Source organism: Cavia porcellus, unplaced genomic scaffold, assembly GCF_034190915.1.
Source record: "Cavia porcellus strain 051 isolate PalLab524CR breed Dunkin Hartley unplaced genomic scaffold, mCavPor4.1 scaffold_20, whole genome shotgun sequence".
Classification (NCBI taxonomy): Eukaryota; Metazoa; Chordata; class Mammalia; order Rodentia; family Caviidae; genus Cavia; species Cavia porcellus.
The window spans coordinates 50,504,169-50,564,888 of record NW_026947503.1 but is presented as its reverse complement, the minus strand read 5'-3'; the positions used below and the strand labels follow the sequence as shown (position 1 = coordinate 50,564,888).

Sequence of the window (60,720 nt, the reverse complement as noted above, 5' to 3'; positions counted from 1 at the left end):
GAGGAAAAACTTAACAGTGTGTTTCTTTTTCTATTAGATATCTGTAAAGGTTTGTTTCTGTTTTGTAATCAGGAAACAATAATGCAAGAAACTATCAATAAACCAAGGGAGCAGAGAAGGATCGATACTGTTTTATGAAGATGAAAGACTGTAAACCTTAAAGGTCACCTAACAACCAGATATAACAAACGTGCAAAGTTGTTATTCAGTTTGCCACTGAAACCACCAAATGAAACTGGGATTTGACTGTGTATTCCAAGATACTACATTTAAAAGAAAAACTTCCTAAAAGGAATAATAACTGCATAGATTCAATTTCTAGTAATCTATTAACAAGAGATGAAAATCCTAGGAGACCTATAATTATAATAAAAAGTAATGAGAATTGAAGCCTTCAGTTGGGTAAACCAATAAAATCAATATGTTATAATGATGAACTCATGGATTTTGTTACACAGCTGAGCAATATTTTGAGGAAAATATCCATGTGCAAATAGTAAATAATCACTGAAAAGAGTGGACACAAAACATTGCATCTACTGGGCAACTATATTTTAATTACAAAAGGGAACTAATCCTGGTAACCAGTGTCTGAAGTGCTAATCACCTGGAGAAAAGCAACTAAATTCTGCCATCCAGCCAAAAAAAGCAATAAATCAGTGATACATACAGTGGTGTTTTCTAGCCACTGTGGGGTACTTCAGAGTTGATAGCCCCTCTCAGGTCTTGATTTTAAATAAAGGCTGTCCTTGCTGCAAGTTTTGCTTTCTTTCCCTCTTCTTTTATTTCTTACATTCATACCCCTGGCAAGAACTTCCCCCTGTTACTCACCCTCCTGTTTCCCACCACCAACCACTCTGAGAGTAGAACAATCTGTAGAGTCTTTATCCTGCTCACCCCTGCTCCCAGAAGAAGTCACGGCTCCCAGGAACATCCTTTTCCCCCTGGAACTTTTTCCCTATAAAGCTCTGCATACATCCTTTTCTGACCTCACCCCAAACACTGGAGCCCTTCCACTGTTCAGTCTTTCTTAAACTCAGCAGAAACTGTCACGTCCCAACCTCTTCTTTTTCTAATGGCCGTTGTTCTAGTGGACATGACCTTCTCATGTGCACACCTTTTTCCTTCAATGCCTCTATGCCTATGGGTGCTGGAGGTCACATGCTGCTTGTGTCTCATTTTTATTTCCAAATAATACTTTCTCATGCACTCTGTCCTGAATACTACCTTCTCCATCACTAGATCTCCCGCTATACCATTCTGTTCTACCCAGTCCTCAAGTTATCTACAGATTTCCCCAACACATCTTTTTCAGTCCATAGTAAAGCTTATGGTTCATTGCCAAACACTCTAAAGCTCTCCTCCTCTCATAACTCTTGATGGTTTCAACATACACATTGTTGTAGGCAAAATAGTGGCCTCTTTAAAGTTAACCCTGTCCAAATCTTCAGACTCTAAATACAGAAGCTTAGGCAGCCAAGTGAGCAAAACTCATTTTAAAATAGGCAGGTTTTGCTGGATTGTGTGGGTGGCCCAGTGTAATCACAATGACCCTGTCTTGGTTACTTTTCTCTTGTTGCTGGGACAACATATCCAACACCCAAAACTAATGAAGGAAAGGTTTATTTAGCTCACAGTTTGTGGAAGTTTCAGTCCATACTCAGCTGGCTCCAAGGCAGAGTGGCCTGGCACAGGGGCAGCCATTCATGGCGGTGGCAGGTACCAAAACAAAGGTTATGAGCAAAAAGAGAGGGGTGATGAACAAGCCTGTTTTTCTCCATTATATTATACACAAGCCACCACACCCAAAACAATGTGGGGGTAGCACTCTCAACATTTCCTTGTCCTCCTCTTGCATAGGCTGAAGATCTTACAAAGTAAGGACCCTGCCTCCCCAGGGAATCACTTAAATTTCTGAACTTCTCAAATTGACACAATGAAAAACCTTCTAGAGGGGGTAAGACTTATCCTCCACACCCCAGGATGTAGAGCTGTGGAGTCACTTAGTTAAGCTTGTAGACGTCTTAGGTTGACACAATGTATCAACCATAACAGGCCCTTAACTGTGGAAGGAGGAATCAGAGAAGGAGACGTGAGGGTGCAAGGTGCATCAGAGTAATGTAATGTAAGAAAGACGCGACCCACTTGCTGACTTTGAAAGTGGACTACAGTGCCATGAGATGAGAAATGTAGATAGCTTCTAGGGGTGGGTATAGACAAGAAAAGGATTCTCCTACAGGGCCTCCAGAAAGAACCACAGCCATGGCAACCCTTTGATTTTAGAGAGCACCTAGAGAACTATAAGATAGTAAATTTGTGTTGCCACTAAGCCACTAAGTTTGTCATAATTCAGTACACAGTAATAGAAAAGTAACACATATAGACAATTGTTCAAAAGTTCTGGTCCCTCAGTTGCTTGAGTGCACCCATTCAGTGGACAGTCCTTCACCACCACCTTCCTCTCTCAGCCCATGGTCACATTCCGTACCCTTCCTAACCACAGACTGCTTTATGAACTTCAATTTCAAGCCTTCCTCAAAATGATCACCTCTTCTATTTTCACAGTGCTCCATTTCTCAACAAATCGTAAGTTGCATTGCTGTCTAAATCTGTTAGACTCTACCCCAGTTTTGATTTCTTTCACTCCTTCGAGGACTCCCTTTCCCTCTTCATCCAGCTTTGATTTCTTGATAGTCATTATAGAGAGAAAATTAAAGCCTGAAGCCCCCAGACCCTCGTTTCTACAAGTTTCTGCCTCCTAGCCAAGTGCAACAGGAAATGTTCTGTGCTTGTCTGGTAACCTATTAATATCTGCTTTATACCCCATCTCCCCTAGGCTCAAAAACCATAACTATGTACTGTTTCTGTAAAGTTTAGCTTTACTCACACCCTCGCCCAACCAACTCAAGTTAGAGTCAAACAATGTACCTCTCTGCTGAGCTGGGCGGAGAATCTGGCCCCTGGATCAAGGTGGCTAAACGGTAGAGGTTCATGGTTCCTGTTTTCCACAACAATGACAGCCTTCAAAATCACTCTCTGTGTGTACCTCTACTCTAGTAGTGTTGCCTGTTAGAGCATCATAATTCTGCCTTGTCAAAGCTGCTTCCTGATAAATTGTGGCTTTGCACTTAGCTATCACACTCTTGTGGTTGGATGTGGGGAGCACTGCCCTCTTGTCCCATCTCAGGATTTCACTTCTCAATCATGATCTGTAGCTCACAGTGGGCTTCGATACTGCCCTGTGTCTCACTGTTCCCCTCTTCCACCGATTTTTGTGCTCTCCTTGGCAATACTTTCATATTTCCTCTGACTTCTCAAATGACTCTACATCCTCTGTTAGGCTCATGATTAACTTTGCCTTCTGTTTCATGGAGCGAATGGAGATGATCAAGGTGAAATTCTGCAAGCTTCTCTGCCATCCGTGACTCGGGAGCAGCTTTCTCCCTGTGGGGGGACTGCTCCATGTGTGGCTAAGATCAGGCTTTCCTCTTCTGCATTTATCCCTCACTGCTCAAGGACAGTGTTCTGCAGTTCTGGCTCTTCTATAATGTCAATTTAATTCTGTTTATTTCCCAGTATCAGATAAGCAGTCACCGACCTCTCTGTCTCGCTGTAGCATGCTTCTCCTCCCAACTATCACTTCCTGTTCAACTGCTCTCTACAGAAAAAAGAAAAGAAAAGAAAAAAAAACCTCTGGGAAAAGTTGTTCTCTTTATTGTCCTCATTACCTTTGTAAATATCCTAATTTCTCCCCTCATTATCGCATCTAATTAGATTAGCTCTGCTACTTCTTCACCGGAAGTGCTGTAATGGAAGTTACCAAACAGCCATTTTTCAGCTTAGTTTTAGTCTTCACTGCAGAAAATTGGCTTACTTGCCTTTGAAACATTTTCTTTGCCAGACTTGTTTTTCCTTCTCTACATCATTGATTGGTTTTCCTTTCCTTAACTTCGTAATATAGCACCCCAGAACTCAGGGGTTAATTTTTATTCTTTTCTGCCTGATTTCCTATTGATCTCAGCCAGAATCCTGACATTAAAAGGCCCTGTCATTGCGATAATGACCAGCAAGTGAAATGCTTTGCCCTAGACCTCTCCCTGGAACTTCAGGTTCCAACTGCTTAATAAAATCTTAAGAGCCTGTACACATGGCAAAATTAATCTTCCAATTTGAACTTCCTGTTCTTATCCATTACAAATGCTCACGGAAGTCTTTTCTCCTTCAACTAATGTCAACTCTCTGCCAGGACTTTAGGCTACAATCTCTCTTACATTCTTGGCTCCATTTTTCTTACACCCTAAATTCAATGTGTAAGTGTTATGGTTGATACATTGCGTCAACTTGGGAAGTTTAGAAGTTCAGCTAAGAGATTCAGCAGGAGCCAAGAGCCTTACTTTGTAAATATCCTCATCCTGTGCAAAAGGAGGTCAACAGAGATTTTGTGAGTGCTACATTTGTCCTGGGGGCCTGAGGGTGGCCTGCACACAATATAAGGGAGGGAAAGAGGCTTGTTTTCCCCCTTTTTGCTCTGGTTGTTTTTCCTGGCTGTTGTCTTGACGTGGTACCCCTGTGCCATGCCACCTTTCCTTGGAGCCAGCTGATTATGAACTGAAACCTCCACAAACTGTAAGCTAAATAAACCTTTTCTTCCTTCATTTTGGGTGTCAGGTATTTTGTCCCAACAATGAAAGAAAAGTAACCAAGACAGTCAGTAAATTCCAATAAATGTGCTTCTAAAAAAATAGTATCTCCATCAATAGTGTCCTTGTCCAAATCACTATCCTCTGTCATCTAATCAAAACCTAACAGGTTTCCTGCAGTCAATGTTGTACACAGTGGTTCATGTTCAACCTTACACATAGTATTTTTAAATAAATGGGTTAAATCATGATATTTCTCTACTCAAACTGCTTTCAAATGATTCCCAAATAGTTTTTAAAACATTTAAAGCTCCAGAAGTTTCTCCTCTCATTTAGATCAAGTTGAGGGTAGCCCAGGGGTGAATAGGGCCTTACACAGCCAGGTACTGACAGTTACTTCTGGCCTCTTCAAGAGGCAGCCACCTTTCAGGCTGCTTCTGCTGACTTCCCTTTCCGAATCCCTGATGCAGATTTCTCGGCGTGGAAAAGTCCCTCTTTGCCGACACATACCCTCTACTTATTTTCTTTCACTTCGTATTTTCAAACACTACCACCACTACCCCATAAAATAAACCACCTCTTCTCCCTCGGTTCTTCTTTTTTCCCTTACCTTCCTCTTTGTTTATAGAAAGCTTCACTGAGATAAAATGAGCATGTTTTATTTATATTCAGTCTGGTTTTTAATTTCATTCAAAAATAATCCCCTTTCGTACATCAAGGATTAGTTGATTTTCTTAATTAAAAAAACCTGGACCTGAGTCAGCGAAAGGAGGTTGGGCAGGCTGGAAGGAGAAGCGTTTAAGGGGAATGGCTAGCTGCCCTTACTGAGCACAGGAAAGGAAAGACAGTGCGCTCATACAGAAATAAGTATGCGTGCTACTTGCCAGTTAAATTACCAAATACAAAATATGCCATTCCTTATATCCCAGGCTTGGGGATGGACTATGTGACTACTAGTCAGGAACAACAGGCGCTATGCTTAGGATGTCCTTTGTTTTCAAGTTAGAGACAGCAGATGCTTGTTTAAAACTTCCACAAGGTCGAAAGTACTCCAACCTGAAGCCATTATCTTTCCAAACCAAAACTGTTTTGCTTTTCTTCTCATTACAGTTAATGGACTCATCATGTTCCTATTTGCTCAAGGGAGAAACTGAGTCATCCCAGACACACTCTGCCTCTCCTTCACATCTTGTCAGTCTCCAGGTCTGTGCAGTCTTCCAGGTCTGGACATGTTGCTGCAGATGGCAATATGTCTTCCTTTTTAATGGCTGCATAGTATTCTATGATATACAAATCATGGACACACAAGTGTATCCACAGGTAGTAACATTCATCCACTCTGTGGTTGCCTAAATTTTTCCAGGTTTTTGCTATTCCAAATAACACACACAATGAACAAGAGACTGTAGATTTCTCTACATGGTGCTTGCTTTGTTTCCTCTGGGTAATGGGGTTGCTGTATTGTGTAGTATTACTAATGTTTTGAGGAATGTCACACTAATTTCTGGAATAGCAGTGTCGACTTATATTCCCTGGGAGAGTTTTAAGAGAACTAATTAGAAGACAGATATTTTGCTTCTTCTTCCCCTAGTTATTTATCAGTTAAAGATCAGAACTCATATAATAGAAGGGCATGAATATATAAAATATCTAACACAAATTCCTGGAAAGCACATTTTCCTTTTGTGCCTTAGAAGCCATAAACATAGTCTCCCATTATATTATGGACGTGGGAAGGCTGCTCAGAGGAAGTGTTCAGGTGGCAATCAGTGCTTTTAGAACCTGGTTCTACGAAAACCTAGCAGTCTTAAGTCAGCCAAAGTCTTAGCCTTCGTTTTCCTTTGTAGTTACCAGGAATAATGAAATTTACACTTGGGGGTTTGTATGGAGTATTTTCAGAGGGATCACGTTTGTGAGACCTTTCTGTAGCGTTTTCGTAGGGAGGCTCTTCACCACACACTTCCTGAGTTCCTCCTGTATGACAGGAATGGTTCTAGACACCGAGATCCTCACTCTCACGGGACTGCACTTGAGGAGAGGAGCAAAAGCAACGAGCGGGGGACACAGCGGGGAAGGAAATCACAAGATAAATGGCAACACGATCCATTTTACATGGAAAATTCGTGTAGGACAAGTACTCGCTGATGGAAATGCCCTCAGTAAATGTCAGGTGGCTTGAACACAGCAGGCCTTTTTTATTATTCTATTTTTGAAAAAGCAGCAGTACAGAAATGTGTCTTTCCTCAACTCTTATCATCTTCTTCCAAAAACCATGATACAAAGATCAAGATAAAGCAAAACTGACAGTCTATCTGTGAATGATCACTGTGTAAGGGAGAAACATTCGTAGATATTTCTGGTTTGTTATGTTTAACAAATATGACTATTTAAAAAGCATATTTTCCACTCTCAAGAACACAGACTCCTGGCCATTATAACTCTTAACGTTCTGTTACAAATCATATTGACCCCAGGGCAATGTTCCATTGGTTAAGAAAAATTGTTTTCTCTCCCAGATTATCTGACATTATTGTTAAATCTCTTAGCTGCAGTACCCTAATTTTATTCAACTGATGGAAAAGTTGGAAAAACATATCTCTCACTCTCCTCTGCAGACAGGAATAACCGTATCACTAAGTTCTCCCAAAGTTATGCAGCAGGTAGCAGTCATGTGGATCTCCCTTCCTGTTTCTGCTTTAGATGCAGACATGATGGCTAGTGTTCCAGTAGCCACCTTGTGACTATGAGGCAGTTTGTACAAAGATAGTTGGGCAGAAACGGAGAAGACTCCAAGGGCACTGACAACATTAAGAAACCTCTAGAAGACCCCAGGATTCAACTTGTTTTACATTAGAGGAAAATGAACTTTTACCTTGTTTATGATACTTTTGTTTCTGCTACCAAAGCCTAACTCAAAACATGACCAATTCATTGAGATCATTAAAATAAAAAAGGAGAAGCCTATAAGAAGAACAGCAGAATTCCAACCTGGTGAATTAGAATATGTAATCATCATTTGTCATAGAACAAACCATAAAATCATCATCTTTGTCGCTGGCTGAAACTGCCACAATTTCTGTTTGTGTAACTAACCCTTGCTCTTTCTGAAGTCTGTTTGGGTAAGCATAGAAATTATCATTTTGGATAGTGATAGAAATTAACAGAAAAAGTTTTTAAATTTCCCCTTAAATTACTAAAAACAGAATGTGCCTCAAGCTATCAGAATGCAACAAAGAATTAAATCTCCCAGACCTAAGCAAGCGCATGGATTATATCATGGGATTCTTTGGAATGGAGGACAGTGTTGCAAACAAAGTGATAGATTTTAAAACTGATTTAACGCTACTGTTAAATATGAATGGCCTGGATACTGACAATCGAAACACAAAACTCATGGGCGGTCACGGTTCAGTGGTAGAGTTGCGCTCAACTTATTTCTATTCCGAAGCACACAAACAAGCTAGGTGTGGTGCTGCTTGTCTGTGATTCCAGCACCCTGGGAGGCTGAGATGGCAGCATGGCAAGTTCAAGCCCCACCCCAGGTAATCTAGCAATTTACCAAGGTTGCCTCAAAATTAAAAAAAACATAAAAGTGTATGGGGATGAAGTTCAGTGCAAAGGCTGATTTCAATCCCCCAGGCCACAAAAACAAAGTCCTTGTCAAGTACAAGGCAGACTACAATAACGAATATAATGTAACATCACCTCCAGGGGTGGTGTGCATGCCTGTATTCACAGCATTCTGGAGACCATGACTCAGAGGCCAGTCTAGATTACATAGAAAGGATACTGTCTCAAAAAGAAAAGGAAGAAAAAATCAACAAGCAAATCCTTTTAGAGTTAAAAGGTTAAAGTAAATGAGGCTTAATGACTAATAAATTTAGCATCCTGTACCAGACTGCTGGAACACACCTTTACTCCCAGATTTGTGGCTTCCTAGAAAGTGAGGCTTCTAGATTTGAAGAGGAAGGAAGAAAATATTTGCAAGCCACCCATTATTGTGCTTTCTTTTCCTGTGAAATGATTATGCTCCCTTTTGCTTTAAAGCTGTTCAGAAGAACAATCAAGTACCTCTAAGTACATAATTTTTGAACTTAGCCAAAAAAAAAAAAAATAATAAGATTTCGTGGCAGACAAATGTTGCTGAATCATGACTTGGGTGAAATAATTATTTCCACCAATCTTTGTTCTCTTCATGTATCAGACTAGATACAGGTCTATATAAGAGAAAACATAAAGGTTTATGGTTTAAAAACACCAGGGCTAATTCACTTACATGAACAAATTTAATTAAAGGCAGGCAGTGCTGAGAAGGTTAGAGGCCAAACAAAGTTATCAGGGATCCGGGTTCTGTCTTTCTACTCTGCCTTTCTTAGCATATGGCTTCAAGCTGAAGGTCACAGAATGGCTGCCTGAGTGCTAGGCATTGCATCTAGGTTTTAGATAATACAAAATGTAATTGGAAGGCACACTCAAAAACAGATACAGCTGAATCAGTTCACCTAGAGGCATCTACCTAGAAGTCTCACACACTCACTTCTCCTTGCCAAAATTTAGGACAGGGGAAATAATGGTCTCTTAGACACAGTGACAGTCTTAATGAAAATGGAGCTCCATTTTTAGGAATGAATGAGGGCCAAAGTTGGAGGGTAACTAACAGTCCATCAAGATGCCCCTTACACACCAAAGGACATGTGTTTGTCAGTCACAAGTGTTCTCTTAATGTGAAACTTGGGATATATTTAATATTAAATATTAGCATTTAATTAATATTCAGTATTGATAATACCAAATATTAATAGCCACATATACTTAATAATTGTGACTTACATTTAATCAAATATATGATACCATGTATTTAATCATAAATATTAATTCTGATTAAAATTTTAAATGACTGAAAGCTTGAGTTTTTTCTGCATAATTTTTTAGTGTGAAATAAATAGAAACACTTATGACATAACCTACTCCTCAGTCCCACCTACCATATTGAAGTCAGCACCACCCACACAAATAAAATTTTTAAAATATGCATGGTACTACACTGGCCCCATAACAAAGCTTGCATGGAGGACCCTGTTTGCCCAAACAATCTCAGGATATTTGCTGTATCCACTGGGGTATTCAGTTGGTTTTGAAACATCTGATAAATTTGTTAAATAGGTCTGGTCAAAACTGATAGAATTTTCGGCACGGAAGGGAACCATCTGATAGAATTTTCGGCGAGGCTAAAAAGATAAGTATGAAATAAAAGTGGCCTTTATTTTAAGAATGTGGAGAGAGACTCCATGACCTCCGGGGTCTGGCATTCTCTCTGCCCGACATGTGGTGTGGCGTGGGAACATCCATGTAGCTTAGGTTTGGGGTGGTGCCTAAGGGGCATTACTGATGCACTGGTAGCCCATTGGTACTCATTTTGTGCCACAGGTAAATTGCTTAGGGATGGGAAAGGTGACCTCAACATACCGCTCCTTGGTTCCACCTCCCAGGCTCCCATCGGCTACAGTGTCCCATCTGGGGCAAAATCCTTTCAGTCCTGTCTTTTGATTATTAGGAAAAAGGGCGAAAATTTTCTTTCTTTTATTGTTTCCTGCTGAAAGGGGGTGCTGTACTGGGGTTTAGGAGCATCGATGGGATGACAGTTGATGACCATGTAGAAGCTGGTGCCAGGTGTTTTAACCAGGACAGCTTTGTCACGGTGAATGCCCGTATGTTAGACTGGAAAAACAAAGAGAGAAGGTGTTATGAGGAGGCAGGCCACTATCATATTCAAGGACCCAGATGAGGTAGAAGGAAAGGTGCCTTTGATTTAGATACGTAATTTTATCAGGACTATGTTGAGGTAGAATCATTGCCATGGTAAGGGAGAATTCTGAAAAATAAGTGTGGGAGGTGATTATTCCCCTATCTGCAAGGGTAAAAGTTAAGAGGGTAGGTAGGTAAGACTTGTCTCTGATATGCATGATGTGGGAATCTTTAGGAAATACTGTTGAGAGTCCTGCTGTAAAAAGGATAAGAAATTAGGAACCAAATTGGATAGCAAAACATGACAGCCTGAGAGGTATGGCTGTGAGGCCTTAGTGAGGTGGAGATGAGTGGGCAAAAAGATGGTTAGATCTAGGGCTGGAAGGGCACCACTTAGCCTGAGTGGTGTGAAACCAGGATGGCAGTCAGCAACTTTGACCGTTTTTGAGGTTGCCGAGAAGACAACAGGTATGGGCCACTCTAACTTGGTTGTAGTCCTTGGGATGATTTGCTGTAACAGGACTTTAGTAAGTTTATCAGCAGTCTCCCTGGTTGTGGGAGAAGCTTTTATGTATCCTGAAAAAGTATAAACAAAGGCAAGAAGATAAAATTTATCTGTCAGTCTTGACCAGGGTTGTGTCTGAGAAATTGGTGAATGAGAAAGGAAGGGGGTGAAATATATCCCAGAGGAGAGGTTTTACTAGCGATAACAGGTGTAAGCTGTTGAGACCTCAGAGTGTCTGGATCAGTTTGCATAAACACAAAGGAATAAAAAGGCATTTTTAAGATTTAGGACTGTAGAGTGAGTGGTGGAGGGAAGGATATGAAAGCATAGTATAAGGGTTTGGCACCACTGGATGGATTGAGGTAACAGCAGCACTATTGACTACCCTGATGTCTGGTACCAGATGATAGAACCCATCAGGCTTGAGTACCAGGAGAATAGTAGTATTATAGGCTGAATGGGTAGGTTTAAGAAGCAGTGGAACCTGCACGAAATAGGCCCTGTCTGTACAGGTTGCATAGGTTGGCTATCAGTACCCCCTACAGAGACTGAGGACTTAATACAGTGGCCTGAAAGCTCAGGAAGAACCCTATACATGGCCTCTATGTCCACAAGTATAGAGAATGTCTTACCTGAGACCTCTAGTGGGACTTGGGACTCTGAGGACACCTTAATGGGGGCTGTGGGCCCCGTCAGCCTTCAGCAGCAAGTCCAAGCAGATCTGTCAGCAATGAATCTGGCAGTGTTGGCATTTTCTGTGAGGGCTAGAAGTTAGGATGGCTTACTTACTCTCTGGTGGCTAGGACAGTCCAGTAGCCCTGGGATAAGGCCCCAAAGGAATCCCAGGATGGGGCACTCTCTTGCCCAATGTCCTGCTGCATTTGAGGCATGGTCCATGGGGAGGGGTGGGCTCAGGCAGCTGCATCTTGTATAGGTTTACCTGTCTCAGAACTCCAAGTGTCACTGCTAAAAGATCAGATTATTATTTTTTTTTTATCTCTGTGGTTGAAAACATGAAGCCATATTAAGAAGGTCTCCCTGTGGGGTTTGAGGGCCAAGTTTAGCCTTTTGTCTTGGAATCTGGTCCACAGTAGAAGGTATCTGTAGAATTAATTAAGTATGCAGGAGTCAAATATAATCAACAGGGTATTTATGATTATAACTTTACATAAGTATCTCTTTATGCTTTTAAAATGTCTAATGCCATCTGATTTTTGGAGGATGGCCTGTTTTATTAATTTTACCTTTCTATTTAGGAGATAGATCAGCTATGGTATCATTTAATGCCAGTTGAGTACAGTTAATTATGGTTCAGCAGAGGACAGAGCCAGGGCAGGCAGACAGGCTGGGAAAGGCTCAAGTCTGGCTTCTGCCTCAGCGTTGGTCTTGTTCTGGAAAAGATCTAGTGGATCCCAGAAAAAGGAATTTATAGTTACCTCTTAATTTCTGTTGTTAAACAGCTAGAAGATTGGTACAGTACAATATAGGCAGTAAGCTTAACATAGAACATTAAATGTCTATCAACCATGAGTGTTTTAACATTTGAATGCTGAAGAAATTTGTGAAACATCTCCAAGCATATGTCTGGATCTGAAAGAAAACATTCGTCATCATATATTACATAAATTTTTGTTTAAAAATTATTTGACTGGTTTACTCATGTTGGTCTGATTTGTATTTCTTGGCTGAAACACAAGAAAAAGACAGCAGAAACAATCCCAATTTTATATTTGAAAGCATGAATATACCATCAGATCAGTAACAATGAATTGCCCGCTTCGACCTGTTGTCTCTTTCTCCGTGCTGGCGCTCAGAGCCGTGCTTGCGCTCAGGGGTGAGGGCTGGGACTGCTCAGGAGATGCTCGGAGTGTGCAGGGCAGGGACGGAGCATGGAGGGTGGGGAGTGGCGCACACAGGGTGGTGGGCGGGGCATGGAGCTGGGGTGCAGTGTGAGGGCCCAGAGCAGCCCATGCAAGCCATGCTGATTGGTGCGCCATGTATGCCCCATCTGTGCCACCAGTGTCGTCTGCATCACCAGCGGGCAGTCTAACACTGTCCATGCGCACTTCCCCCAACACTGCCTGGGTGCATTTCCCCCATCCTGGTGGGAAAGGCAGGTCAGCACACAGCGTGGGAAGGGACTGAAAAAATGGGTGAAGCAGGGAGGAAAGGAGAACGCTGAGAAAGCTGCAGAGTTTGGTGTGTGAGATATAGGGGAAAGGCTGTAAAGAAAGAAGTTATCTCCTAAGTGCTGGGAGGGAGAGGGATCCTGAAGGAGCAGAGGGAGAGACCCAAAGATGGAGAATTTTTGCAAACTTGTCTGTCAGTATGATAAGCTATAAATAGGTATGGTTTTGAGGGGGACAGGAAGCAGTCCCCAAGATAAGAAAATCCGGTGTGGGGCCCAGCCCACGGAGTCACAGTCAGGTGAGGCAACGGACCGTGGTCTAACCAGGTCAGGTTGTCACCTTAACCTCTTAGACCGAATGGTAATCAGTAATTGGTTCCAAAGCACATGTTTTTTGGTCGTCACCAAAGGCATGAGTGGTTTCCCATGGATTACAGTAACGGCTCTGACCATGAGAGCTTTAGGGCTCTAAGGGATGTGAGATCTTACAGTAAAAGCTCTGCCTCAGGGCTGTCTAAAGACAAGAGAGCACCACTCGAGTCCAGGGAACGGGAAGAAGACCCATGTGGGGCCTGGCCCAGCGTCGCTGAGTAATCTCCAGAGTTTGCTCACCTGTGGTAAATGAATTAGACTGGTGCTGTTTGCAAACCAGCAGCAACAAGTTTAGCAGCTCCCGCGTGTTCAGAAGTGAGGAATTAATCTACTATGCAGCCCAGTCTGTGAACAGCAGGGGACTCATCAGCAGTCTCTTGTCTACCGTTCCTGGTCAGGGAACCATTTGATAGAGTTTTCAGCGCAGAAGGAAACCATCTAATAGACTTTTCGGCATGGCTAAAAAGATAAGAAGTATGAAATAAAAATGGCCTTTATTTTAAGAATGTGGAGAGAGATTCCATGACCTCTGGGGTCTGGCATTCTCTTTGCCAGACACATGGTGTGGGGGCACACATGTAGCTTAGGTTTGGGGTGGTGCCTAAGGGGCATTGGTATTCATTTCGTGCCACAGGTAAATTGCTTAAGGGTGGGAAAGGTGACCTCAAGACAGAGCTCCTTGGTTCTGCCTCCCAGGCTCCTATTGGCTACAGTGTCCCATCTGGAGCAAAATCCTTTCAGAAACTAATGTGAATTTGACAAACTGTGATTTTTCTTAAATATGAGTTCATGAATTAACTTTACTAAGTGCAATGGGGAGAAAGTCATCTCACACTACCCTGCCAGGGCCGTAATTCCTAGGTCTGTGCAGGGTGGCTCAGAACAGCAGGGTCACGCGTGTGTCTGTCCCTGCACCACTTCGGCCACAGGCGATCAAGCTGCCCCTCAGGAAGGTGTCAAATTCAGTTTCATTCTGCATCAGTGAACACCTTCCAGCACGCAGCATGTAGCACAGAAAGCCATTACAGGTGCAGAGGAATCAGAGAGCACAGGAGAGCTGCTGCCCCCTGAGCCAGTGGCTGAGCTGCCTTTGGGTCTCCAGCTCAGCCAGGCACATTTGCTTACCTTGCGGGCCACCACCTTCCGCTGAGGGTGCTTGTGCGGCTCCTGCCAGATGGCTGTTCACCTGCTAGCCTGTGCTGTGTCTTCTCGCCTGGTCCTTTGTGTCACGCTTATCAGAGTTTTGTGTGCCTGCTCAGCTCCCCAGAAAAGCTGGTAAAATGTTGATTTGGATTCAGAAAAGCTGGTGGGTGTCGCAGAGCCAGTGCAGAGGGGAAGAGTGCAAGGTCAGGCCTTCCCAGATGTGAAGGGCAGAAACAGCCCTGGGTCACTGAAACAGCTCAACACAGGGGTCTGACCCTCAGAGCTTCCTATTCCGCAGGGCTGAGCTGGGACCCATGAATCTGCCTTCCTGACAAGTCCCCAGCTGATGCTGCTGGGCCAGCAGTCTCATTTCCAGGATCAGTCATTTAGGGTCAGGCAGAGGTGCTGAGAGTGCTCGGTGGTAGAGCATAGGCCTTTAGTTAAGTCCTATGACCGGCAGAAACAAATATTTTTAGTATGGATCTAAAGACAAGAAACACAGCCTAATACGGATATGGTAGTGTGTGCCTGTAATTCCAGTGTTTGGAAAAATGAGGCAGGAGAATTGCACATTGGAGCCTTGCCCAGACACTTAGTTATTTGGTGAAACAAAAAAGGTTGGGGATGTAGCTCAGTTGCAAAGGCATTGGGCTCAACCCCTAGCCCTCCCACATACACACTCATAAAAACTTCCACAGTTAAAGGTATTCACCATTGTACGCTGAGAATTAAATGAAACACATGTTAAAATCTTATATATTCTCAGAGAAAAATGCAAGTCAGAGCAAGGCTATCCATGCTTTTATTTTATGCTCTGAAATTAAAGAATAAGTAACTTCTAACTCTGTAGATTGGCTTACCAAAGGATATTTTAGTCCCATCAGTCAAATCCTTAAGAAATGGAGATAATAAAACAATTTATCTGCCTAAAAATACATACTATGAATGTGCCTCACATACTTGTTTTCATAATACTTAAACCCTTACATTGGTCTATTTATATCCATTTGAAAATAGGTATGGGATTGGTAATAAGGATTCAGTTAACATACAGATTTCTTTATCTTCTATGTAAATATATATTTCAAGGATTCAAAAAATATTCTCATTTAATTTTACTGGGCTCTACAAAATTGTTAAGGGTCTGCTCATTCTTAGACTCTTGCTATGTTTCATTTCTCTTTCCCTACCTAAGTAGGAAGATGAAAGCCCTAGGGTCTAGCCGTGATGTCTCTCTCAAGACAGGCAGATAGATGAGACGGAGAAAGGCAGGAATATGCATTGCTAGTTCCAACTCATTTCATGTAAGATTTTCAACTAATACAGGATTTTTATGATTAACATGTTATAGAACAGAGTAACAAAAATCCTCAACTCTAAAACAGCTACTTTTAGCATTTTCCAAATAACATATCATATGATATTTTCTGCAAGGAAAGATGTGCATAGATATCAGGTTTTAGGAAGTACTTTAAATAAAATTAGAAGCAGCTCAAACTTCAGTAGGCTTTAGAAGTACTTCTTGAGGCTCATTTATAAAAATTACAGAGATTTCTGTCTTGGTGTCCCTAAGGAATTCTTTCAACAGAAATACTTGAAATCTAAATCAAGATAAGGAAAACTGGACTGCTTATTTCCCTAATGTTATGATTTGTGGTTGAATGACCCCCTCAAGCCTCAGATAATCATGGATGCAACTGAGTCTGGTGTTCATGATTGGTTCATTGTCTGGCACTGGGATTGGTGGTGTGAGTGCTGTACCCGCACAGGGGTGGAGCCAGCATATAGTGTAAGGGCAGGAAGAAGGTGTTCACTCTTGGTGTTTGCAGTGGCCATGAATGGCTGCCCCACCATGGAATCCTACCTTGGAGCCTACTGAGTACAGACTGAAACCCCCAAAACTGTAAGAAATAAACCTTCCCTTGCTTCACTTTGGGTGTCAGGTATTTTGTATCAACAATGGGAGAAAAGTAACCAAGACGCCTAACTATAGATTTCAGTATAGAAAGCCAATTCAGAACTATTAATTTACAGTCAAATAACTCACAATCAGTTTATATGAAATAAAGTATTTTATTAACAAACTAATTTTAAACAGTTTGATGGAGTTTCATAAATTTCATCAATCATACAATTATCATGTATTATTGAGTTTAAACAGAAAATGACTTTGAATTGCCTAAAGACATTAAATTGCCTAAAGACATTAATCAAGTTATTCTTTGATCTTTCTTTGTGGGATAAATTTTAATAATACTTCCAAATATTTTAAATATTCAAACTTCTTAATAAAAATTCATTTCCAACATTCTAGTAATCCTTCAGAACATCATCTGTTGCTGACTGAGAAATCCGCCTCAGGATATTACACAAACTTTATACTTGATTTTTTGTTACATGTTTAAGCAAGTCACAAAGAAATAGGAAAATGAGCACATATAAGTTAACATTCAGCTAATACTTTTAATTACTCATAGAACAACTATATCTACATTCAAAAATACAACTTATGATACTATGATATATTCAAATTTATAATACTATATTTTAAATTTCAAAACTCCTATCACTGTCCAAGTAACATTTATGTCAAACAGTACAAATTCCCCTATAACCTTACAGTGACTGTAAAACTCATACATAGTAAACATGTTATAAGACCAAATCTGGCTTATTAAAGCTACATTTTTCTTTTGCTCCAAAATCCAATTTCTTATTGAGACGCACCTTTCCTTAGAAACTGAGATTGTAAGACTAGCCAAAAAATTTACAAGAACAAAAAAGATCACTTTTTTTAAGGACAGCTAGTGAATAGTTTAAACAAAACAATTTAATTTGAGAAATTTCCACATAATATATATTGTTATCCTGCATAGCTTTACAGAGCTTGCCACAAGTGACTAAGAGATTACTTAAATATATATCTTATTTCTAGATGAGTAAAATGTTACATCCCATTAAAATTGTATGACTTCAAAATAATTTACTTTTGTGTTTGTACATTTATCCAACATTCAAGGAATGCGTGGTCATTGTTGCTATAATAAGTTTTAATTTTTTAATGCATTCATATAGGTGTTAGCTACTATTTCTGATTTTCCATTTTAAAAGAGTAATTACCAATGTAGACTGAATATTAAATTCTAATGTAGAAGTGAACTAAATTTTTACCATATAGAAAGTGCCAAGCTTTGTGTGTCAGAATTGTAGTCTGATGCCTTCAGGACTCATTGTACAGATGCTTGGATGTACAGGATGAAAGCCACTGAGGTGAGGTCTGTGTCCAACCAGAGGTTAAAAGGGTTTGCCAATATATTTATATTTTTAAAGACTTATTAGTAAGTCATGTTAGACATATGAAACATTTGAGGGCAGGGTTGAAACAGGGTCTTCTCACGTGTTCCAGGTTGGCCTTGAACTCAGTGTAGCCTAAACTGACCTTGAATTTGTGACAATCCTCCTGACTCAGCCTCCTAAGTGCCAGGATTACAGGTGTGAGCCACCAATCCCTGTGAAACATACTTTAGAGCCTAAATTAACTCACAGGCATCAGGGTTGCAATTCTTTTACATAATCCTCGGCAAAGTCTCTGCTGCCCATGCTACTAGTCTAGGTTTTTCCTACAATCCTGAGGCTGTAGGTACCAGGCAGCACAATCACCTGGGCAACAACCCCAGGACTAAGCTCTGAAGGTCCTGGGAGACCCTCCTCTGAGGAGTGGAAGGAAGTAAGAAATGAACTCATTTACCAACAGAAGGCCACACTTAAGAATACCATCCTTCTCTGGCGCTAAAGAAAATAAGCCCCAAATCATAATTTTCCCCGTGATTTTGAAGAAACATTTTAATTTGTACATCTAAAGTGAAAATTCATTCGGAATAGCCTTCGCAATACCCAACCCTTGCACAGACTTTTCACAGCGTACAAGGCAGCGGCAGTTTTCAAATCCATAGAAGGTGCGAGAGCATACCCTGTGCAGTCTTAAAAGGACAGAGCAGTATGTACAAGCAGGACAGAGACCGGGCGGTGCAGCTTTGGCCTGGAGGGATGCGGAAGCCCTGGCGGACTCGGAGAGCTGGGGGAGCCTCGTAGTTACAGTAATAAACACAGCTCCCTCCGCTAGGCAGAATCCCGAGCAGAGGCTGCTGTCATCGTTTGCTATCCCATAGACTCCCACACCTGCATTTTAGATGTTACTCTCCTAAAAGGCGCATTTATTTCCTTATGCATGTCTTTGCTAACGTCCTAAATTTGGGTTCCAGGTAGTCTAGAAACTCCATCCCTTCTTCCTCCTGCCGATCGCTGCAGCAGCCCACCGAGCCGGCCAAAGAACCTTTGCCCTCGTAGGTGTATGAGCGAACGTAGTCTCCGGAATGTTTGTGCTCCTCGTCTTGCCCACACAGGTACACTTTCTGTATGGAGAAAGAGCACATTTTATTATTTGTTTTTTAAAAAACACCTAAACAGATTTGCGTAAAAATGATGTCTTGGATTTACCTTTTACTGTTTAATTTTTAATCAGAGTGTGTCCTCTAATGGATTCCTACATATAAAAAATGCACATGATTGGTCTGTATTATATTCATTCTTAAAATATAGCAAATAAATCAATGCCCCTCGTGAACACATCTATGAAAATAAGGCGACACATACATCACATAATTCATTTCCAAGTTCCCATTTGAACATAAGATGCGTATAGCTGAAATTTATCTCTGTTGATTTTTCATGTATGTGCAGAATCAAAGCCAATATAGACAATAATTCTTATGTTTGCAGACTAGTGTATGGTTATAATACTGAAATATGTTAAATTGGCTATCAAGATATCCTGGTTAATCTGAGCCAAAAAGAAACAAAAACAGCAAAAACAAAATTAGTAAATAAAACCCCAAATGAAAGCTTAATCATCTGTCTGCTAGTTTAAATAGCCAGATCTTCATAGCTACTTGCAAAACTCAAGCACACTGACAAATAGGATGATTCATGATCTGATCATTGCAACAAATATTTCCCTGGAGAAGGTTCCTTTGGTAATTGTTAAGAAAGAACGACCAGCTTTTAGTCTTCCTAGATACATTCCCATCCACTATACCTAGATGAAGTATAGTAAACTATATTTTCAAAGTTGAAGTTAGGAAGTCATTTTGCTCTTTGACTTTGGAGCTCGCATCGCATTTATACTAATTAAGAATTGAAGTGTAATGTGTCCCAGGTGTATGAGTAGTATAATTTGGGGAAATCCCCTGACTGATAATGCTTCACTTCATGTGACATGAACTTGAAGACACTGGCACTTACTTCGCCGATCCGAGGCTGGGTGAAGCTCTGCCAGTCGGTGTAGGTGTATCTGCCGATGTCTGTCACTCCCTTTGTGGACTCCAAGGTTTGATGGCCACCTCCTTTGCTGGACTCCAAAGTGTAGCCTCCTTTGGCCATATCAAAGCTTTGCTGTCTTTTAATTCCCTGGCCACCAACAGTACCAGCAGATATGCTTGTGTCACAAATGTTAGATGTCTGCATAGGGAGTCTAATGTTCGCTTCCTAAAAGTAAAGTTACAGATAAAATGAGCGAATCAAGATGAAACTGACAGTTCACTTTCTTCCCTACCAAAGACAAATCATTTACCTGCTGTTTCAGCTCTCCACATGTAAAATTGGAATCATATAGTAGCCATACCATAGATGTTATGGGTTGAACTGAGTCCCTTAAAAATGTGTGTGTTGAAGCCCCAACCAGCAGTGCCTCAGAATGTGACCTTATTTGGAAACAGGGTCATTGCAGACACAGTTGCTTAAGTGAAGATGAAGTCATACACAAGATACCTGATCTAGTCTGACCAGTATGCTTCCTCACGAAAGCAAGTGATCTGAACACACAGGGAGAATGCTGTATGAAGATTTGATTTATGCTGCTATACGCTCAGATATTACAAAAAGCTAGGAAAAAGGCTTGGTCCACATTTTCCCCACGGCCTTCAAATGGGACACAGCCTTAGCCAGCACCTGTGTGTCTGATTTCTACCTTCCAAAGCCTTCCACTGTTTAAGTCATTCAGTTTGTTATGGCAGTCCTCTGAGGGAAATGCAATGAGACTGTGAGGTTTAAGTGGGTCAGAATGTGCAGGGCACCTCAAACTCTGCTTGGCACAATGTGTGTTCTGTAAACATTGTGCCCAGGTGATTACTGCCATTATTATATATTAAGCCACTCATCCTTGGGTCATCATAGAAGTCAAAGGGAATTGAAATCTGAGTTACCGTTACTTCTTCTCCGGGTCCTTCAGTATTTGATACAATTAAGTTTTGCTGGGCTACATCCTCTGGAAAACGTTTCTTTACTGTTGTCTTAGTAGTAATACAGAAACATGTAAACAACATACCTAAAGAATTAAAAATCGAAATGAAATTCTTTCTCCTGTTGGTATATATTGAATAATTTGATTATAAGATTTTTTTAAAAGTTTCTCTGTACAAATTTTTAAAATTCATTTAATAAACTGAAGTCAATCTTAGGCATAAAACTTAAAGAATATTTAAAAATGCATTAGTTATTTAATCATCTCTGCTTTAGATTAATATTAGCTTATTTCTCAGGTTCAAAATTAATTTATTTGTATCTCTTACTTCTTCTACATTGAAATGGTAACTTTGACTGAAATCGAAGATAGTATTATTGGTATTTAAAATTATATGTAATGCATTTAAAAGGCTTAGAACAAAAAGCACAGAACTTTAGGTGGAAGTATAACAAGAAAGGGAATTAAAATCAACATCTGGGGGGCTGGGGATTTAGCTCAGCGGCATAAGCGCCTGCCTTGCAAGCAGGCAGTCGTGAGTTCGATCCCTGGTACCGATAAAAAGGAAAAAGACAAAAAAAAAAAAAATCAACATCTGTTTTTGAAAGCATTCATCAACTAATACGTTGCTAACAGGAACATTTAGCTCCATTTGAACTTCAAACCAAAATGAACTAAAGGCTAAGTGATAAGTTGTGAATGCAATGCTTTCTTGTAGATAAGAGACATTTAAATATGAGGAATGTTTTTACTACTTTTACATCTCCAAAAGAACAGTTTTAAGAGTGCATAATTTTACTTTCCTTTGCATCTTTGCATGCATTACTGTTTTGCGATGGTTCATTTTAGGACCATTTTCCCTCACTGGTGTTTTCTTATGATGTTAGCTAAACTACTTCATTAACAGTGTGGAATGCAAACTGTCTCTGGAACTGTGCTATTTTCACTAATTCTTTTTGTACTTCTGTGTTCCCTCGGTAAACCTGGCTGCTTGAAAGACTGTAATAGTTAATAAAGGAAGAACTCTTAATAATCTTATCCAGCTTCTTCATTTTACTCATGGGAAAATGTGGCTCACAGGTGATTATTAACGAACTAAGGCTACTACCCTTGAAACTTAAACATTTGAATCTGCTGCTAATTGATATTTCTTTTATGACTCAGAACTACAACTTATAAAGTAGATCCAATGCTTTTAAGAGGACACATGTGCCAAAGGTTATCCATGTCACTAATATGAAGAATCGCCATATATTTTGTCCTAAACTGACATCATTTGCTAAGTGTGCTTCCAAATGGTATGTGCATGAGCTGAAGGCTTGGACCCCACTTGAGCACTGTTGGGAGGCTCAATAGGAGGTGGAGTCTATGAAAGGAAGTCATCTCTAAGATGTGCTCTTAATGGGGACACTGAATCCTTTCCCCCTTCTGGTCTGTTTCCCCCAGTTTCATGAAGTTAGTAGCTTTGAATATCATGTGATTCCACTCACTGACTCAAATCAGCAGCACCAATCAACCCTGGACTAAAACTACGAGCCAAAATAAACCTTTCCTCTTATCAACTGTTACCACAGTTACTTTTTTTTTTAATAGTAAAATAAGCTAACACATGAGAATTAGGCAAAATTTTAGTTAAGACTTTCAGATAATGGCACTTACACAGTAACAATGCAGAACCTAAAATCATGGCGAGAATCGCCCACTTTCCAAGAATTACGTTTGAGCTTGGCACTTTAACATCCCTGTCATCCACCACACTCATTCTGCATTCAGAGGGAATCGTGCAGTCACAGACTCTCACTGACAAGATATGTTTTGCAGAAATGCCATGTCTGTCTTGTATGTGGATAGGCACAGAATAATAGTTATTTTCGAGTTGCTGCCGTCCACGAAGAATGGCACGTTTACCTAGAAAAAAACGCAGAGAGAATGTATAGGTACATGACACTTCAGTAGCAATAGTATTTCCATTGGCATTATTGAGAGGGATTAATTTGAAATAAAGCATTCATGAATCCTTTTTTTTTCTTCTTAAAAATTATTTTGATTTCTCACAGAACGAGAAAAATATTGATATTATTTTATGCTCCCATTAGACTAATTTACACTAATCTACATTTGCATGTTATGCAAATGGTTATATAAAATGAACTTATGTTCTTGTAAGAGATACTTTAACAAGAATCTAAGTGTAATATATATAATGTATATATAACTTATGTATAGAATTTTATATGTAATATATATGGTATTCTGTTCTTAGGGTCAATAAAAAAATTTCCCAAAATGAACATGTATTTCATGATTAACTAAGATAATAGTGAAGACAATCAGACATCTTGAACCCATATTGATTAAAAGATTTAGCAGAATTTCTTACCATCCTTTGATTCTACAGTCCAAAGTTTGTTGACAGAACTATCCAGCTGGAAATGAAAAGGTGGACCATTTTCAGGCCCATCTGGGTCTTCCGGTTCCAGAATAGCGTAATCTTGATTGTGCTGACAAATGGTGACATCTTTGTCAATTTGTGGTGGGTGATCATTTAAATCTTCCAAGAAAACTACTAATGTTCCTGTGCAGGATCGGCCAACTAAGATAAATCAAAAATACGCGATTTTTCCACTTAGTTGTGTGTTTATTTTCAATAATTTATGTAATATACAGATGATACTTGCTTTCAAATAGCTTCCTGGATCTCAGACACAATTATTATAAAACCATGTCATGCCGCTCTCTCTGGAAGACTGGTGGGCGGTAAGATATCTTTCCGGGTGCTTTTTTTTTTTTTTTTTTTTTTTAACACTCAAAGGTAACTGGGTATGGTGGTGCATGCTTATAATCCCAGTACTCAGGAGACTGAGGCAGGAAGATTGCCACAAGTTTGAGGCCAGCCTTGGACTACGTAGTGAGTTCAAAACCAGCCTGAACTACATAAGGAGACCTTGTTTCAAAACACAAAAATAAATAAATAAATAAGTAAAAAGAAAAACCACTGAAAGGTGTGGAGTTTATGAAGAATGTAAATAAATAATCTGTCTAAAATTGATTTCTTGCATTCTTTATAAAGGCATATATTCACCCCTAGAATAAAAGTATTTGATATTTGGTTATTGGTTATTTGTTCAGTCTCTTCTCTTTCTCCTTATATATCTTTTGTTCAAAACTTATGCAACTTCTTATCAAACCATCTAGGTATTTTCTTTCCTATACACTTTGGCACATTTTTGTTGCCCCTTCCCAGAACACTTTGCTTGATAAAACTTATTTTATTTTGATTTTACTTTATCCCCAGAGCTTCTTCCATGCTAAGCATGTTCTCTACTTCCCCAGGCCAACCTTGTTCTCCTCTTGAAGCTTGGTAAGACCCAGAGTGGTACCTCGGTTTGTGAACTTAATGTATTCTGTGATTCTAGAAAAGATGGCCACATTTGTGTTTGTGTGGGGAAGATGATCACAGCCGTGTTCGTCACCCAATGTAGAGTTTACAAACAACAGCAAAAAATTTGCCAAATGCTTCTGTTTGCAAACCAAATTGCAAACAAAAGCATTCAGGAACCAACATATCACTGTATTCTTACCCGAGGAACCTGGTGTTTCTTGACCAATTGAAAACCAGTGCTACTGCACTGAACATAATGCAGTTATGCTTTTTATGCTGGGAAAAGATGCAACTGAATAAGCCAGAAAATTTGATTTGTACCCTGACCCTATTTCAATTAATATGTTCTTCTTGTTGCCAGGGATATAACTCAGCAGCACAGTGCCTGCCTGGTGAGTGCAAGGTCATGAGTTCAATACCCAGTACCAAAAAAAATAAAAAAATTTAGAAATATGTTCTTGTTAACCAGAGCTGTCTCTTACTTATCTATTGACTGCTGCTATTGTTAGCCCAATATTTCACATATAAATCTCAAGAAATATTTAAAGTACAGCCTATAGTGAGTGTTTTAGAAATAGCAAAGTTTGGAAACATCTTCAAGTTCTATCATTTGTAAAAGAAAAATACACTTTCATGAATGATATGATTTTAACTTGAATCAAATGAAAGTATGATAACTGATCTAATTTCTCATTGTCTTACATTTATGCTGGCCCAAAATACTGAAATATGTATGCTGAATTTATCATAAACACTATAAATCCTATGCAAATATAACCCCTTTTTTCTTGTTAGTTTGAAAGAACCCCTAAATCATACTGTGTAATGTAGTTCAGATAATTTTTCTGTTAATTAATGACAAAATTATTTATGCATAGTTATTTTTAAACTAGTTACTTATATGAAATTATTGGATATATTTATTCTATCTGAACCAAGTTTTAAAATATCTCTCTAAATTGAAGAGACATATGTCTATTAAAAGAAGCCTATAATGACAAAAACCTGCAACATTTTCAGACTGCCAGAAAATTGTAAGTAAATCTGAATATAAGCAAAAACTTCCAAATCAGAAAAACTAACAAAGAAATAAATTATAGAAAAAGGAAGCCTTTCATTTTGGTTTTTTTCTCTTGCTTTGTTGTTTTGATTTAGATAAGGTTTTGCTAAGTTGCCCAGGCTGAACTCAAATTATCCTCCAGCTTTCTCCTGGGCTCACTGATAGGCCTGTGCCGCCACATCTTATAGGAAGCTTTTCTTAAAAAAAGTTGCTACAGAGACTTCACAAACTCAACGTAAGTTGACACATGTTCTATATTTTTGCTTTTTAAATTTAAGTAGATGATCTTTCTCAATGGAAAAAGTAGAATGGAATCACACTGTAGCATCTAATAATATATGGCAGCTGAAGGAAACCAAAGTTATATTTAACATTTATCACATGGCATTATTTGTTAGTATGGTTTCTGTGTTTAAGGTAGTTGATGAAAACAGAATGAAAGATTCTTGAAATTGTTAAAATAGATATCAGTCAAAATCACACCTGAAAATAAAGTCTTGATTTCCAAAACTAGAAAGAGCCACAGTAACATTTCATTTTGCCTCTGGGAAACTGAACCAAATGTGATTAATGATAATAGTTGAAAGGCAACCAGATATATTTGTCTACTTCAAAGCTTATTTTTTTTTTTTTTTTTTTGTCTTTTTCCTTTTTATCGTTACCAGGGATCGAACTCACAACTGCCTGCTTGCAAGGCAGGCACTTATGCCACTGAGCTAAACCCCCAGCCCCTTCAAAGCTTATTTTAAAATTAAGTACATAAGCAAATGACAAATATTGGTGAATAGGGACTGTCATAGTCACAGAGCTGGTAAGTATATTATAAGCTAAATAAACCCAATCTCATGATGCTTCAACAAAGTGTAATTCTGAAAAACATTGTACTCCATTGCTATTTAAGTGTTTTTAGAAACCAGAAGCTCACTACATGCATCAGCCTGCTGCATGTGTGAAGATTTTAGGTTCCTTCTTCTTGAGCTACAATAACGGGTCCTAGTAATTTCCAATCTACACACAAAATGTGTGTACACACCTCCACACAACAGCCCAACATTATTTGCTATTTTAAGAAAATTCCTTTTATCGACGCCCAGAGTAAGAGCATATTTTGCAATGTTTAAACTCAATTTTCTACATTGAAATCATTTGTTCTAAGTACTACCAATGATGTTCCCCAAACTGGGGAACTTCACAAACTCAAAGAGTACAATGACAGATCTCAATATCCACTTAAACAAACATATGCCAAATTCTCCATTAGATATTTGGTAAAGGTATGGCTTAATCAAAGACAAAGGGTGCTTGTACAAAATTGACCTCAAACTAGTCAGGAGAGCAGAATGCACAGGAGAACAATAGAAATATCCTTTTAGAGTGAAAACACATCACCACCAGCCTAGCACATTTTTCCCAGTGTAAATGATTAAAACTCTTTAAGAACTGACCAAAGACCAGTAGGAACAATCTCAGAAGTTATTACCATTCACTTAAACTACTTTAAAGAAACTACTTTCAAACAGGAAAGGCTATGACACTCTTGGTGGGAGGCATATAAAATAATACATTCTAGAGGTTTTTGTTTTACAACTGCAGAAAAAATAGGATTAAAATATCTGAGACAGCACTATATGAGTATTTTATTGTCAAAATATTAGACAAAAATATTAAACATGAAGTTTCAATACTTACTTTCAACTTTAGCTAATTTCTATGAAATTTGATAGGTATTTATTCCTACAAGTGCCCATGCATTACAAAGATGATTTAAAGATAGGCTATACCTTTACTGTATCAACTAGTTTGATTTGAACATTTGGCTTATGTACATAAAAGCAATGAACACTTTCTTGGGTTAGGTAGGCTCAACAGGCTCGCTCTGTCAGAAAAACACAGTTATCTCAAATGGTTTATATGTAATTGACATGATGATATAAAATAGTGTAAATTCTATTTATATTTTTATACTTATTTTGTGTATGCCTTTGATAAAGTATATTGGCAAAGTGATACATGAAAGTGAAATAGACACTAGAAACCCTTTCTAACATTTATAAACATATTAAAATGGTTTACTGATAGGCATATATGTTTAAAGGGGTTTTATGATCACTACAATGTTTGAAGAACATTCTTTACAAAAAAGATCCTAGCATCAACCAGAGTGATTGCAAACCACGGCAAAAAAGGAGTTATCATTTGCTCCTTTGTTCAAGAAATAGGACAAATGATTTTGTTCTCCATTAAGAACAGCTTCGAACAAAACTACCTAGAACCTACATATATTACACAGGTTGATCCTTTTTACCAAGTTCAAACCATGAAGATCTAAACCTGTACTCATTAAAAAATTGGAGATCCTTTAATACGTCACTGTTTCCTCATCGTAAATCAAGTAATCCAATCCTGCAAACTTAGACTTCGACAATTTGCTCTCTGTAGCTTTGCCCTGTGGCTGTGCTGCTGCCCAAGTCGGCTCCAGTAAAATAAGCAACCATAATGCTTTACCTTACACATTGTGATTACATTAATGCAAATACTGTTTGCATTAGATTTTGGAAATAAACAGATTTCATCTCAGGTTTTCTTAGAAACATATTCTCTACTTACGTTTTACTTCTAGAAAATGTCACTCACCTGCATCCATCGCTACTACTGAGACATTGTACTGGTTGTTTTTTACAAATTTTGATTCTCTATCTAGTTCTTTTACAGTTTTCAAGTTTCCAGTGTTTTCATCAATCTCAAACCAGCCACCTTCATCTTTTAGCATTTTATACCTAATTTGCAGAAATCAAAGATAAGCAATTGAGTAGAAGAGAAAACGTGATCTTAAGAACTGTCATTTAAAATAGACATAGAGCTATCCAAAATTTAAAAATCAATTTACACTCTTATTAAAATTAAGGAACTTTTGAAAAGTACATCACCTTAAGCCGGCACCATCGCGTGTTTCCGGGTCCAGTGCTTTATAACCAAGGATCTCTTTGCCAGCTGGGAAGCCATCCTTACTCTGAACAACTTTTACTGGTGGTTGACATTCAGGGCCCTCGTCACTGTCTTTAATTTTAACAGTGACAGTTGTAGTACACATTTTAGGAAGTGGTGAGTTTGCTGCTTTAGAGAACTGTGCCTCATTAAGTACACCAACTTGCAAAATGACTTGGCGATTGAGTTCATAGTTCAATGGCTGTTCAATAAACATACTTTTATCAGTCAACATGTACCATTATATAAAAACCGTAATCATGATGCCAAGTTTTAACACAAAGGAAATATCATTTTTACATTTAAAATGTTACCAAAAGTTGGTGCTAATGTAATTTTTTAATTAGTTTCCTATAATGTTAAAGCTGTCAAATGTAAAATTATTGATTTTCGGAGTCAATCAAATTCTTTCTCACTTTCCTTTTCAAAGATCTAAGCTTCAATTTTCTAATTACAAGCTTATTAATTGAAATGTAGAAAAACTGTTTTAAATATTCAAATTATTTCATTTCATATTGTATGAGATAACTGTAATTATAAAAACGAAGGTAATATATAAAGTAATCAGGTAGCTATTTGGCTGTATAGAAACAGTTGCTCTGAGTATTTAAATTGAAAGATTCATGATGCTACTCAGCAATGCTTCTTCCCAACAATTGGGATTTTGAGTCCCCTTTAGTTGCTACACAAAGTGCTCAAACCTACACTAGATAATTAGAAAGACTTCTGAAAGCAACAATGTATAAAGGGTGAAAGAAAAAGCAAAAGAAATTTAGAAAGTGAAAAAACTAAATGAAGGAAAGAAAGAATAAAATAATATGCAATATAATATAATAATTAGCACTTTAGAAGTCTTATCAGAAAACACAATTTCCCCATGAAGAACACCCATCTCACGACATCTCTAAGAAAGTAGCCAGGCAAGATAGGTTAGAGTTTAGGGAGGGCAATGGATTGGAGGAACCAATAACTGTCTAAGATCTTTTCTGAGGCAAATATTTGATTCAGTATTTCTTGGATTTTGTTTTCCTTATACATAGAACAATGATATTTTGATATATAGAACACGAGGAAAGTCATGTTCCCTCTAAGGAAATAAACAAAAATGATCTTAATAAAAGATATAAAGTTCATGTAAATCAATGTCTATCAGCATTACTGCAATGTTACAGTCATGTATGCGTGGGAAGTTACTTTTTTAACATCAGTGCACCAATAGGAGTTAGAATTCTTTAAAGCCTTGCATCATTATTTTGTTTACTTACCTTGACAACACACAAGACGCCTTCATTTGTGTCTGGATCTGTGCTAATTTTGAAGTTACCATTTTCATTTCCCTGTAAGATCGTGTATACAGCCTTGGAGTGAGGAGTGTTTGGTAAGTCTTGGTCCTGCACCGTCATCCGTAAAATCTCAACATCTATTCTGTTTTCTTCTACTTCAGTAAAATACTGAAAAAAATTTACCATTTTACATTAATAAATCTATATCTTCAATACCGTTTTCCACTCAAAATTATATTTAAAGGAAAAGTAATATGGAAATGTTTACCCATATACTGAGAAAAAATTTAGAATTAAAATTTAGCTTATGTTTTCCTCTTAAACTGCTTTTTTCAAATCTTTTCCAAATTCTATACAAACTTTACCCTCTGAACATCTCTGACATGATTTTCCAAGCCCTTTTAGCCCTCAGATTTATCTGCTCCCAGAACTTCTACAGTTTTACAGTTTATTCTCTGTTTCAGACAAACTAAGCACTGAATGAATGCTTTCATATTAATATAATAAACACTCCATATTTTTACACATTGAGAATGTATACTGATTTATTACTGGATGACTTACTTTCACATTAATACTTAAAATATTCTTTTGATTTAGTGGTATTTAAGAGAAGGTTTTGGTTTTTTTTTAAGAAAGTAAGCCATAAACTTTTTCCTCCACAAAAAAAAAAAAAAAACATGATTGCAAGAAGCATAAATTATTAAAAGACTAAAAAGGTACTAATTTCAAGTCTGTTAAAAACATGCAATGAAGTCATAGAAGGATGACAGTTTTTGGATTTAGGTTTGACCCTAGTAATTCCTTGTAAATGGTCAAGTTATTGACATAGCTTTTATTTCTGTCTATTAAATATGAGATAAAATACGTTTTCACACATTGTAGGAATTAATGTACAAACATCAGATGGCTGCGACTATCATGGTAGTTGCAGGTTTTTCATTTTTGACTTATACTCCATTGTGGATTAACGAAAAGTGGAAAGTTACTCATTAAAAATTCAAGAAAAAAAAAAGAACCATTTCCTCGTTACAGCCTAAGAAAAAGTCTGCTTTAGGATGTGGAGGAGAATGTATTTAGATTCTAACAGAAAATAAAAAGCAAGTTTCTTTCTTATTGTAAGAACTGGAAGCCTGGAGTGGTGGCACACACCTGTAATCCCACCACTTGGGAGGCTGAGGCAGGAGGATCTCTGTGAGTTGGAGGCCAACCTGGGTTACAAAAGGAGTTCTAGGCCAACCTGAACTACATAGTAAAATCCTGTATCAAAAAGAAAAAAGAAAAAAAACAAAAAAACAACTAGTGGACATGTGGACATCAGTGAGAGGGCCTTTTCTTCACCTTGTAAAAATAATTTAAGTCCAAAGAATCTGCCTCGGGGACAAACAATCCAGAAAGCAAGGACCACGTGAACTGCCCCAATGATAAGCAGCTCTTAGGTACAAAGAACATTGCCATTTCTGTGGCAGCCAGAAATCACTGGCACTTCAGGAATTTTTACCAAAATCATTTTCCTCTTTGTGTTATTTGTGAGTAGAAACTCTTTAAATCAAAATATGTGGTTTCACATGGCTAACAAATTCTACATTTGTTTTTCAAAAGCGAATTCGGAATGAATCAGAGAGTGAAACAGATGTACTCACAGAAGTTTGTGTGAAGTATGGAGAATTGTCATTTTCATCCTCAAGTGAAATGGTAATTGTTCCCGTAGTAAACAAACCAAAAGGCTGGCCCCCCATGTCTCGCACTTCCATTATTAACTGGTAAGCATCACATTTCTGTAAATACAAAAGCAAAAAGGTACATTTGTGTACGCTGTTTCCTATAACTTGTAATTATCATCGTCACTCCATGGTGCAATTATTTTACAAATATTATTTTAAAATATGTCATATGTAATATATATTGAAATAGGATGTTGGGCATGCAAAACACATGTTCCACCCTTGTTCTATACTTGGAGTCCTAAATTTGTTTTTTGAAAAGAGCATCATAGACCTAAGCACAAAACAAGAGATTTGCCAGTTAGTACAGTGAGATGCTATGATGCCTAAGATAACATTTCAAAGTTTAAAGCTACTTTTGCATATTTGCCAAAATTTGAGAACAGTCAAGTTATCCTTTAGTGGATAATTGTATTAACTGGTACATTCAAACAATAGAACACTTCTCAGTACTAAAAGGCAATGACCTACCACGCCGTAAAAACACAGAAAAGTGTCCTAAATGTAAATTACTAGGAGAAGTAAGTCAATCTGAAAAGGCTACATACTGTTTGATTCCTCCTATATGACATTTGGAAAAACTAAAAGCTACAGAAGTAGAAAAAATATCAGTGATTTCAAGGAGTTTTGGAGAAAGAAATGTGTAGAAGGAGTAAAAATATTTTTAAGACAGTGAAATCACTCCACATGACACCACAGTGATGGATGTATGTCCTTATGCGTTTGTTCACATCCACAGAATATACAGATCAACGAAGGAACTAATGTAAACAATGGCCTCTGGGGGATAGTAATGTGTTAATACGCCTTAGTGATTGCAACAATGGGCCACGGGGTGCAGACGTTGCTTCTAGGGGAGCCTGAGTTTGAGATAGGCAGGGATATCTGTACTTGCTGCCAAATTGCCTATAGACCTCAAACTACTTTAACAAATGAAAGTTTACTAATATTTTTTTAAATTAAATATTTGGTGGCCAAATAAAATTGCTTTTATAAAATAAAAATAAAATCAAATTTTACCACTGATGTGTCCAATCAATTCAGTGGTAGCGAGTGAAACCAGATAAGGTTTCTAGATAAAGTACTTTGTACCAACCCAGCAGCTCTGCAGCCTAGGGAAGAATGCTTCCGGAAGAGCCCACAATGGCAGTGTGTAACCTATCCTGGGAGTTCATTATCAATGTCTATATGGCTTAAAGACTGAGAAGTTACCTAACCAATCCCTTACCTCTCTATCCAGGAAAGGAGTAGTTGTTGTAATGACGCCTGTGTCTGGATGTACAGTGAAATGCTTTGGATGATCTGGGATTTGTTGCAAGATTTTATATTTCAGACGAGTATGAAGGGTGCCAGGTTCATCAAGGTCTACAGCAGTCACTTGACCCACAGAAGTGCCTGTGTAGACAAATCAAGTATTGTCAAAAATTGAAAGCATGATATAATTATAAATAAAACATTAGCACTGAAGCATTAGTGCAGTAAACTGTACCCAAAGCCACAAAAAATGTTTCACAAAACATGAGGAGTGCACAAATGCTTTATAGAAGATCTCCAAGCTCCTCTTCCTTGGGACTTCAATTAGGTGACTATTGTAACAGGATTTGTCTTTCACATATATGAGAACGGTCCCCACCCAATGCTTGGTAACTGCAGCTCCTGAATTCTTTTTTCCAGCCAACTACCACAGTTCATGGGCTGTTTTTGAATGGAACCTTTTTGGCATACTTTGTCATTTTTATAGCCTAATCTAATGATGTTAATTAGAGATGTATCTTAGTATTTAAAAATAGAAACTTTATTTTTATATTTTAATAAATATGCTGAATTATTAATATATGGAAGTAATTATTAACTATGTAATATTAGTTAACAGTCTATCATTTAGACAAACTTCACAGCTCAGACATGAGAGTATTAGGAATACTGCATCAGCAATTCACTGATTGTGAGACAAATGTTATATGTATGTGCATACGTAGCAATAGAACAGAAAATATCTCATGCTTTTTGGTGGGCCTACGTCACAATCTTGGCTTCAAAGAGCATTAAGCCAGTTCATTTATATTTCAATTTGTTTGGACACTATGCAAGGAAAGCAATATACATGTTGTTCTAAACCTAATCCATACACATCTGTTGTTATAATGCCATATATATTGCTGAGTCCTAGAAAATATAAGGGGCCTTTATAAAGATTCTAGTTATATACTGTTTTATAAATATACCCATGACACATTCACAGGGTAAAACAGAAAATATAAACACTCATCTATTGCACAAATTCATTGTGATTAATCTAGCTATTTAGAACCTTAATGTATTCTTTTTGGCAGGTATTACAAACTGGATAAAAACAGTTTTCTTTATAAAGCATATGGTCTTGCAAAACTAGAAGACCAAATATTGTGTGTCCTTGAAATTCAAGCATTTTATAATATTCTACGTTTGTTTATTTTTTTAATTTTTTTTGTCTTTTTGAGACAAGGTCTCACTATCTAGTTTGAGTTGGCCTTGAATTCACTTTGTAGCCCAGGTTGGTCTTGAATTTGCAATATTCCTCCTGCCTCAGCCTCCTAAGTGCTGGAGTTAGAGGCATGTGCCACCACACCTGACCTACATGGTTGTTTAAGACATTAATGAAAAATTCAACTGAGGCAAAAATCTTTTAAATCTTTTATCATACTAGACACTGGTTAAAAGCTTAGGCTAAAATAAAAGTTAATATCCAACAGTCTTTTAATAACAAGAATTCACAAAGGTACACATTATTTCAGTAAAAATTGCTATCATGCATGTATAATCTACAAAAGTCAAACTCTCTGAATTTTATATGTCAGTTAAAACTGTTGTTTGGTCCCATAAAATGTTTCTGCAACTGGTTTTTAATGCCACCTTGTTTTGTTACTGTTTTGGACTAAAAGGGAAAATTGAATTTTCCCCACACTTACCCTTCAGATAGACTTAGTGAATATCATTAAGAAAAAAAAATGAATAAATAAACAAATGAAAAAATACAGAATGTCTAAGCATACACATGCAAATCACACTCCACACCCACAGAGAACTGAGTCAGACATGAGGTATATTATGCATCTGCTTAAATTTAAGAAAATTTGCTCACAGCTATTTGACCCTTAATAAGGATGCCATATAACATCAATTTCTGATTTTAAAAAGGTGCATGCAATTAAAAATACCAAAAATTTATGAAATGCAATTATGAGCTTAACCATTTTACGGTACTTATTGTCAATCTATTTTTAAATTTTTATTTTTTATTAGTACATGTTTGTAGCACAAAACAATTACACTCACTGTGGGGAGACCGTCAGTACATGTACACAACACATCTTAATTCTTTTTACACCCTTTTCCTTTGCCCTGCCTTTCCCTCCCTCCTTGCTCCTTCTTATCGTATCACTCTGATATGTGAACTTACCAGATCTGCAATTTTCAGGCACACTAAAAATTGTCATTTTGGTTTCAAAATAAGGGGCATTATCATTATCATCTTCAACTTTAAATAACAAGGGCAGTGGAAAATCTGGTGCATAGCCATCTGCAGTGGTCACATAGCCGTACACCTGAAAGAAGAAAAAGGTACCATTGGCTGCTCCTCAAATGACAAGTTACCCACAATAGTAAACCTAGTAGCAAGGCAAAGGTGTCATTTAAAAACTAATCCACAAAGGCGTCTAACTAGGCAAGGTTCCAGTGGAGAGATGCACACAGGCGCTTACATGCCTGCCATAGGGCTTCAGTCTCCTGGAGGGGTTATTTCTCATTTTCTTCCCAACGAGCATCATCATGCCTTCCAAGCACCATGAGCTCCAGGTGTTCTCTGGATTAATTGTGTCCTGTTCTACTTGGTAAAATGGTATAGATTTCCTCCAGGAAGACTGATAACACGTATTTTTAAAAGTTCATTTTAAAAATATTATTATTTATTTATACATTTATGTATACATATAAATAGTTACAATCATCTGTAAGCAATATCTCTGTGTGTTTTCCTATTTTCTATCATTAACATGGATTTCTTTCTAATAAAAGTGTTAATGAAAGCATACATGTATCTTAGCCATCAAGATTTAATTACTTTCCTCTTTAAATTCCATCAAATAATTTCTGGGCTCTCTTCACACGGTTTATGCATTGGTATTCTCCAATGAAATATTTTCTTCACCTAAGCCTACCTGAAGGAAATTCTGTATTAGCTTAGTTATTTACCAGAGATCATCCTGATTTTCCTACCACAATCATCTCAAAAATGAACTAGAACTGAAATCACAAATGCCACACTGCTTTTGGTCTCATTAGCCTCGCTATGGAGTTGCTGAGTTCTAGAGACTGTGGTATTTTTGCAGCCCTATCATCCAATTTCTCTTCGCTATTCTCACAGCCATCATCTCTGTGCAGTTCCAAATGTCCCTTAGGTATCTGGCTTCCCGACTTCCCTGTAGTTGTCCTAACTGATTTTTGCCTGCTCAGTCTATGTAGCACTCAGAAGTCAAGCTTCATTTTCATAAAACACAGTTTTAATCATGACACTCCCTAATCAGATTCTTCAGCAATCTGCTAACCCTCTGCCACGGTTACCATCAGATCCTCAGTATTGGGTTCATAGCATTTGGCTATATATATATCCCCTGCTGGGGATGTGACTCGGTGGTGGTTAGAGTGCTTGACTAGAATGCAGAGGGCCTTGAGTTTTATTTATTCCCAGCACTTTAAAAACAGTATAAAGAAGAACCACAAAAATCTATCTTCTCCCTATTTCCTCATTCACTTTTCCCCCAAACAACTATGAGTTTTTACAATAATAAAATTTATACTTTGATTTCTGCCACTCTTACTCCTCAAAAACTCTTCAAACTGAGGAGTGAAATCGGGCTGTCGCATCACTGCTTCACCATATCACCGTCACCGTCATCACCACAGCCAGACATCCAGAGGCCACCTCCCTCAGCCTGCCTCGCGTGCCCGCAGACCTTCCTGTGTGGGCGATCTGCACTTTTCTTTCACAAAATGCTGCCACTTCTGAGATGTTTGGCCAGATAAATAATACTTTACTTTAAAATACTATCTCTTTATGTTTGACTACACATAAATATGATTTTACATGCTGCTGATTCAGATGAAATGATTTTGTTTCAAGCATGAGCAAATGATCTCCAAAATACATTATCATTGAAACTGTGACAGTCCACAGAATGACTTGAGCTGGGAAAGTACTTGAACATCAAACATAGTCCAATTCTTTAGGAAAACCCAGTCATATCCACAGAATGCAATAACAAGTTCTATTTTCTTAGTCTTTAGCAAGACCTTAAAAAACTCAAGGGAAGTAATGGTTTTGCCCACCAGATCCCATTATTTTATATGAAAAGCAATAATAATAAATTTAAGTGAGAGTATAGCAAGACTAATAAGAAATACAGAAGGTTATTTTTAGCCAGGTTAGAAAACTGTTATTTAAAGGTCATGGGCTTGCTATTGCCAAGTCCTTTCACCTTTTGAATTCTTCTGGAGCCTGAAAGACCTGATTTCTTTCAACCTTTTCATGCTCTATTTTCCCAAATTACTGTCCTCTTTGGAAAACTGCCAGCAGCTACTGAGAGGAACTGTAAGTTGAGACGTTGGGACTATTCCTTTTGCAAGGAACTTCTCTATTATAATTCAAGATAATAAGTGTTTTAACAGTATCACTCATCAGTATCTCTTAAAACTACTGCGATTTTGTCTCATACTTCAAGTTAGACATCAGGAACCTGAAGAGTTATGTATAATGAAAGGATTTAATGTTCAAAAGAGAATGTGTTTTGAGATAGACAGACTAGCAGATTACTAAGGAAATAAGAAGGTACCCAAGGATTTCACTTCTGAAGAACAGTGAGTGAGACGGGAAAGGAAAGAAGCACAGAGCACTCATGGTGAGGATTCAGCCACCGTGTGTGCACATGCACAATCACTTTGGACAAATGAGCCCCAGCCCAAGATAATGAAGTCACAATTTCTGAGCATGGCCCAGAAAACCATCTGGATTTTTTAAAAGTTTTTCGTTTTCACGTCATTTACAACGTGCAGTTATAGTTGAGAATAGCTGAGTACTTTATTATAGAGAACTTTGAATTAAAAGAAAAAGGTTACTTCTCCAGAATTCTGCAGATCAAAATCTGTTCTTTAAAATTCTGTCACTGTGTTTTGTGTATCTTCCCCTCATCTTTATTTTTTTGCTTATATCTACAATCTCTTTCAGAGCAATTGCACTATTAGGAATCGGAAGTTGATATGGAGTATTAAAAGTATATCAAAAGTTACATCCAATAGTTAACTTTTAAATACGTCAAAAACAATACTGAAATATTATAAACAAATAACAGAGGTACAATTCTAAGTAACTATTTCAACAGTCATACCAAAAACTGATTGTACTGCTCACGGTCAATGCTTCTTGTACAATAAATATCTCCAGTGTTTTTCTCTATGTAGAACAGGTTGAAGGGCTCTTTGTCCACTCCTGGTCCACTTATGGAGTAAAAAACAGTGTAATTCTGTGCAGCATCAGATTGAATCTAAAGGAATAAGTGACAGTTTAGGGCCCTGAATAAAGACGCCATGCTATCTCCCACCTAGCCTAAGGGCAGTTTCCTTGTTATCCTTTACTTTCTTTTCTATTCACCTCTTGAGGGTTTTTTCCCTCTACTTATTTATCCACCATCTTTCATGTACTGCAAATTCTTGTTTGCACTTTGTAATGAGCAATGCCAAAGGTTCTGCCATTTGTGTGACCCTAAATTCTTTTATTATTTACACATACAGTTTGTGGAGTATGATCCCTTTATCATTCCTACTCACTATTTATATTCCCAGGTGAAGGACAGTAGCATATTCAGTGATTTTTGAATTATTTGGAATTGAGAATTATGTGACTACAAAGGTAATATAAAAGTAATGCAAATTTTTCTTGCAAATTAATTCTTCAAAAATCAGATAGTCCCCAAAGTTTCTTATGCTTTTATTTTAGTTATGTGGCAGTAAGATAACATTATACAGCAAGTAGAAATGGATCAGTTTATGGAGTTTAAGTATTGAGCAAGAGTTGAATCATGACAAAACCTGTGAACATCCTGCACATGAATATTAAAAAGCCGAGCAAAGGATTTGAGTGAATTGGATGTAAATCTGTGAGCATAGGACACTCAAAATATGAAACCTGGTGCTAAATGTACATGTGTTGTGGGAGAAAGCAATAAAAGAGATTGGGTCACTTCTATACGACTCTAATTCTGGTTAGCAGATGATTTTATGCCATCGGTCATTTGACCTCTGATTCAGTACACTGTGCAACTTCCAAGTGAAAAGCTTTAACAACAAAAACAAAACAAAACAAAATCCTTAAAACACATGAAATCACATAGAAGAAGAGACACACCTGCTGGACATGCTGTGGAAATGGACCTAATGAGTTCTCCATCAGTGAACAGGGAATAGGAGCCCATCTCCTCTTGCTCCGCCTGAGGGATGTGTTATGGGGATGTCTATTCTTAGGAGTCTACATTGGGTGGAAAAAAAACAATATAAGAGTTGTTTTTGTTTCTTGGAGTTGTGATTTTTGCATAAACATCCAGATGGAGAAAATAAGTAAGAGTGATGCATAATAATATTAATAATCCCCCAGTGGTTTTCTATTTTTACACAGGCACATGAACACTTGCACACATGGTTTTGAACTCAAGCTATCTTATATTCTGAAGCATCTCCTGTTTCCTGATTTAGCTATCTAACAATCAGAAATATGTAGGGCATTGACCAAGATGTCACATTGTCATGCATTGACCTCTCCCATGAGACAACCCATGAGACAACCATTCCATGACAAATGATACAATCAAAATTTGTTCAAATTCTCTCTATAGTGCAAGACTTTATAGAACAAATAAAGACACAGGGAAGCATTTTCCCAAGTATATTTTATGCAGTGTGGCCTCACAACTAGGGTAAAAATGGTTTTGTAAGACTTGAGGGTATTTTAAATTCAGTGAAGAGGCATTTTTGCAATCAAAAGGAATTTAACTCAGAAATGCATTTCTACATTGAGTCACTTACTAATAAATGATTTTATAAGACTAAAATCACTGTGCTGAGTTTTCTTAAAGTGAGATGTGAGCTCCTGCAAGCTTCACCCAGGAGAACCACCAACATTTGCTGCAGTAAAATGAATGAGTGTGGAGGTGAGACAGACCAGTCTTTTGGACAGGCCACCTCTTTAGCCTTTGAAGGCTTCTGTTGCAGTGGGAGGAAGTTCTGGACGAGATGTCTTTTTCACAAGAGACTCAAAGCCACAGTGAATTGGGCGGGAGCTTCCCAGGGTGGGGCAGCGCCTCCAGCCTGCTTCCCTTCCCACTGAGTGTGGGACCCATCCCTGCCTGCGCTCCTCCTTCAGCTTCATTGTTCTCCCTGCCCTACCTCAAAACACTCTCTGGGAGGTTGCATAGTCTCTCTTGCTCCCTGCGAGTCAGTCATCATTCTACAACTCTGTGCGTAGCCCTAACTCTCCTTCAGAGTTCATTCTTATGCTAATTATGAGCAGAAAAGAAAAACAATCATTCAAGGATAGCAATTTTCACCAGAAAAGAAGTATATGAAACGAATGAGCCTCGTAAACACATTAATGCGCAAAGCTATTTGGATAGTTGCTATACCTTTTCTGTAGATGGCTCCAGTGACACCTGTGCCATCTTTTGTTCATCTAAATTTGAGATTGAAATGGTAAAATATGTCATCGAAGACAAGTGGAGGTCACGCATTGCATAAATTGTGCCATCTGGGTCAACTCGAAAGTCCTCTGGGTTGGCGCTGGTGTCAGCGATTGTGGCATGGGAGTTGGCATACTTCTTCAGATCCACTGCAGGGAAGATATTTCACGGCAGCGTGTCAAGTGAAACAGGAATAGAACAAGTTTGGCGAGAGTACAACTTTGAATAATGGGTGAGAAGCAGAAAGAGGGCGGCTACACCTGAGCACCTGCCCGTCCAAAGCTTAGGGCCCATGAAAATGAAGTAATCAAATTAGTGGGCACCTACTTCTCATTGCTTTCATCATACATTAAAAAACAAATTATCTTTCCAGTGCCATTAGATTCACTATTTTCACTTTTTCTAATATACATATACCACATGTATATGTATTGTGTTGCACTAACTGATATTGACTCTATGATGATCTAATACCATGTGCCTTCAGTAGAAGCTATCCTGTGACGCTGAATGTTGATCTTTTCTCAAGATTGCAATGTGTGGTCAGATCCTCTATAGAAACACTGCTCAGGGAAAGTGGGCTACAGCTCCCGTGAGCCTGGAAGGGAATCAGCTGAAATTCATTGCATCACTCAGTGGATTGCATCACTCAGCTGTGATATTTGGTAGGTTGGGTGCATTAAATGCAGTTTCTATTTACAGTGTTTCCAACTGGTAATGGGTTTGTCGAGATGCAATATCATTGTAAGTCCAGAAGCACAGACGATAGATAGATAGATATATAGACAGATATAGATAGATGATATATATGCATGCATATATAGAGATATACAAATATGTTGTTTTATATTGACAAATGGTTGATTATAAAACAGAATATTGTATTATAACTATATGACTTCAGTAGATTTGGGACCTGTTTATAGTAAGACTTGATAGTTAAAACTTGTTGTAACAATTTTTTTTTTTTTTTTTTTTTTTTTTTTTTGCTTCTTTGAGATAAGCTCTCACCATGTAGTTCAAGGCAGCCTTGAACTCACTATGCAGCCCAGACTGAACTCACTATGTAGCTCAAACTTATGATGATACCCTGCCTCCTGAGTTCTGAAATAACAGGCATGTGCCACCACACCCAGCCTGGTCTACTTTAATCTTGGTCTACTTTGATCTGAATATCTGAACATCTCACTAACATTGTATTACAAATAATCTTTGTGTAACACTTTTTTGAAGCTTAATTAAACACTTCACTTGGTATGCACTGATGACCGAGGTGCTAAGAGCCACCAAAATTTTGACTTTCACAAGTTGTGCTGTGAGATAGACCATATAAATGTTTTTTTGCTGTTTTGTTTTTGTTTTTTGAGACAGGGTCTCACCATGTAGTTCAGGCTTGCTTTGAATTCACTATACAGCCCAGGGTGGGCTCCAACTCTTGGCAATCCTCCTGCCTCAGCCTCCTGAGTGCTGGGATTGCAGGCGTGCCCCACCACACCTGGCAAACCATATGTTCTTGATGAACATATGTGTATTGTTATCAACCTTAAGTACAAATTTTACTTGAGAAATTCTGACATCTTCATTTTGTTTGTGATCCATTAGAGAAAGTTGGTATTAGAACTTGGGCAAAGGTATGAATTAAAGTGTGCTTCTGGTTGTGGGACCTTGATTAAAATAATTTAACCTTGTGATACCTACTAATTTTTCTGCAAGAAGAGTATACAACTAACCTTGGTATTTTAATTCTTTTTAAGGTCCAAGGATATAGCTCAGTAGTACAAGTGCCTGCCTGGCAAGTGAAAGGTCCTGAGTTCCATTCCCAGCACCAAAAACAACAACAACAACAGCAAAAAACAAAAGCTTTACTTAATTCCTTTTAAATTTAAAGCACCAAAAAAGTAGCCTACATTTCACTGTCTGGCCAGTTTTAATGACAAGTAGTTACTCTATGACTTTTATCTCAAACTGCAAGTGCAACCAAAAGCTAGATACAGCAAACTGCAAATATTAAACTCTCAATACATTTCTCACCTTTTGCGACTACTTTATTTGCCGGAATATAAGAAGGAACTTGTAAAACAATTTTCTGATAAGCATCACAAAATAACAACGGAACCTCAAAAAAAGAAGAAATCAGGAGTTATACTTAATCATACATTTTACATTTATTTTGTCTTATTGATAAGAACATTGTCAGTTTATAAACAAATTAACATTCTAATAATTCCTCTTATTAATATTTATTTTAAATGTAACCAGAAAGCAAGTCGATTTGGGGACACCATATTTATTATCGTTGAAAACATTATGGGGACAGTGCTTAAGGATCTGCACACTATATAACTGCAAGAAAACACATTTATATAGCAATTATTTCCTCTAAGATGATTCATAAATGTCAGTCTAAGTATTTAGTCTGAAGATAATACCAAATTCTAAAATTCAATATACACATATTTATACTAATTGTCAAATCCACATGTCTACTATGTGAGATAGTAAAAACATAGTTATTTCCACCGTATAGCTGATAAAGTAAGGAAATATTTCAAATCTTTTTTAATCTCATAAAGAATATTGTTCACAAATATTCTCTGTTCTCAAATCACTTTTCAGACTGCCTAAGCTAAACTTAAAATCTAAATGATCTCAAATCACATAATTAGCCTATATATATTATATATATAAAATCATGCAAGTAACCTAATTATATATATATATATATATATATATATATATATATATATATATAACTTTATTTGTTTGTTTCAGACAGGGTCTTGCTGTGCAGTTCAGGCCAGCTTTGAACTCACTTTGTAGCCTACGCTGGCCTTGAACTGGCAGAGATCCTACTGCTCCAGCTTCCCCAGTGCAGGGATTATGGGCATGTGCCACCTCATCCAGCAAGAAATATATTTTAAAATAGACTAAAAATGGGTACGATTTTTGTTATTAAATTCAAGACACAGCTGTTGTTTCAAAAATTTAATTTAAGTAGTTCTGCTGTCTATAATCCTAACACTGTGGGAGGCTGAGGCAGGAAGATCACAAGATTGAGGCCATTCTGGGGCTGGAATATAACTCAGTGAAGAGATCATGGGTTCAATCCCCACTAGTGCCAAAAAAAAAAAAAAAAAATCTAGGCAGTTGTAAGAAAACAGATACTATCCAAAACTTAAAATTATCAGTTCAAAGTCTTATACAGTTGAAACATTTTTTTCTTCTCTTTTGTCACTTTCTATTTATTTGCTCTCTTCTTTTTATCAAAATCACTATTTTTTGACTTGATACTGAAATATATCACAGTCAGAATTCCCAGAACCATATGGGTCAATTTCCCGATCAGTTCTTTCTGAAGGCATATTTCTAGAGTTGTTTGTGAGGAACAAAGAAAAAGGATTAGCATTCGATTAAGGGTTTACATTTCTTTCCAACTCAGTTCAAATCTACTAGAGATCTTATAGCAGTCTATATAATTTATAATTTTACAAATCTTTGTTAGGTGGAAATATGAAATGCTGCAATTTTAAAAGTCACATTTGTATTCAGTTTTAATTTAAATAATCACTTGTTAAAACATGAGGCATTCTTATTTGATCTTTAAAATATGTTTATCCTTTGTACCCAGGAATGCACTAAATTATAGAACTTTCTGAGGATAAGCCATTCCATTAGTAGTGATCTAAATATCTAATGTGGAAAGAAGTCATTGCAAGTAGAAATACACATGCCCGTGCAGCCACCCACACTTATATGCATACACCTGTACATTTACCACATATAACGTGGGGATCTATTTGCATACATATAATAGCCACATTCCTACTCCTACCTCATCTTATTTCCTCCCTGCCCAGGACACCACCTCGGTGAGGCCCCTCTGCAGACACAGCCAATGGGAGTATCCAGTTATCAGTGTGTAGGTCTCTTGGTTGATCAGTGGTAGGTGACTGGGACAGAGTTGTAATCAGATATCTTTTTAGCAGTATGATGATAATCAAGAATGTATGGGCACAGGTTCAATCACAGGATACTGGGTAAAGTAAGTCTCTAAAAAAAAAGTCTGGATGGGGGCCCCTTGCAACCCACATTTTGCATAATAGTAACTCAAGATGATCTCTTCTCCCCAGTCAGTTACAGGAGGAGGAGCTGAGGGTGAACCCTGCAGTGAATATTATTTATACAGAGAAAATGTTTATCACAATCAGTGCCATCTTCAAATCCTAAACACAAAATTTGAAACTAAAATATTTTACTGAAAATAACAGGAAATTCATGGCTCACAAATAGAGCATGAAGATGGAACACAACTCCTTGTTTCCCACCAAAAAGAAAACAGCATCTGACACAGTCACAGAGTTATAGCCAGGTAGGATGGCGCACTTCTGTAGTCCCAGCTCTTAAGAGGCTGAGGCAGAAGGATCATAGTGACTTTGAGACCAGCCTGGGCTACAAAGTGAGCCCAAAGCCAACCTGAACTACATGGGAGACCCTGTCTCAAAAAGACAATAAATAAATAAATAAATAATAGAAACATGAAACAGTTACAAACTATCAAAATGCAAGTCAAGTTAATGCCTTTTTCATAGATTGTTTTCTTTCCCTTGAGTTAAACAGTTTGCTTAAAGTAAAAGTTATGCTTTTCCCTTAGTTTTACCTGAACAAACTAAGAAAATCTGGGCTAATTCTTACCTCCCCTTTCCTCCCCCTGCAGCCCGGTGGAAGGAAGCATGTTAAACACGTGAGCTTATTTAATGACTAGCAACAAAGCAAACTTCAGAGCCCCTGGACCGAATGCTTAAGGACCAGATTTACTCCTCTGTTCATATAAGAACCACAACAAGACTGGACACAGGATTCCCCGGAAAACTTTAACATCTGGCCGTGGACATGTGAAAAGCAGGGTAAACTTCCTCATTTTGGATCACAAGTCTCTAAATCCTTCCCTGGTTTTTCCCGAGATCTGCTTTTGTTTTTGCAGTCTGTCTTAATGCTTCCCATCTCCGCCTCTTCTCTCTCTCAAGCCCATGTTGGAGAGGATGCAGGCGCTGACATGCTGAGTCCCTAATCCTTTTGGTTACTCACCAGGAGACAGCAGAGGAGCTGCTTACAGAAGATGCTCCCTGGGGCAGCGGAGGCCACAGCCATGAGAAGTGGTCCCAGTGGCCTGGGCCGGTGACCAGCTAATGGGTAGCCCGGGATGCACAGGGCAGCTAAGTAGGTGCTGGCCCTTGTCTGGATGTTCTGCAGCCACCTTGGCCCTGCTGAGCTTGCTTTGGAAGAGTCAGGAGGCAAGCGATAAATGACAGGAGGAGGAGCAGCGGGAGGACGGCTTCCCTCTGTTCCGTGGTCAGCCTTCCTCCTTCCAATCCAATTAGATCTGAATGTAAAGAGGTTTTCCTGCAAGTGGGGAGAGTGAGGTCTCAAACACCCCAAACCCAGTCACTGGCTCCTCCCCACAGCAGCTTTCAAAATTTCTCCTGCTACTTAACACATAGGCAGAGGCAGTAGGGAACACCCTCCTCCTCTGCCCTCCTCCCTTTCCCCCCAGGTTGATGCTGTGTATTCCTCCCTGGTTATTATCGCCTCCCACGGCCTCCCCTCCTTCTTAACCTTCCTAACCTGTCTTGCCCCTGGGTGGAAACATAAAATGTGCACAAACTCCACGCAAGGAAGTGATACCTCCTCGACTGCCATTGGCAAATCAGAGGGCATAAGCATGTGTAATCACATCCATCAGGGGTTATCTCCCCATCTAAGCATTTAGGTGTAGTCACACAGATCATTGTAACTCAGAGACTGGCAGCTTTACAGGTGCACTGTGTCTACTCCCTGTGATTTTCTGTCTCCTGGGTTGAGGCCTCTAGGCTTGACAAGTTGTTTCTCAGAAGAATTGAGCTAATAAAAGTCAAACAGCAAAGGGGTAGCTGGGATCCCATTTTCTTATTGTTTTCTTTTGTTACACAGGAAACCATATAGTCTATTCTTCTGTATAACCATATATTCTTATTCTCTAGGACAACAGTGATGTGTGAGACCCTCACTAGGTAGATTTACCTCATCCACCTTGATTACTTGTGCACTGCAAGTAATATCCTGACTGGCCTAGCCTGGTGGCATAACCACGCCATCACGTCTAGGTTTTGTAAACACCCAGGACTCTTGTGACAAGGTCCTGAGCATCAACTGAGCGAGCTCAGTGGTATCAGTTGCACTCAATGATAGTGATGGAAGTTAGAGGAGGGTGATAAATATTGACAGATGTTAATAGCTAAATTTAGGCATAGAGCAATAATTAAAATTCATGTTTACCGCACTATTGCTACAAATCAGAAATCATAGCAAGTGTTTCCATGAATCTTCCCAAGAGTCCAGTAAAGGCTTATTTTAGGATATGATGGAGCATGTGTAAGAATGTGTCCTTTGTCCATGGGCAAGTGAGAGAGCAGACATTCGATTCTGAGCCTCTCTGCCACCGTGGTGTCACTCGTGGTTTTAGTCTATCTATGTTTGATTGTAGAAGATACCTAAATATGTTGTAGGCTTATTCTTTGAACAAATTGTTAGAGGTCTATATTTTAGGCTCTATCCTATCTGTTGAGAGAGGAATACTACACAGAGAGAAAAAAGTTGAAATTAAGATGAAATCTTGAAATTAAAACTCACTTTTTGAAGAACACAAAAAATGTAAAAAGACAAGAGCAAAAAGAATCACTGTAGCAAATAGTGAATAGGTTAGGGAGAAATGAATAGCAGATAATTAAATTCATAGTTCAGAGTCTCGAGTATAAGAGTTTATTTTTAAGTATGGAGACACTATGTAATCTGTTGCCACCACACATTTATGATCATAAACAGATTTAAATGTAGAGACCCCTGAGGACCATTTTTTTAATCTTTAAAGTATACTTTTCTATGAATTTAAATAAAGTGCTTTATAGAAGTACAGTGAAAATTTTCTTAAGAATTGTTCATGACCACCTTATTGAAAGGCCTGGTTTTGAACATTTAAGGCCCTAAGAAAGCTATTTATGGATAGAATTCCGACCCCTGTCAGGGGACCCAGTTCCTTACAAAACACTAAGTTGGCAGAAAAGCCAGACATTGCAGAAGCTGTATCAAGGTACTCTGCCCTAAATACACACAGAAGAGAACAGAAACTGTGAAAGTAAAAACAAGTAGCACACACAGTCTAAGAGGCGTGCTAACACGGGAAAAAAAGCCTTAGCTGTAAAAAGCACCATCTCAGGCCCTGCAGTTCAGCATACTGAAGTGGAAATTCCCTTCAGTTCCACAGGACTCAGACTCTTTTCGGGTAAAAGTTTATTAAAAATTCAAACTGAACTATGTGCCCTGCTATCTACTAGCAATTATTTCATAATGATGGATTTTCCGTAAAATGACCACTCCCATTATTACCAAAACTGTTGGCAGACTATGAAGAGCAATGTTAATTCCTACCTTTGGATAATGTGGAACTCTTTCTATTCAGTATGCACGCCTCAATCAAACTGGTATTTGTTTTATTCTGCTTTATTGTGTCCTTTTTGGAAAGGATTTTCCTGTGCAGTTCAAACTGATCTTGAACTCACTTTGTAGCCCTGGCTGGCCTCGTATTGCAGTGATTCTCCTGCCTCAGCCTCCTGAGTGCTGGGATTACAGGCATGCACCACCATACCTGGCTCATCAAACTGGTTTAAGAGAAACAAAGCAAAAATGTTGAGTAGAGAGATTTGTCAGGTCAAGTCATGCAAAGTTTGGGAATATCCTAGAGTCAGGCATAAGTCCTCTGCAACTCTTAGGTCAGCTGGTCGGTCTTTGTGTTGGTTTCATTGTTATTCAGTTTTCCCAGCACAGAGGCAAAGACAGCGCCAGTTAGACCAAGATTACATTCCACTAGTTTAGAGACTCTTGGTGGAAGAGCCTGTCTTGTTTCCCAGAGTCGAAGCAAAACTGTGGACTGCACTAAAGCAGCAATTTAAAGGCAAGGAGTGAGCCGGACCACATGGACAAAAGTGGTAACAAATCATTTCCCAGAAACAACCATGATTACAAACAGAAGCAGGAGGAATAGCGGTAGATGGGCAATCCAACAGATTCCTACTAACGTAATGTGTTCTTTATAATTTTAATAACACTGGCAAGTTATTTATTAGTCATTCATGAACACCACTCTGTATCCAAGGACTCTCCACCACTGTGATGATGCACTAAGACAGCGTGTCTGACCCTCATGGAATTCAGTGTATTAATCATTTTGAAAATTAGCTCATGTAGTCTGCCACTAGGGTTAGTGTGAAAATCCTGGTGAAATAAACATAATGAATATTTTAAACTGGTATTTATTACTCCCTGTTTGGTATGATTATGATTTTCTCTGGTGGTTTTCCAAATTGAAAGTTTGAAAAGTGTTTTAGTTTTATAGATGGAATCTTACTACCCGTTATTTACTCTGCATATCAAAAATCACGTTATTAACATCACTTTGTTGAAAAAAATGGATGTGCCTTGAGACCACACTGTTAAGTGCAATAAGTCAGACACACAAGCTCACGTATCACATTGCTTCTATTATATGAGAAACCTGAAGTATAAATAAAGAGCAAAATGAAAAACAGGTAATAGGGACCAGGCACAAAGGCGTATGCCTGTCATCCCAGCACTTGGGAGACCGAGGCAAGAGGATTGCTGCAACTTTGAGGCCGGCCTGGGCTACATAGTGAGTTCAAGGCCAGCATAAGTGCGCTATATAGTGAGACCCTCCCTAAAAAAAAGAAAGAGAAAAGAGCAATAACAAAAAAAGACAATTGGTCATAGTGAGATGTGTCTTTCTCAAAAGAAAAGGGAGTAAGTGATGGAGGGAGGAGAGAAGGAAAGGAGGGCTGGGGGATGGAAACTGGAATTAAGGTGTGTTACATACATGTACCACCTCCACACAAGGTGTGTAAACGTGTGTTGCAAACATGGACAGAATAATAAAAGAGATCAGGAGAAGTTTAGAGGGTAAAGGGAGGGGAGAGAACAGGGATGAAAACAGGAATTAAGATGTATTATGTCCTTGTATGAATTCCCCACAACGAATTCCACACTAAAACAAGTTCTGATTTAAAAAATAATATTAAGATAGAAGCTTCACCTATGATCTAAAGGTAATATGTCAGTGTATGTCTTTCCAAGCTAGTTTTGGTAGATGGGATTTTCAGTGCAGTTATACTGTGCTATGTACGAATTTTACAATATGCCTTTCCCCCCTCACAATATAAAATCACACTATGGTGTGACATTAGGTCTGTGTCATGATGAGGCTTATATCAATACCTTGTTAGTGACAGTAATAAATTCCTTCAAGTGCACACACACAATTGCTTTAGACACTGCCTAATAGTAACCATTTAAGCTGTTTCCAATTAATCATTATTATAAAGACTGTCTCTATACATAATTATCCTTCTGGATGTATTATTAATTTTTGAGATAGAGTTTCATAAGTAGAAATATTCTAGGTCAAAAGACAGAGCATTTAATGACTCAACATAAAAAGTCAATTTAAAATTCAGAAATAGAGGACCAAGATATATCATTAGTAAAAATGAAGGAAACAATAAATATTCCAGGAAGAATTGAATAGTACAATTTCATTAAAAATGTTAATATTTGGATAACAAGAAATTATGATTTGAATTATTTACCTAGTGATATTGAGCACTTCTCCATGACTGTCAAGCCAGTGGACATCTTCTTATGATATACATGCACCTCCCATTTATTGGCACAAAATAGGAAATATGAAAAAATCAGCACACTTAAGATAATTTAAATAAATTTATAAATAGATCTCCCTCTTCCATGGAGCTTCTTTAGAGATGAGAAAATTGCTATTTTTTTGATCAAATCTAATGAGACTGAAACAATACTTTTGTTTTATAAAGTTATTTAAACCCTAGTCTTCCTTGAGTAACTATTTCTATTTCCTGAACTAGCAACCAGAAAGCTCAGCCACAGTTTTATAACTTGATTTGTAGGATTAAAATGCAAGTTACCATTTTTATAGTTAATATGGTACATGTTCAGTGGAACCATTTCCATTTTCTTTGTTGTTAAACTAAAAGTAAAATCCCTTCTTCAAATTCTCTGCAGTCAATTTTGAGAATTCCAAAAATAAATGTCTGCTGATCCATTTCTGAAGTGTTCCCTGAAATATCTTCAGTGATTTGATTTTATGTAAAATTATTGGAATAATCATGCTGTAATCTCAATGATCCCAGTATTGCTTTGCATATCTAAGCATGAAGGCATAGGATTAGACTGCTGTAATTTCCAGCAGTCCTTAGGAATAGTCACTACATGATTTCTATGTAATGAAAAGTATTTAGAAAAATAAAACTGCAAAAATGAAACCATTCTACCTGGTAAAATAAATTGATCGAGAACATTGTGGACTGTGCTGTCTTTCGGTAAAAACTTCCCTTCCTGCACAACCTTGAACAAGTGCTTCTGTGATTTTTGCCTTAATTTGGAGATGTGTGTGATACTTGCACACTAATCTTTTCCCTAAGGCAGATGGAGGTCTCAGGCACAGTGACAAAGATGAGCTTCACCCCAGTTTAGCTTTGACAGCTCTGCTGACTTTCTTGAGATTTTGTCACTACCCTGAAAGGAACATGATAGTAAGTATGACTAAAACCCAATTTGGAAATGAATAATTTGAATATCAAGAGATGTGTTGCTTTACTGGAGAGAGGGTAGATATTGAGATGGCATCCACCCAGGGTGTTATTTTGCTAATGACAGATAGATAGATAGATAGATAGATAGATAGATAGATAGATCGACAGGTATCTCTATATATATATGTGCATACATCTATATATAGGTATGTATATATATATATATTCCTCTCATTAGCAAAATGATATATTCACACCATGCACAACTGAAGACAAAATACTAGTTTCTAGTAGGAAGTATGCTGTGAGGGATGCTTTATGTCTGCTTTAAGGGCATTTGTCATGTTTGACCTTGACAGTCATTTTCATACTTTGCATTGTCTGGTTTCACTTCTGGGAAGATGGCAGAGCAGTGAGCAGCAGCAAATCAGTTTCTTTGTGACTAAGTGAGCAGACAGTACATATGGCAACTTGGGGGAGAGAAGAAGAGAAAGGTGGCTGCCCAAGACCCAGAAAGTTCTGAAGGGAGAAACCGAGCCCAGTGGGAAGAGTGAAGTGATGGACTTAAACACGGAAGAAGGAAATGGCAAACCACGCTGTTTGGATTTTTTCCTATGTTCCAAAAAATATCACACACACACACACACACACACACACACACACACACAGTTTAATCTTTCATTTACCAAATTCACTTAGATTTATGACTGCAAGTTGGCAGATCTAGCTACCCATTAAGGAAATAAATGGATGAAAAATAAAAATTCAAGATATAAAAGTTTTTAAACCTACGTATTTGGGGCTGCTTTATGATCTCAGCATGATTGAGATTCCTAAATTCTGCAAATCTCTTAGTGAATTTCAATTGTAATAAATGATGAATACTAGGAAATCTTTGATATTGTTAGTTGCATCCAATAACAAGTAGACAAAACACGTATTAGAAAAAATACTTTTACACATCTGCATTTCTATTTTCATTGGTAGAACAAGAAGTTTTAACTTGCAGTCATACTGTACAATATGCAGAACAGATAGGAGGAGAAAGAAAATTCTAATATTGACCCTTAAGTACTTTCATACTAATTTATAGTAAGAATATATTTCTCAACCTGACATTCATTTGAACCACTATGGTTTTCTTTATGTACAAGGATTAAGAGTGATTAATGTTAAACAAAAGAAACTACACCCACTTAAACATATTCGCTTTATGAAATAGCTTCATTAGCCACTGGGCAGAAATTATCATTGCGTTATGCGACGTTTCTGCAATCAATTGGTAACAGACAATCCTCTTGCAGAGGGATAGTTCAGGGAACGTGCGTCTGGAAAATGCTGAAGTTAGGAACTCCTAGGTTACATTCTCAGAGTTGGGATTCAGTTTGGACTGGGTCCAGTACTTTCCCAGGTCCACAAGACAATGCTAGTCTAAAACAAGCATACCATTTATAAGGAAGTCCCTATTGCTGTGTTTGTTTTGTCCAGGACACTGTTCAAAAATGAGGAAAAAAATGAGTAGGGAAAAACAATTATACTCCAGAAACATGTACAACATTGTTAGTTAGGAAAAAAGTATACGTATCAAAGAACAAAATCAGAAATACATAATCACATCCTAAATATTAATACAGGACTGGAATGTTTCAGGTATTTAGGGGAGGAACCTTCAATGTGGACTGTAATACTCGGAGAACCAGACAATCCTGGCATGTTAATGAGCCCAAAACAAAGTGGCCTAAGAGAAATACACGCATAAGACAGAAGCCCAGAGCTCAGGCAAAATAAAAATTAAAAAAGAGAGACAGACACACACACACACACACACACACACACACACACACACACAAACAAATGTGTCCTCCAGACTAAATGAAGCTAACATAGCAAAGAAATGGGCATATTCTGTAAATGTAGATGTCACCTGAAGAAAGGAGTAGATAAGCAGAAAAAAGATAGAAAACTCCTAAAAACATGAAAAGCTCAAGAAAATATGCTAACAGGGCAATGACCAAAAGGAACCTGAAGCAAAGGTAGGTCCATGTAGAACCAACTTCATTCAGCTGATGCTTTGCATGGTCCTCCTATGTATGTGATGCTTTTCCAGGTTTTCAGGATATAAATGCAGCTTCATCTCACAGCATAATACAAAATGGATGAGAAAAAAAGGATTGCACAAAGTAATGAAATGACAACTGCACACACTGACCTGAAACCAATGCCACTAGATTCAGTTCATCACTATGCAAACAGTGATATTTCAATAACTTTTGAGAGACGGACAGAAGTTAACCAGACAGAGGAGCCGAACAGAGAACAATATCCAGGGGAAAGTATAATCAGCACCAATAAATGTGAAATAATAATGTTTATCAGACAATAATTCAAAACTTCAAGGTCAGAGGCAGAACTTACGCAAAGAATAGATAAAAAGAAAGGACAGGGAATTTTTATCTGACAGAAAAGAAAATTCAGTGTGACACATTATAATAGTTGTTGTTAAACACTTATCAATAAGATTGTTTTTGTTACTTGATAGTTTTACATTTTGTAGAAAAAAATTGTCAAGACGGTACAATTTCCAAATATTTCACACTATCCCCCCATTTTTATTATTGATATGAGATGTTTGTTAGAATTAATAAACCAAAACCAATACAGCACTATTGACTAATACAGATGGGAGTTTTTCCCCCAGATTTCCTTAGGATTTACTCAATGTCCTTTTCTGTCTCCAGATCCCCTCCAGGATTCCATTTAACACAGAGTTCTCAGGTTTCCTGAGATTGCTTTTGGTTGTAACAGTCTCCTAGATTGTCCCTTGACCATCTTAATTTAAGAGTACTGGTCTGCTATCATATGTCCTACTGGGCTATGTCTGATGTTTTTCTCATGATGAGACTGGGAAACAATACATTGTCATCGCATTGTGGCATAGGTACCTACTATCAATGGGACATCTTATACATTTTTGTTTTATATAAAGCTAACTTGCATCACAAAAAGAATATCGACCTATATTTTACTGACAATGAATGCAACAATAAATTTCTACTTGCTCTGAAAAAGTGCTACGTTGAAAAGCACTAAAAATATTTACACCACAGAAATCATCAAATGTCATCGATCAGAATTTTCCCCTAGTTTTTATCTTTTTTGTAGAAAGTTTGTTGTTTTTAAAAAATTGACTATTAAATATTGACCAACACAATATTATGGTCTTTTGTATTTGGATTGATTTGTTTTTAAACTTGAATAACATTATTCTAGATCTAGTTGTGAGTTTAAACATACATCCATGGTTAAGTTTCTCGTTTTTGTAAAAGAATTAGAACAACAAACATGCTGAGCCTAAGTAAAAAAAAAATTTTATCTGCAAAAGATTTGGAGGAATACTTGAAAACTACCTGTGAATTAAAAAAGAGAATAGGCAAGCAGAAAACAGAGTTAGATTCTCATGGGTAATTGTCCCAAATAAGCAATTTTGTTATTGTTCTTGACAATTATGCTATTTTATGCATTTTCATTTTATTTTGTTTGTTTGCTGGGTCTGGAAAGCCTTCTGTGTCTGCAGCAGCCACTAGATATTTACCTCCTTGAATAAATAGCAAAGTGAAATCTGTATCTTTAGAATCCCATGCTGATTTGAGAGATACAGATGTTGGCAACAGACGTGAGTTAGAATGTTACATGTAATATTTAAACAACCATAATACAGAAGCATTCTTTCCTCCCTACCCCACCCATCTGGACCTGGTGGTTGTAATTTGATCTCTTGCTGAAAGACACTTGTCTAAAAAGAAGTAGCTTTGTATAGAGTTCTTTTGTTAAATTCATTTCAATAAAAGAGGTAATCTCTGTTACTTCATCAAAAAGAATGATTTGTGCTTTTATTGTTTGATCGTTTTTTCATGCCTATATCTTGTAATTTGAGCCACTACTTTGAAGATAACAATATGCAATGTATAACCATTGTTGATCTCCTAAAAAAAAGTAATTTAAAATTGATAAGGAAAATAGCATCTAATCATAAAAGAGAGATATAATACTTTTTCCAAAGAATGACATTTTCAAAGATCTTTTCAATAGTTAAATATGAAAGTATATTATCTTTAATTTTATATTCTGTGTGCATGTGTGACTGTGTTTGTGCAACATATATGCATGTGTGTGTATTGTCTATGTACATGCTTCAAATTGGTTCTGCAATGCTCCAAAAGGGATCAATGGATAAACTAAATATATACTCAAATACAAACATAAGGAGTAAGTAGAAAATTTTAAAAGAAAATCTTTTCTCGGTAGCATTAAGATGAGTTTGAAAAAGTTTGACATTCAGCAAAAAGCAGGCCAGTCTAGCTTGGTTTGCACTTTTATTGGCTGTCTTAGATCAGCACTTCCCAAATTTGGATAATTATCTGGAAGCATTTGGGTGTCTATTCGAAGTACACATTCCCTGCGCCCACCACAGCCTGAGTCAGATTCTTGAAGGAGTGGTCTAAGAATCTGTGTTTACTCAGGTGTCTTCCACAGGTAGCCTAGATTAGAGTTCACACAAATGACCTCATCTTAACTAATTATCTTTGGGGAAACCCTGCCTTCAAATAAGTTTGCATTCTGAAGCACCAACATATTAATTTGATGGTGGACAAGATCAACCCATAAAAATAGTGAAATCCTGTATCTAACTTTTTTATCCAATGCAAAGAGACGATTAGAAGCCTTATGTTTCCTTGCTGTATTTATCACATCTACTTAGACATCCCCTGTTCAGCTCCTTTGGTTCTGTTACTCCACTCACACTGGGCTTAGATGCTTTTCTCACACATGGTTTCTCCCCTTGGATTGGCTGCTCCCAACTGACTTGCAGTTTTTCCTTCCTGGACCATAAACTTTTTGTATTCAGTGCCTGGAGTTCGGCCTCTCACGCACAAGGAAATGAACAAGTGCTTGAAAGTGATAAATAGTAGGATCTGGTATTGAGAAGCAGTTGTCCGCACCAGACTCCTGGCGAGAGTCCCTCACTAACCAGCAGGTCATCAGCTCACTGTCTCCTACCATTTATCAATTTAAATCTCTTATCTCCTCAGAGAACATCGGGGGCTGGTCACCCCTTTTAAAGTGGTTCTTGGTTTTCATCATTTCTCTATCAGCTATTTCTTGCTTTCCTTCTTAAAAATTGTTACAGCCTACTATGTTTCTTTTGTCTCCTTGTCTGAGGTCCCCACTGGACTGTGCCCTCCTTTGGGGCAGGCAGGGTCTTGTCAATCCCGGAGCTCCAGAATCAAGCAGATCCTCGAGCACAGAGTTCATCACTGTTGTTACCGCTGCTATGGTTTCACCTGGGAAGAAATAATGAATGATTATTTCTCATCTTTTTTTAGAAAAAAGTCACAAAACTTTGTATTATGAGTGTGAAGATTCTTGCCCAAGAAAGTGTAACAGAGTTTTAATTTTTTGTCATAAATATAAAGAAAAAAAAGAGGGCAAAGAGGTGAAGGAGAGAACGTTGCCAAGCTCCTAGAAAAACGCTTCCACCTAGTTTGATGACTAAAGTCAAACAGATAAGACTTTAAATGCTGGGTCTATCTCTTGTCCTCAAGTACTCTGACTACATTTAAAAAGTTCTTTACCAATTTATGTCTTAATCTGTGAAATTTGCTGTCAAGTATATTAAGTGTGAACATACATCTTTTTCAGAGTATAAATATGGATATTTTGTAAATTTGAAAATGTCTGAAATTTAATTTCTATTTCACACAAAGTCAACAAATCTTTTTCCAACAAGGTCAACAATTTTTTCTTATTTTTTTGAGACAGGGTCTTGCTATGCAATTCAGGCTAGACTTGAGCTCTCTGTGTAGCCTGGGCTGGCCTTGAAACCTCAATGATCGTCCTGCCTCAGCCTCCCAAGTGTGCCACCAGCCAGGCTAGGTCAACAATTTTTAAGGGAATGTATTATTGGGTCATAATTTTACTTTTCCCCCAAATTATTTTAGTCTGTTTTAACTTTTATATTTCTTCATTTTTTTCTGCTCAGTTAAGGTTGTTGTTCTTGTTCTTGTTTCTGTTATTTTTCATTCTGGAATGTAACAGTTTTGCCAGTTCATACCTAGGTGTGAGCTCTTCATGCTTATTTTCATGGGAAGTGAGGCAGCTTGATCAGTGTGAATCTTTATAAATTTTATGGTCATGTGCTTTCTCTTTTTAAATTTACTTTATACTTATATCAAGGTAGTATGTAAATATCAAATACACTAATTAAAAAATACCAGTTTGTTGCCTCCTATTTTCTAAATCCCAGCTCTCTCCCTTTACACATAGCTGCATTCAACTCAGCTACAGACACTCTTGAACTTATGATGATCCAACTTCCAATTTTTTCATTTTATAATCATGAGGAGACAGTTCCCATTCAATGGAAACTATATGTCAAATGTTGTGTTTTGACCTTGTCTTGCCTTCCGGGACTCTCTCTGGAAAATACTCTCTCCCCGTACTGGACAGCAAGATAGAGCCTCCAGTCAGCCTTGCGAACACAGGAAACTAGCCGAAACTGATGTGTTGGTTTGGTGTGATGATGTCCAGTGGAGTGAACAGACTGAGCATATTATCTGCTTCATGATATTTTCAGCTTACCATGGGTCAGCCAGGAAACAATCTCATCTAATATTGAGAGTCATTCTTTGACTACTTGCCACGATATTAATAATTAGTGCTTATACACACACTGTTGTCCAAATTTAGCTGTTAATTGCTCTGTAGGTAACCAGTGTTTATTCCTCTGACAATCTGTGATCCATAATCCATAATTCTTCATCTCCTACCCAACTTCTTTGACAAAAGTTTCAGTAAAATCAATTTTAAGTTCCCACATTAAGTTGTGGACCATGACTATTCAGGTGTACATAACAAGTAGCAGCTCAGTTCCATTTGTATCTTGCAGGAATTCTTCCCAAGTGTCTCCTCCCTTCTCCACAGCTGGACTTGTGAAGCATTAGAGCTTCAACAAGCTGATATGCTTAGACTTCTCTTCTACATCATCATGCAAATTTCCTCAGTCACTTTTGTGTCTCTTGTGTACATATTTTTTTCTGAAATCCAGAAAAAGTGTGCAATGAGATACTAGTTTCTAAACATTGTCCTCTGATTTTAAAAAATCCAGAAATACTTGGTAAATGATGGGTTGTAAATCTCAGGGAAAAAGGCAAGATGAGCCTACATCACCTCATCGTTTCAAAAAGTAAGAAAATGGAAGATACAGAAATAAAATACAGAAATATGTTAAAAATCACAAGAGTTAACCTGCAAGAGCTTCCAATAGCCACAGTTAGAACATCTCAAATTGGAGTAATTTAAGCCACCAAGTATGAATACATCATTACACTATAACCTAAAGTTAGAGCTTCCAATAGCCACAGTTAGAACATCTCAAATTGGAGTAATTTAAGCCACCAAGTATGAATACATCATTACACTATAACCTAAAGTCATGTATAACCAAAAATCATGTATTACGTGTACCTATGAATGCAAATGTAAATAGCCTAGTAAATAAATAAGTAGGAATAAATAGAAATTCTCTTTTATGAATGACCTTCAGTTAATAAATGTAGGAAGAAGAGGAAAATGTAAAATCACCTTTAAAGTACCATAAAAGTAATTCCCACAGGCAAGATCCACTGATGAATGATAGATTGTACTGACAAAGTTTAAATATAAATGGCCTATTTTCATAGTCTCAAAGCATATCCTCCAAAATACTGAATAGAAAAGGGAAAAATGTGAATACATAGTGGAGAAATATGTCAAGGTTCATATTAATTATACATTTAAAGTAATCAATAATGATCACATTGCTAATGTTAAACATTCACATGATGTAAACTTTGATATGATATGCTGCGAAGGGATTATCAGCCCTGAAATATCTTTCCCAAAAATGTAGAATCTCAGTCAAATTATTTTTAAAAAAACAGACCAATCCAAACCAAGGCACATTCTACAAAATAACTGACCAGTCCTCTTCAAAATGTGAGAATAATGAGAGAAAAAAACGACTAAGAAACAGTCATGATTTGAAGGAGACAGGTAACAGGACAATTAAACACAGCATAGTATTGGGCTGGGGTGTGTTCAGTGGTAGAGTTCCTGCCAAGAAAACATAAGACCTTAGGTTCCATCTCTAACACTAAAAATCTTTTAAAGCTACATAATATCTTGGATTAAATCATCAAACAGAAAAATTAGTGGAAAAGTTGGTAATACACTCTAGTTTTGTTAATATTATTTTACTAATACCCATATCTTAGTTTCTGTAACAGTCCTTGAGTCACATAACATATCAATGTAAGGAGAAGCTGAATGTACAATGTCTAAAAACTATCTTATTCTTTGCACAACTCTTCTATAAGTCTAAATTTTGCTCACGATCAAAAAATTTCAAAAGTCAAAAGGAAAACCAACAAAGACACAAGTACCTCGCATCTTCTGACTTGTTAAAACCCAAGTCAGTCAAGAAATTTTAAAGTCTTCCACAAATACTCATAAACTTTTTTTCATTTTGAAAAGAACAAATAAGACAAAACAAAATGGAGTCAGTCAAAACAAAAGGATGAACATAGTATATGACTTGAAAACAAAATACAAGGTGATCAACAATGGTTATCATAAAGCCTCTTGCTGTCTTCAAAAGAATTGCCCATATCCTCAGGCATAATAAAATTGAACAAAACAGTACAGAACAAAACCAATAAAAACAAAACATTGGAGACATTATAGGACTTCAAAGAAGATAGCAGTCAAACCAGAATGTGTATCATAGTGAATCTTACTGTCTTCAGAGTAGTTGCCTGTACTCTCAGACTTGATACTATCAAACATAACAGATGCAAATAAAATCAGTTAAGACAAGAGAGCCATTGAACAAAACAGATTCAAATAAAATCAGTGAAAACAAAGCAGTGAAAGCAAAGATTAAGTTAATAGGATATTAAAAATGGTTACCATAGTATATCCTACTATCTTTGAAATAGCTATCTATGCCCTCAAATCTAACACAAGTGGACAAACTGGAACAGAATATAATAACCAAACTTAACAGAGTGATGAAAGCAGTATGGGTTTCAAACCATGATAAAAGATTAACAATGTCCACTGTCTTCCCTATTCAGACAAGTCCTCCCCTTTCACTTTCAAAGGGTACATTGTACGTTTTGTATTCCACTAACTCCTTTAGTTTTTAGATTAGGGAGACAGCTCCTTATTTACCTAAGAGGTTCTGAACCTTTTTACCCCTGAACTTGGTCTCAGGTTGTATCCTGAGATACAAAAGCCTCAAGGTTTTCCTTCCTTATAACTGAGTGGTTCTTCATTGTATAAAAGTGTTATATCTTTCCAACCAATCTGTAGCTGGTGGGCAAGCTATCCTTACCTTTTTCTGGTTTCCTGTCACCTAGAGTATTATTTTCTCATCTTTGATTTTTAGTGCATAAACTCTCTTTCAGGTTAATTATATTTGTTATATAGAACATCTTGATAGACTCTGTATCCTGATCCACTCTGGCTGTGTTTCTTTTTATTAGTGTATCAAGGCCATCCTTGTTAGTGATTATCGTCAACCTTGTCTGCCATACTATTTTTCTGCTAATGGTTATCTACTTTTCCCCTTTATTCCAGTGTCTGCCCTGTTCAGTGAGCCCCTCTATCACTGTTCTTGAAATCATGGTCATTTTTTCTCTCTCTCTAGAATGTCCTTTAGTGTTTTTTGTAGGGCTGGACTAGTGGTCATGAACTCCCACAGTTCCTCTTTGCCATGGAAACATCTTGTGTCTCCATTAATTTTGAGAGATAGTTTTTCAGGGTACATCAATCTGGGCTGAAGGTTATTTTCTTTCAGGGCTTTGACTATTTTTCTCCGAGCTCTTCTTGATTTGATGGTTTGTGTTAAGAAGTCTGTCATGATTCTGTTGAGTTTTCCTTTATAGGTGATCTATTTCTTTTCTCTGACAGCTTTTAAAATTCTGTTCT

General features: G+C 37.7%; 1 protein-coding gene and 1 long non-coding RNA gene across 3 annotated transcripts; both read right to left on the bottom strand.

The window, feature by feature from the left end:
* Positions 1-8,919: 8,919 nt before the first annotated feature.
* LOC134471877 (uncharacterized) lies at positions 8,920-14,972 on the bottom strand. The gene is made up of 4 exons (XR_010041583.1): positions 14,516-14,972; positions 13,631-13,849; positions 11,523-11,654; positions 8,920-10,358 (listed from the first exon to the last, which is right to left on the bottom strand). It is a non-coding gene; the product is annotated as an uncharacterized LOC134471877 (long non-coding RNA).
* Positions 14,973-16,599: 1,627 nt separating this feature from the next.
* Dsc1 (desmocollin 1) lies at positions 16,600-45,442 on the bottom strand. 2 transcript variants are annotated; one of them, XM_063231807.1, is made up of 17 exons: positions 45,110-45,441; positions 42,056-42,140; positions 39,971-40,173; positions 38,701-38,820; positions 37,685-37,840; positions 34,705-34,849; positions 32,494-32,660; positions 31,185-31,319; positions 29,524-29,709; positions 28,201-28,460; positions 27,908-28,050; positions 23,212-23,424; positions 22,491-22,739; positions 20,794-20,915; positions 19,835-20,077; positions 19,031-19,076; positions 18,764-18,945 (listed from the first exon to the last, which is right to left on the bottom strand). In XM_063231807.1, exons 1-16 carry the CDS (start codon positions 45,170-45,172, stop codon positions 19,041-19,043), a joined length of 2,526 nt encoding a protein of 841 aa, XP_063087877.1. In that variant the 5' UTR covers positions 45,173-45,441; the 3' UTR covers positions 18,764-18,945; positions 19,031-19,040. The 2 variants fall into 2 exon arrangements, with proteins under 2 accessions (XP_003474065.2, XP_063087877.1); XM_003474017.2 differs by lacking the exon at positions 19,031-19,076 and having other exon boundaries at positions 16,600-18,945; positions 45,110-45,442.
* Between the last annotated feature and the right edge of the window lie 15,278 nt (positions 45,443-60,720).

Bases quoted from the DNA above. Each gene is read 5' to 3' on its own strand.
- Dsc1 (XM_003474017.2), bottom strand. From the start codon at position 45,172: ATGGCTGTGGCCTCCGCTGCCCCAGGGAGCATCTTCTGTAAGCAGCTC. The intron at 29,710-31,184 runs GTGAGTACATCT...AATTTTTTTCAG, and splicing joins CATACTTCACACAAACTTCT to TATTTTACTGAAGTAGAAGA. The intron at 20,916-22,490 runs GTAAGTGCCATT...TTAATTCTTTAG, and splicing joins AGGTTCTGCATTGTTACTGT to GTATGTTGTTTACATGTTTC.